The following is a 69,967-nucleotide window of genomic DNA, read 5'->3' on the forward strand; positions in this document are numbered from 1 at the left end:
ATATATTTTCTTGTTGTCATTTTGACTACTTGGGTTTCTTGTGTTCCTACATAAATATTTGGATTCCCCCCAGTGCTAGTGAATGAATGAACCTGTTCTGTCCCATATGGAAGCTGTATAAATGTGCATCTAACACTGTGAGTCAGTGAAGACTCCCGCATAACATTCTCATAATAAAACAGAATCACCAGAGTGTACTGACTGAAGGCTGGGCTTTCCTTCCCTAACCAGTGTCAAGAATAGGCCTAAAGAATTGCTCTCCACAAGGGTCTGTTCCTCCTTCAGTTCAGGAGGGAATAGCTCATTGTTGCACTGTGACCTGTCAGAGACCAAGGGCTAGATTTAAGACTCACCCATGGCTGTCTGCTGACAGCAAAGACAGCGAATGGTCACTGCATTACATAGCCAGGGCTGTTCCCACATGTGACCCGTAGATGATGTCCTTCAGGAGAGCAATCTGGAGCTGCCTGCACAGCCCAGGGCACCTCCAGGGACAGCGGAGCCTGGTGTGGGCAGTGACTGCTGCCCCTCTGAAAGTGAGAGATCTCCCACTGTGAGCTCAGCCACAGGGAAAGTACTAAAGCCAGGTATTCACAGGGAACCTGTGACTCTGCAGTCTCAGAGAAGGAAGTGGGCAATCAGCAGGCAGAGGGGAGGGAAACTTGGGAGTGATCCATTTCGCCCTTCGTGAAGTACCTCTGCCTGGTGCAACCCAGTGATCCGGACCTGGCTGAGTCTGTTTCCCACCCTGACCAGCACAGCAATGCATATTGACTCCACAGTACCGCAGCCCATTTGCTCTGCACAATTGTACCAACAGCTTGGGGATCACATGTGGGGAGCACAGGGACGGCCATTCCCCACTGCCCAAGGGGAGCTGATCTTTGAAATTTGACCAGCTCCATCCTTCTGCTGGCATCAGTGTCTATAGTGGGGGAACAGCCACCAAGACAACGGATCAGCACTGGGTCATGGACCCAGAGATTTTCAAAACCCAGCTGCAGAAAGCACTGACTAACCTGATCTACCTGTAGATGCTATCACTGCTCAGAGAAGAAGATGGTAGTGGACACCTCCAGAGGTCCCTTCTGACTCAGGGGACAAGGGGCTGGACTGTGGAATTAGTGTGCGTGACAATCCTGTGTTTTGAGGCCTTGCTGGTGTTCGTAATCCATGGTCCTCAAGGTTACCTGGTGAGTGGGGTAATTTCCAAAATGAATCTCTGCCCCATGGGAACCTGGAGTACAATGGGTGCAAGAACACTGCAGAAAAGTTCTCAGAAATATTGCAATACATTCCAGAATGACTTAATCACACATTTGTTCGAGAAAGAAAGTCCCAGAAGATCTCACAAGTCCAGCTTTCCTGAGCAGGCTGCTAAGGACCATTTCCAGATGGATTCTGAGTATCTCCATATATGGACAGGAATCAACCTCTCTGGGAAACCTTTTCTGATGTTTGACCTCCCTCATTGTGAAGAAATACTTTCCTGAGTTCAGATGAAATTTACAACATTTTGTTTGGTGCCCACTGCCTCTTGCCCTGTCTCTGGGCACCACTGTGAAGACCATGTCTATATTGTCCTCCTTCCCTCCCCTCACAACCTTAGACACATTGATAAGATCTCATCTGAGCCTTCCCTTCTCCAGGCTAAATACTTCCAGCAAACCAAACCTCTCCTCACATGAAAGATAGTTCAGTCACTTTATCATCTTCATGGCCCTTTGCTACATTTCTTCCTGCTAGTTATCTTTGTCCTTAATGGCGACCCCAGAACCAGACAGCACTCCAGGTGTGGTCTCACCAGTGCTGAACAGAGGGGAAGGACCACCTCCAGCAATGTGCCATCAATGCTTTTACTAGTGCAGCCCAGGATGCTGGTGGCCTTCTTTGCTGTGAGGGCACAGTACTGGATAATGTTTAGGTTGTTGTCCACCAGAAAACCCCGTCATTTATTGGTAAAGTTCACCTCCAGGCAGTTGACCCCAGCAGGTAGTGCTGCCTGGTGTTGTTCCTTCTTGTTCCTTTGCTGAATGTCCTGAGGCTCCTCTCTGCTCATTTCTCTAGCTTGATTACATCCTTCCAAATCTTGTGTTCCAGCTGCTCTCCTCAGTTTCATATCATCAGCAAACTTGCAGAGGGTACACTCTGCGCCATCACTCAGATCATTTATGGGCATTTCAGAGTTTATTGGTCCTAATATTGGGGGCCGGCTGGATTCTTTTCTACTGGTCACAACCCAGTGAACCCAGGCAGTCTGTGAGTTTTTAATCAACCTCGCTTTCCACCTATGTGGTCGCTACTTCATCATCTTGTTTATATGGGTGTTATGAGAGTGACAGAAACTTTCCTAAGGTTGGGACAGACAACATCCACTGCTCTCCCTTCATCTACAGCCTCCACCACCTGATGACAGTGGAAGGCTGCATTAAGTGCATTTTCCTCTTTGTAAGTTCCTGCTGACTGCTCCCAATCACATTCTTGTCCATCCCTTGTCAGGAAGTAGTTCCAAGACAAAGGACGCCATCACTTTCTCTGTGACATAGATTCTTTGTCTTGCCCTCCCTATAAGATCAGAATAAGATTTGCTTTCTTCTAGTCCTGAGGACCCTCATTCAAGGTGTATAATCTTTCAAAATCATAGAATCATGGAGTGCTTTGAGATGTATCGTAAAATTGTATTATTAATGTATAATAATAATAATTGTTATAATTATAATAATAATAATTGTATTATTCATGTATTATTCATACAATGTAAAATTGTATTATTCAATTGTATTATATAGTTGTATTGTAAAATTGTATTATTCATCCCATTTCCATTTCAGTATCTACTTGTTGAGCATAGCTCAAAGACTCTGCACACAATGAGCCAGGCTCTCTGTGAACATAAACAAAAGAAAGGAGCCTGCACTGCCTTTGTCTGACGTCCTTCCTCTGAGACCTGGTCTTGATCTGCAGGGGCAGTGCCCGTGTGCAGGGGTGCTGAGGAAAGAGTCCCATCCCAGCAGCACGGCCAGGGAGCACCAGCGCTTGGTGCATGCAGAGCTGCTCTCTTGCCACAGGAAGGCTGAGGCCTTCCTGCAAAGTTGCTGTCAAGAACAAGCCCAACGAAGAGACTCCAAAGAGGCTCTGTGCTTTGCTGCTTTCCAGATGGGCTCAGTGTGGTGAGAGCAGAGTCCCAGCATGGACTTTTAGGGATCTGGGGCTGGTTCACAAGTTCCCTGTTAGTTGCTAGTGGCCATGCAGCTGATGAATGTTTCTAATTCCTAGACACTCGGGGCTCCACAGAACATCCAGAGAACATGATGGTGCTGATGGCAGATGAGTTTTGTTTTGTTTTGTTTTTTTTTTTCATTTTTCCCCTGGAGGGAGCCAGGAGCTTCCAGGAGAGCCCAGGTGATCTGCAGGGGCAATATGAGCCTGGGAGACAACTGCAGAGCGTGAGCCTGTCCAAGGTGGACTGACCAGAGCTCAAGTGCTCAATCTGGTGTGAGCAGGCAGAGGAGAGCTCTGCAGCCCTAGGGCACTCAGCAGCCCCAGCAAAGGAGTCTGGCGAGTGATTTGTTGCAGCCCTGGGGCAATGGCAGTGACCCCATGAGCTGGGTCTGCCTCCCAGCCTGCCCAGCACGGCCCTGCAGATTGCCCCCATGCCCCGGGCACCACAGCCCCCTCCCTCCGCAGAGCAGCACCGCCAGCTGGGGCTGGGGCTGGGGCTGGGGCTGGGGCTGCGGGCTGGGAAGGTGCTTCCCCTGAGTGTCTTCTAGACCACCTTCAGGCACATGGCTTCTGGACTGTGAGCGTGATCTTCACTGTGCACAAGGAGCTGAGAGACCGCCAACAGGCACGGGGCTGGAACATTGCCTGCAAGGTCCCTCCTGCCCTCGCACCCCACAGGACTGGCACAGAACTAGCTGCTGTGCGTCAGAGAGGCTGGGAGTCCAGCAGCAGTGCCATGGGCTTGAAGGATCACAGCCAGCTCACTTCTACCTGGGCAGATTCTGGCCCAAGAAGGGGGTGTTTTGTAGGTATGGTATTAGGAGGGCAGTGGTGCCTCAGAAGCTCTAAGTCCAGTAGGAAGCGAATGGCTGTTAAACGGCCTGTGAGTTGACCTCTTTCTGAAGTAGCTGACAGGTCATCCCTTGACTCCTGGCTGGGATCTGTGCCTTTAGGCTCACATCTGCTGGTCTCCATGGTAGGCCAGCAGATGCACCTGGTTTGCACATAGTTTGTGAGATCCTCTCTTCCTAAGTACCTGGTAGGCCCCATAGAGGAAGAGGTCTTGAACGGGTGTTGTCATGTCAGAGGTTTCAGCTTTTGCCTCATTCATCCTTCAGGGCTGCTTTCAGTTTTTGACACAGAGGGGGCCACTGCCTCCCAGATGCCTGGGGGAACACAAAGCCTTCATGACGCCATGGAAAAACTTACCCTGAGTCCATAGGAGCCATTCTGGAACCAAAACATCTAGGCAGGAAGCGCACTTTTGTGGTGTTGCAGAGCTGCTGGGCACATTGTGCAGGGTGCTCCTACAGCCTTTGTGTCCTTCTCCATGCTGGCTTAGGAGCTGCTTCTTTCTCAGGAACAGAGGAGCCAACAGAGGTGAGACACATACTCTGAGTTCATGAAAGCCATCAGAAAGCTGCCCCTAAGAAGATGACTGAGATGGGGAAGGCAGGAGGAGCCTGGCCAGGAGAGATGTGAGATTTGGGGGAGGAAAGAGGAGCTTGGAGAGCAGAAGCTAATGATTTTGGAGAGGTAAGAATATTCAGGTAATGTTGATCGCACCATAAAGCTGATTTAAAGCAGTCATGTGAGGCCCTTACCCTGTTTTAACCTGTTACGTTAATACCTAAATCTCAGTGCCACTCTACGCCCTGACAGGAATCCACTGCTCTAACTTTTGACCACAATATCCCTTGAAGCCAAAACTAGTCCATAACCCCCTTCCGTTACCTTTACTCTCCTGCTCACCCTGATCTCTGCCGTTAACCCTAACATTAAAATGCTCTGTTTAACCCTAGTCTTCTTGCAGACCTAAACAAAACCCTCAGCCAAAGAGCTTGCCCGTACCCTAAACACAGACCTGAAACCCCAAGCAGAACACCAAACCCTCCCACTAAACATCTGCTTAATCTCTCACCCAGGAAGGTTTGCCGTAGTCCCTAACACCATACATGAACAACTATTATCCAAAGCCTGTCTTCCTGTGCATTAACCTTCCCACCTTTAACCCTTTTCCTAACCCTTAACTTTAGCTTCCTGTTCCCTTAGGGCAGGGCAGGAACTGTGAGATTGCTGTGCAGTCACATGGCATTCAAAGGTGAATGTGAAGGGCCATGGATCTGAGCAGCTTGTAGGTCACAAGGAGGAGATGGGTGGGAATGCTCTGATGAGCTCAGCTCTGCCCCAGGATCTCCTTCCCCAGCAGGAGGAATGTGACTGTGGACGGGACTGTGAGGTCACTTCTGTCTCTGCAGTTGATAGGGCAGCAGCAGGAACGTGTCACAGTTGATAGGGCAGCAGCAGCAACGTGTTACGGAAAGGGACTGTGAGGTCACTTCTGCCTTAACTAGCTGACAGGTCACACTTCTACCTAGGATCTGTACTTTTCAGCTGACATCTGCCAGTGGTCCTGCTAGGCCTGCAGAAGGCACCTGGTTTGGCATGCTGACTGTGGGATCCCCTCTGCCTACATGCCCAGGAGGACCCAGACAGAAAGAAGGCCTGAATATGGGTGGTCCTGTCCCTTCTGTTCAAGTACATGACTGGACAGCAGCTGGCGCAAGGCTTGGTTGTGTCTACACATGAAGCTGCAAGGTCAGCAGCAGGACCATGGTTTGGAAGATGCTGGTGAGGTGACTTCTGCCTAGTTGGCTGACAGGCCGCAAGAAGGCCAACGGGTTGGGATGCCTACTTCAGGAGTGGTTTCCACCCTGATGGAGCTTTCTTTGGTAGTAGGAAAGAGCAGGAGAGAAAAAAACTGCCACAAAGTGCACCTTGGAAGGTTGGCACTGGCCATGAAGAGGAAGAAATGTCCCTCAAAGGGTTCTGCTGTGGTGCTAGAGGTCACCCAAAGAGTGTCTGTGATCAGAACATGGCTCTGTGTTTCAAGGAACAGCTGGTGAGGGTTGACGAGACATTGGTGAAACCACAGGAAAAGCCGGGATGAGAGCAAGGTGGTGAACAGAGATGGGTGTCTGCAGCCTTCAAGGAAATAGGGCAAAGTGTGGGGCAGCATAGGGAAGTCTGGAGAGGACAAAGAGGTGGGTGCTGGCAAGAAGAGAAGGCCCCAACAGCCCTGACATTTTTTCCCCTTGGGTAGAGCTTCTGAGGAGATGAGATATAGTCATTGCAAGGGGGCCTCATTATTTTCTTGAGACCCTGTGCAGAGACAGGGAGGTGTCATACCATTGTTCTCGTGGCATCACACTGCCCACCAGATCCCACGGACCCCCAGGAAGAGCCCTGAGCCAGACATGGGGGTGCAGGATCTTCCCTCCCAGTGGCTGGGGTCAGGACCTGGCCCTTTTACTTCACCACAACAAACCCAGAGATTTCTCAGCACAGTGCTTTGCCTATCTGTAATCATGGCCTCCAATTATCTGCCCTAACAAGTCCCTGAGGAGAATCTCTTGGTAACAGCCCTCCGTGGGGCTCATTAATACTCCAAGTCACTTCAACTTTTCCTTCTGACTTTACTTTCTCAAACAATTGCATCATTCCCCCTCTCAGTACCTGAGGTTCACAGACTGAGCACCAAAATTCACCATGGAATTCATTAAAATGCAGAAACACCTAAGGAACCATATGTCTTCCATAGTTTTATTCAGGTCTTCAAGACTTGGACAGCTAATTGGAGAGCTTTCATGGTGTAGTTAAGGAGGAAGATTTCAAAAAGCAAATAATAAAAATCTTTTCTCATTTTAAAGTGTGGATTTTGTTGCATTTCAGTTTTGAGCATCTTTCTTCAATTGATATTAATCCAGGGCTTCTCCTATGGAGACGTCCATAGGGAGCAAAAGCAGACTCCTGAGGTCTGACAGTGCATGGACAACCTTGCTCCTCACCACCCCAACCCTGACATTTCTCTCATTGGCCCACCTGGCACTTGCATCACTTTTCCTTACACCAGACTTCTGCACTGAAGTCTGCAGCTGGATGTTACAGCTCCTTTGCACCAGCTCCCACCTGCTTTCCTTAGAGACCTGGCTGCACACAGCACAGAAGGGTTTTTCCTCATTTTTAAACAAACAACAAGAAAACATGCAGCAATTTTCCAAACAGCAAAGCAAGCTCCTCATCTTGTATGTCTCCAGGGAGGTTTACCTCACTGGTTTATCCTTACAAAAGGATGACTGTAAATTAAGTATTTTATACTGATTGATAGGAATATATAGGTATTAAGATTATTATTATTCCATATGATCTCAATTCAGTGATAAATGATGAGGAGCTAGCTACAGAAACAATTAGGCAGACTGCTAATAGATGGGCAAGCTTGAACTCAATGAAGCTCAAAGCAGCAACTGGGTCGGTGAGAGCGGTCTGAATGATCAAAGAGTAAGGGGAGGGCAAACCAGGAGAACCATGGGAAGTGCATAGGTCCAGACAGGCAGCTGGAAAGGGGACATTCAACAGGGATTGTTTATTCAAGATGGGTGGAAGTACCTGGAAGATGAGGGAGTACACCATGATGGACAAAGCGATGACAATGCAAGTACAGGTGAACATCAGTATTTCTTCTCCTGTGATGAATATAGATCCTGAAAATTCACCTGAAGAAGGATGTAGATCACTGGTGAAGGAACTGTCTTTTTGTGCCATCACCAATGCGGATTACAAAAACACTTCCACACATAACAGTAATACGTCCCACCCCATCTTTACCATCCTCATGGGCAGGGGAGATGGAGCCGACAGCCAAGGGACACATTCGGGTGTGGAAAGTGGGGCCCAGCAGAGACAAGGAGTCAAGACAGTGGGGTGGGGGAGGCCAGGAGAAGCAGCCCAAAGGGTGGTGCTGCTTGTGAGCACAAGTTTGTGCCAGCAGCCTGAGTGGGCAGCAGCTTTGTGGACATGAGGGGAGGCCAGGAAGCACATGGGAAGAGCCCTCCTGCCAGCAGAGACAGGGCCGGGGCCGAGGGCAAGGGGAGAGGCAGGCCCAGGGCAGGGGGCTGCAAGGGCCATGCTGAGCTCACTGCCCCTGCAGCAGCCGCACTGGCCCTCAGCAGATGTGCTGGCCAGCACGCACTGGGAGGTACTGGCATGCATTAAAAGAACATCAAGGAGGGCGCTGGAGAGGGCCAGGGCGACGTGGTTGGCAGAGCCCCATGCAGGGGCTGGCTGGGGGTCCCCTCTGCTGCAGCCACCGCACGGAACGTGGCAGGAGGAGGGCAGGCAGGGCTCGTGGCCATGGGGCAGAACCTGGCCCTGGACTCTCCATGACCACCTTGCAGGTTCTGGCAGGCTGCGGTGAGGGGACGAATGCCCTGGGGCCCCTTCCTGCTCTGCCCAGGCCAGCAAGGGCCCAGAGCGGCCTCCTCTCCCCTGCCCCTGCAGCTCTGGGCTCCCTTCCCCAGCCCTGGCTCTGCAGCACCAAGCCCTGCTGGGAGCCCTCCCCTGCATGCTCCCACCACTCCCTGACGCTGCTGTTGCCCTCTGCCAGGCACTGCCCAACCCAGCCCAGCCCCTGCCCACCTCTCCCCACTTCCCTGCCCTCTCTCCAACACAGCCCAGCCCAGCCCAGCCCAGCAGCTCAGACTGGGCTGGCCCCAGGGCAGTGCCCACCGCAGGCTGCTGCAGGGCTCTGGACACGGCCACCACAGCCCCAGCCCCTCGCAAGGCACCGCAGCTGCTGGGACAAAGGCAGCTCTGGGCCTCCCCAGCAGCCCCCAGGCTGGGGCCAGCTACAGCTCAGGAAATAGAGGTACGTGAGGCTGAATTCTGCCCCACCGAGTAGTGAGGGGCAGCCCCTGGGGTCTTGGCCCTTAGCCCCTCCTCCGTGCTGGAGTTGCTCCCCCTGCTGCAGAGGAGATGGGAAGAGACAGGCCCTGAGACCAGTGAATATCTCATGGCTTCTTTATTGACTTTCTCTGCACAGGAAGATTGGTTCTTAAAGTACCACAGATGACTGGGTCAAAATAAAAATCAACAGGTAGGAAGGATAAGAAGAAACTTCTTTAAATAAAAATAATACTATCACATACTTGGAAAAAATAATAATAAAGACTATTTCAAAATATTTTCCTAAAATTTTGTGAGAAACCCTGTTACTACTGTTAATATGATGGGCATATTACCAATGCTGAAGAAGCATGTATGCAAATAATTTCCTTACTGCGTTCTTCAGTTCCTGGTTCCTCATGCTGTAGATGAGGGGGTTCACTGCCGGAGGCACCACCGAGTACAGAACTGCCACCAGCAGGTCCATGGATGGGGAGGAGATAGAGGGTGGCTTCAGGTAGGCAAACAAGCCAGTGCTCACAAAGAGGGAGACCACGGCCAGGTGAGGGAGGCACATGGAAAAGGCTTTGTGCTGGCCCTGAGACAGAGGGCATCCTCATCACGGCCTTGAAGATTTGCACATAGGACACCACAATGAAAACAAAACAACCAAATGCTAAAGAAAGACTAAAGACGAGTAGCCCAACTTCCCTGAGGTAGGCATGTGAACAAGAGAGCTTGAGGATCTGGGGGATTTCACAGAAGAACTGGTCCAGGGCATTGTCTTGGCAGAGGGGGAGGGAAAATGTATTGGCCGTGTGCAGGACAGCATTGAGAAAGCCACTGCCCCAGGCAGCTGCTGCCATCTGGGCATAAACTCTGCTGGCCATTATTATCCCATAGTGCAGGGGCTTGCAGATGGCAACGTAGCGGTCATAGGCCATGACAGTGAGGAGGGAACATTCTGCTCCAAGCAAGAAGAATAAAAAGAAGACCTGGGCAGCACATCCTTGATAGGAGATGGCCCTGGTGTCCCAGAGGGAATTGGCCATGGCTTTGGGGACAGTGGTGGTAATAGTGCCCAGGTCGAGGAGGGCGAGGTTGAGGAGGAAGAAGTACATGGGGGTGTGGAGGCGGTGGTCGCAGGCTACGGCTGTGAGGATGAGGCCAGTTGTCCAGGAGGGCAGCCAGGTAGATGCCCAGATGCCAGTGCAGGAGCTGCAGCTCGCGTGTGTCTGCAAATGGCAGCAGGAGGAACTCGCTCACTGAGCTGATGTTGGGCATGGGGTCCTTCCCAAGGAGGAAAAAACATTAATAAAGCCAACATACCTGGAAAAAAAAAAAAAAAAAAGCTTTAATAAAGAAGAAGACATACCTGAGAAAAACTTGTTCCATTTCTCATATAACCCCCCTGAAAACAATTTTCCCCTTTCAGGCAGATATTTAGCAGGTAGCTTTCATGTGCTCTGCTTGATGCTGCCTGAGGGTGGCCCTGGGAGCAGAGACTCTGCTGTGGGCAATGTAGGAATCAGTCCTGCCCCACAGCCAGAGGTAAAGAGGAACATGGGGTAATCTCAGATTCAATCACCTGATAATAAAGAACTTTTCCATATTGTTACTCATAATTCACCCAACTGCAGAGCAGGGCTGCAGGGATTTATTTTTTTGTTTTCTGTCTAGCTGCTCACCCCAATCCTGAGGACTTTTTCTAAGGCATAAATCCTGGGCATTTCAAGTGAAACCTTGTGGATCCTCAGACACAAGGGGATGGAGTCTTCAGTGCAATGTCCTTCAGAGAGGACAGCCATGGCTGGTCTCATTTGACCTGTGCTGGCAACACTTTGTGGTGCAGGACAATTGCACTCAGAGGTTCATAGAGGCATAGAATCATAGAATATCCTGACATGGAAGGGACCCACAAGGATAACCAAATCCCACCCCTGAATTGGTACATGAACACCCCAAAACTGGTCCATATGCCTGAGGGGGTTGTCCAAATGTTTGTTGAATTCTGGCAGCCTCAGTGCTGTGACCACTTCCCTGTGGTGCCTGTTCCAGTGCCTACAAAACCATGACAATGCTGGGAGTAAAGGAATCCAGGTTCAAAGGGCACATCTCCAGACACCGCGCCCTGTCCCTGTACCCCCCTACCATCCAAGCGCACTGAGGGCTCACTCCTATGTGCATCTGAAAGCCCCATCCCCTGCCAGCCTGGAAACAAGAACAGCAGCAGCACGGCCAGGTGGAGAAGCCAGGAGGAATGGCAGCGTGCTGCTGCCACAGAAGGCAAGGCCAAGGTGGGACAGACACTCAGCAGACCCTCCTCTGCTGCAGCTCTGCCTGCAGAGGAGGCAGCTCCTGCTGGGGACACTGGAGGCTTGAGGGCAGAGGCTCTGCTGGTGGGAGAGGAGATCAAGGGGTGTCCCAGGGAAGGCGCCTGCCCTGCAGGGGATGGCAGGGAGGTGCCTGAGCCCTCCCTTGCACAGCATTTCTGGCAGCAGCTCCCTCTCACCACCTGCCCATGTCCCTGCTGCGTGCCCATGTCCCTGCTGGGAGCTGGTTCTGTGTCCCCATTTCTCCCCTCTGGCCATACTCACAGACCCCATCCCTGCCTCCCCTCCACTGCAGGAATCTGAGAGCTACAGAATGCAGCCATACCCTTCAAGTAGCCCCTGCCTTGGTGTTCCTTTTGAACAAATCAGATCATAAATTCCATTCTCTAAAGCATCTTGCACTCTGTGCTGGAGTAACAGAGAGAACTATCCAGAAGATGATATCAGGCATCAGATATGCCAGCTGTAGAAGACCTCGTTGGGAACTGCATGTGCATTGCCCTGCTGCCAGAGACTCATGGTGCCAAGAGCCTGCAGATCTGTCCTGCCTCACACTGCCCTCTGTTGTTGTGCTCCTCACTGCTCCAAGCCCTCTCTCGTTCTCTCCTCTCCCCGTGCCACCTGCAGTCAGAGCCCCCAGCCCTGCTGCGCTGTGCAGAGGAGCTGCTCGTGGGCAGAGCTGTCTCTCTGCAGCGCTGCCCGCTTGCCAGGAGCTCCCCTTGGGCCCAGGAGCCCGGCCCAGCTCAGCAGCACAGCACCCGACCATGGCATCGCTTGCTCTGTGCCATTGGGCTCCCTCGAGGTGTCCCCAAGGCCTCAGGGCTGACAGCTCCTGAAGGCAGCAGGGTCTCTCCTGGGGTGTGGTGTTTGAAGCAGACTGACATCATCACCGACTGCTCCTCGCTGACCATGGGAGAGACGCATTTTAGAAGTGTGATTTGTGCTGTTAGAGTGTGGTTGTCAAGCATGTTGTGCTTTAACCTGGCAGGCAGCCTCAGCACCACACAGCTCACCCTCACCCCCAAAACCTCACAGTGTTGAGATAAGGACAGTTTGATAGGACAGAAAAGGAAGAGAGAATAATGATGATGATGACAATAATAATAATATGTACAAGGCAAGGATGCGCAATGCAATTGCTCACCACCCGCTGAACGATGCCCAGCCCGTGCCTCTGCAGTGGCCCCCTTCACCATGGCCAGGCTGCATCAGGATCCAGTGTGCCGATCTCTTGACCTTATTTTTTTTAGAGCAAAGTCATATTTCAGAAGGATTTGGTACATGTTCTTCCCTTTCTCAAGAACAGCCTCTGCTTTCTAACCCCACATAATGATGCCATCAACGTACTGCTGGTATTCAGGAGTTTCTCCCAGTTCCAGGGCGGTCTGAATCAGTCCTTGGCAAATGGTAGGGCTGTGTTTCCACCCCTGAGGCAGTTGATTTCAGGTGGACTGGACTCCCCTCCAAACCCAAACAAACTGTGGCCTGCATGCTGCTGGCAAAGGAATGGAGAAAAATGCTTTAGGGATATCAATTGTGGCATAGCAGTAGGCTGCCTTTGACTCCAGTTTGGATCGATGGGGGAGGGGGAGATCATCAGGGATGCTGGGGATAAGGTACGGGATGACATGCCATCCCACTCACGCCAGCTGAACACCAGAGCCTGGCAAAGGATGCCCAGAGCCTAGAGAGGGAACAGAGCTTAACAGGACAGCTACCGTAGGCCCACAGTGGATGAGTTAAAGTTGCCCCATCCAGAAAGGCAGACGCATTGGGAGCCCAACTCAAATGCCTCTATGTAAATGCACGCAGCATGGAGAATAACCAAGGGGAACTGGAGGTGTGTGTGCGGTTGCAGGGTTATGATCTCGTTGCAATGCACTGAGACATGGCGGGACATCTCCCATGACCAGAATGTGGCCATGGACGGCTTTGTGATTTTAGTGAGGACAGGCCAGGAAGGCGAGGTGGTGGAGTTGCTCTTTATGTCAGTGAGCAACTGGAATCTATGCAGCTCTGCATAGGTGGGGACGAAGTGCGAGTTGAGAGCCTATGGGTGAGGATTAAAGGGCAGGCCAACAGGGGCGACATTGTGGTGGGTGTTTACTACAGGCCACCGGATCAGGAAGAGGAAGTGGATGAGGCCTTCTCCAGGCAGCTGCAAGTTGCCTCACGTTCTCAGGCCCTGCTTCTTATGGGGGACTTAAACCACCCAGATATTTGCTGGGGAGACAACACAGCTCAGAATAAATGGCCCAGGTGGTTGCTGCAGACCATTGTGAATAACTTCTTGATGCAGCAGGAAAGTAAGCCAACAAGGAGAAGGGCACTGCTGGACCTGGCACTAACAAAGAGATGGTCTAGCTTGGAAACGTGAATCACAGAATCGTCTAGGTTGGAAGAGACCTCCAAGATCACCCAGTCCAACCTCTTACCTAACACTAACAAGTCCTCCACTAAACCATATCACTAAGCTCAACATCTAAACGTCTTTTAAAGACCTCCAGGGATGGTGACTCAACCACTTCCCTGGGCAGCCTATTCCAATGCCTAATAACCCTTTCAGTAAAGAAGTTCTTCCTAATATCCAACCTAAACTTCCCCTGGCACAACTTTAGCCCATTCCCCCTTGTCCTGTCACCAGGCACGTGGGAGAATAGACCAACCCCCACCTCTCTACAGCCTCCTTTAAGGTAACTGTAGAGAAGCAATAAGGTCGCCCCTGAGCCTCCTCTTCTCCAGGCTGAACAACCCCAGCTCCCTCAGCCGCTCCTCGTAAGACTTGTACTCCAGAACCCTCACCAGCCTTGTCGCCATTCTCTGGACTCTCTCAAGCACCTCGACGTCCTTCTTGTAGCAAGGGGCCCAAAACTGAACACAGTACTTGAGCTGCGGCCTCACCAGAGCCAAGTAAAGGGGGCAATCACTTCCCTAGTCCTGCTGGCCACACTGTTTCTGATACAAGCCAGGATGCTGTTGGCCTTCTTGGCCACCTGAGCACACTGCTGGCTCATATTCAGCCGACTATCAACCAGTACTCCCAGGTCCTTCTCATGCCAGGCAGCTTTCCAACCACTCATCTAACAGCCTGTAGCACTGCTTAGGGTTGTTGTGCCTCAAGTGCAGGACCGGCTCTTGGCCTTGTTGAACTTCATACAGTTGGCCTCAGCCCATTGGTCCAGCCTATCCAGATCCTCCTGCAGAGCCTTCCTACCCTCGAGCAGATTGACACACGCACCTAACTTGGTGTCGTCTGCAAACTTCCTGAGGGTGCACTCAAGCCCCTCATCCAGATCATCGATAAAGATATTGAAGAGGACTGGCCCCAGTACTGAGCCCTGGGGACTCCACTAGTGACCGGCCTCCAACTGGATTTGACTCCATTCACCACAACTCTTTGGGCCCGGCTATCCAGCCAGTTTTTAACCCAACAAAGCGTACGCCAGTCCAAGCCCCGAGCAGCCAGTTTCTTGAGGAGAATGTTGTGGGAAACAGTGTCAAAAGCCTTACTGAAGTCAAGGTAGATCACATCCACAGCCTTTCCCTCATCCACTAAGCGCTGTCACTTTGTCATAGAAGGAGATCAGGTTCGTCAAGCAGGACCTGCCCTTCATAAACCCATGCTGACTGGGCCTGATCGCCTGGCTTGCCCTGTAAGTGCCGCGTGATGACACTCAAGATAATCTGCTCCATGAGCTTCCCTGGCACTGACGTCAAACTAACAGGCCTATAGTTCCCCGGGTCTACCCTCCAGCCCTTCTTGTAGATGGGCGTCACATTTGCTAGCCGCCAGTCAACTGGGACCTCCCCTGATAGCCAGGAATGATGATAAATGATGGAAAGCGGCTCGGCTAGCTCCTCCGCCAGTTCTCTCAGTACCCTCGGGTGGATCCCATCCGGCCCCATCGACTTGCGTACATCCAAGTGCTGTAGCAGGTCTCCAGCCATTTCCTCGTGGATAGTGAGGGCCACATCCTGCTCCTCATCCCCTTCCACCAGCTCAGGGTACTGGGTACCCAGAGAACAAGTGGTTTTGCCGCTAAAGACTGAGGCAAAGAAGGCATTAAGCACCTCAGCTTTTTCCTCATCCCTTGTAACTAAGTTTCCCCCTGCATCCAGTAAAGGATGGAGATTCTCCTTAGTCCTCCTTTTGGTGTTGATGTATTTGTAAAAACATTTTCTGTTATCTTTAACCGCAGTAGCCAGATTGAGCTCCAGATGAGCTTTGGCCCTTCTAATTTTGTCCCTGCACAGCCTCGCAACAGCCTTATAGTCCTTGTGAGTGGCCCACCCTCTTTTCCAAAGAGTATAAACCCTCTTATTTCTCCTAAGCTCAAGCCACAACTCTCTGTTCAGCCAGGCTGGTATTCTTCCGCGCCGGCTCGTCTTTGGGCACGTGGGTACAGACCACTCCTGAGCCATTAAGATTTCCTTCTTGAAGAGTGCCCAGCCTTCCTGGACTCCTCTGCCCTTCAGAACTGCCTCCCAAGGGACTCTGCCAACCAGTGTCCTGAACAGCTCAAAGTCAGCCCTCCAGAAGTCCAAGACAGCAGTTTTACTGGTCCCCTTCCTGGCTTCGCCAAGAATAGAGAACTCTACCATTTCGTGGTCACTCTGCCCAAGATAGCTCCCGACCACCACATCTACCACCAGTCCCTCTCTGTTTGTGAACAGCAGGTCTAGCTGGACATCTCCCCTGGTAGGCTCTCTAACCAGCTGTGTCAGGAAGCTATCTTCCATGCTCTCCAGAAACCTCCTAGACTGCTTTCTCTGGGCTGTGTTGTGCTTCCAGGATATGTCTGGGAAGATGAAGTCCCCCACGAGAACAAGCGCTGATGATTTTGCAACTTCTGCCAGCTGCCTGTAGAACTCCTCATCCATCTCCTCATCCTGGTTCGGCGGTCTATAACAGACCCCCACCAGGATGCTTGCCTTGTTGGCCTTCCCACTGATCCTAACCCACAGATACTAAACCTTATCAGTCCCAGCCCCAAGTTCCACAACATCAAAACACTCTGTAATATAGAGAGCCACACCACCACCCTTTCTGTGCTGCCTGTCCCTTCTGAAGAGCCTATAGCCAGACATTGCAGCACTGCAGTCATGAGAGTGGTCCCACCACGTTTCCATGATGGCAACCAAGTCATAGCCTGCCTGCTGCACGGTGGCTTCCAGTTCCTCCTGTTTGTTACCCATGCTGCGTGCATTAGTGTAGATGCACTTCAGTCGGGCCATTGCCCTCTCCACCGGCCTTGCCATTGTTCCCTCTGGCACAGCTCCAACAAACCTTATTTCATCCCCGTCCCCCTTCTTACCTAGTGTAAAGCCCTCTCAATGAGCCCTGCCAGCTCCTGGGCTAGGATCCGTTTTCCCCTTAGAGATAGGGACCTGTCTGCGGCCATCAGGCCGGGTGCCGAGTAAAGTGCCCCATGGTCAAAAAAGCCAAAATTTCTGTGTTGGCACCAGCCTCTGCGCCATGTGTTAATCAGGGTGGGCTTTTTCGTGTCCTCTCTGTACCCCTCCCTGCTATTGTAGGGATGGACGAAAACACCACCTGTACTCCCACTCCATCCACTAACCGTCCCAGTCCCCTAAAGTCCCGTTTGATAGCCTTCAGGCTTCTCTCTTCAATATTATCACTAACAGCCTGGACTATCAAAAGCAGATAGTAGTCAGAGGGGCGAACCAGGCTGGGAAGCTTTCTGGCAACATCCCTGACCCGGGCCCCAGGGAAGCAGCAGACTTCCCTATGGGTAGGGTCAGGCCGACAAATAGGGCCCTCTGTCCCCCGGAGAAGGGAGTCGCCTACAACAATTACACTTCTATCCTTCTTGGTGGAGGCAGTCTTGAGGCGTGGAGTCGACCTCCTCGCCCTAGGTATCCTCCTGGGTAGACTTTCTACCTCATCTTCACCCACCGGTCTCTCATGCTCTAGGGCCTCAAACCTGTTGTGTACTCGCACCTGGGAAGGTGTGGGTTGAGGGCAGTCTCGGCTGCAGTGATCATGAGATGTTGGAGTTCAGGATCCTGCGAGGAGGAATCAGGGCAAAAGGAGGACTGCAACCCTGGATTTCAGGAGAGTTAACTTTGACCTCTTCGGGGACCTAATTGGAAGAATCCCCTGGGCCAGGGCCCGAGAAGGAAAGGGTGTCCAGGAGAGCTGGCTGATATTCAAGCACCACTTCCTCCAAGCTCAGGGTTGGTGCATCCTTACAAGAAAGAAGTCAAGCAAGGGATCAGGAGAACTGCGTGGATGGGCAAGGAGCTCTTGGGAAAACTTAAACAGAAGAAGAAAACATACATGATGTGGAAGAAGGAACAGACCGACTTGGGTGGAATTTAGGAACATTGTCAGAGAATGCAGGGATGCAATGAGGAAGGCCAAGGTCCAGTGAGAATTACATTTAGCGAGAGACATCAAGGATAACAGGAAGGGCTTCTTCAAATACATCAGCAGCAAAAGGAAGACCTGAGGAAAATATGAGTGCTCAAGCTGAAGGAGGTGGGTACCGTGGTGATGGCAGATACAGAGAAGGTGGAGTTACTGAATGCCTTCGTTGCTTTGGTCTTCACTGCTAAGGCTAGAACCCAAGCACTACTGAGCCTGGAAACAAGAGGGAAAACCTGGAGGGAAGACTTTCCCCATGTTGAAGGGGATTGGCTTAGAGGTTATTTAGGCAAGGTAGACACCCACAAACCTGTGGGTCCCAATGGGATGCACCCGAGGGTGCTGAGGGAACTGGCAGGCGTTATTGCTAAGGCTCTCTCTATCATCTTCAAAATGTCTTGGAGAACAGGAGAGGTGCCTGAGAACTGCAAGAAAGCCAACATTACTCCAGTCTTCAAGGAGGGCAAGAAGGAAGACCCAGGCAACTACAGACTAGTGATCCTCACCTCCATCCCTGGAAAGATGATGGAGCACCTCATCCTTGAGGCCATCTCTAAGCACATGGAGGAAAAGAAGGTGATCAGAAGCAGTCACCATGGATTCATCAAGGGGAAGTTGTGTTTAACCCACCTGGTAGCCTTCTACAATGAGATGACTGGATGGGTGGATGGATGGATGAGGGGAGAGCAGTGGATGTTGTCTACCTTGACTTCAGCAAGGCTTTTGACACTATCTCCCATAACATCCTCCTGGGCAAGCTCCGGAACTGTGGGATCCATGAGTGCACTGTGGGGTGGATCAAGAACTGGCTGGATGGCAGAGCTCTGTGTTGTGCTCGATGGTGTTCGAGTCTAGCTGGAGGTCTGTGGCTCGTGGTGTCTCCCAGGGGTCAGTACTGGGTCCAGTGCCATCCAACTTATTCATCAATGATCTAGATGAAGGGACAGAGCGCACCCTAAGCAAGTTTGTGGACAATACAAAGCTTGTCAAGGTGGCTGACACATCAGAGGCCTGTGCGACCACTCAGAAGGACCTGGACAGGCTGGAGAGCTGGGCAGAGAGGAACCTCACGAGGTTCAACAAGGGCAAGTGCAGGGTCCTGCACCTGGGGAGGAACAACCCCGGGCACCAGTACAGGTTGGGGGCTGACCTGCTGGAGTGCAGCTCTGCAGAGGGGGACCTGGGAGTTGTGGTGGAGAAGTTAGACATGAGCCAGCAACGTGCCCTTGTGGCCAAGAAGGCCAATGGGATCCTAGCCTGCATCAGGGGGAGTGTGAACAGCAGTTCGAAAGAGGTGATCCTCCCCTTCTGCTCAGCCCTGGTGAGGCCACACGTGGAGTATTGTGTCCAGTTCTGGGCTCCCCAGTACAAGAGGGACATAGAACTTCTAGAGAGGGTCCAGCGTAGAGCCACAAAGATGATTAAAGTATTGGAGCAACTGTCCTGTGAGGAAAAACTAAGCAAGCTGGGTCTGTTTAGCCTAGAGAAGAGGAGATTGAGAGGGGATCTTATCAACCTTTATAAATACTTGAGGGGACAATGTGAAGTGGATGGGGCCAAACTCTTCTCAGTGGTGGTGAGTGATAGGACAAGGGGTAATGGGTATAAATTGAATGACAGGAGGTTTCATTGTCATATGAGGAAGAACTTCTTTACAGTTTGGGTGACAGAGCACTGGAACAGACTGCCCAGAGAGGCTATGGAGTTCTCCTTCTTTGGAGATATTCAAAATCCACCTGGATGTGATCCTGTGTAACATGCTCTAGGTGAGCCCGCATGAGTAGGGGGGTTGGACTAGATGATCTCTGGAGGGCCCTTCCAACCACAACCATTCTGTGATTCTGTGAAATAAATAAAAAGATGTTGTGTTGTTGTTCTTCTCGCTGTGTAAGAAGTCTTCATTTTCAGAATTTTGTAGCTTGTCTAGAACATTTATGATTTTTTTCATAGGTCTGGGACATGTCCCAGCAAGGTGAGGATGTTCCCTCTATGCAAATATAAATTTATAGAGATATTTCCAAAAATGCATGTCCTCCCAATAACATAAATGGAGGTATTATATCCCCCAAACATATTTATCTTGTCATATTTCACATCTACGTTTCATATTTAAATGGATTTGGGAGCAATAAAGCCTTTAGAGGTTGGATAGGTCCTGCCTTTACTTCTTTGCCATTGGGCTACCGCTGCTAGCAGTTTCCTCATATCACCTCTGTTTATGACCCAGAGAAATCTGACACCACAAATGTCACTCAAATGTCACTCTGGCACCTCCAATGTCACGATGGTGTCTGCATCTGAACATCTCCCTCCTGCCTTCCACCTCCATTAAATGTGCTGGGAGCTGAGACACACAGCAGACATGTAGATGTCTGGTTTGTGCCCGCCTGAACAAAGGCAAGAGGAATCCAGTTCCTGTGGGCCTGTGTGAGGCATGGGAGAGGCAGCTAAGACCCCTTCTAGCCTCTGGACTGCAAGCAAAGAAGGAGATGCCTTGGTTGACTCAGATGAAAAACTTCCCTCAGCAGGGGGAAGGCAGATCCCTCCCTGTCCTTGCCTGGGTGTTCTGCCTAAAACCAGGACATGGAAAGGTGATTCTTGGACCTCATACTTTTTCTGATATGAGGAACCACAGTGCTGGAAATGAGTTTCCTTCCCCAGTGGAGGGAAGGAACATCAGTGATTGCTTCAGTCTGTTTCAAAGTCAATTCCCCTGGAGGCCCAGGGACTTGTCAAGAGCTCCCTGTGCTGCTGAGCTGGGCCGGGCTCCTGGGCCCAAGGGGGCTCCTGGGCCCAAGGAGAGCTCCTGGCAAGCGGGCAGCACTGCAGAGAGACAGCTCTGCCCATGAGCAGCTCCTCTGCACAGCGCAGCAGGGCTGGGGGCACTGCCTGCAGGGGACAAGGGCGGCTGAGAGAAAGGGAGGGAGATGTTAAAGGCAGTGTGGAGGGGGGGATGCTGAGAGCTCAGTGTTGGAGAAATCTTCCAGCCCTGAACAGGGTAAGTCTCTGGCTGCAGGGCAACACAGCTGTTGTTCCTGGTGCCATCTCCAGATTTGCTGGCAAATTCTGCAGCCTATGGGGTATTTCAGGGGGACTCTCATAGTTTCTCTACTGCAGAAGAGTATGACAAGCTCTAGAACAGCGATTACCTGCCCAAACTGTCAGAGGGACAGGGCATGAGGGTTCCTTCTTACAGGGCTGGCTGCAGGTTGTGCAGCCGGGGTGCAGGCAGGGGTGGCCAGGGCTGTGGTGCAGAGCAGGGTCCCTGCTGTGCCCCAGGGGCCTTGTGCTGCGACAGAGCCTCTGCCGCCTGCCAGGCTCAGCACTCAGCCTGCCCGGGGAGCTGCCCAGGGTGCTGTGGGGAGAAGCTGTGGGTGGAAGGAACCCTCCTGGCAGGGCAGGGCAGGGAATGGCAGGTTCCTGCTGGTGCCCAGAGGCTGGTACCTGTTGCAGGCTGCTCACAGCTTCACAGCACCCCCGTGACATGTCAGAAGGGAATCTTCAAGAGGAAGGTCACAGAAAGGGATTCTTGAAGTGAATTGTTCTGTGCTTTGAGTTTTCTCATGCAAATGCTCCTGAAAAGTACCCTGGGACCAGAGGTGTCTTCAGGGCAGAGCTAAGCATATAATGTGTGGGACTGGATCTGTGAGCAATGGAGAGAGGAGATGCTCCCAGGCAGCAGAGACCTGGCAGGGATGGAAAGGGAACTGCTGCCCGAAACACCAAGGGAGGGGGGAATTAAGTCACTCCCTGCCCTGCCTGCAGTGCAGGCACCTTCTCTGCAGCAACCCCCTGCTCTTCTCTGCCACCCACAAAAGCTTCTGCCCTCAAGGCCAGGGGGTTTCAGAACTAGTGGCATCCCAACTGCAGGGAGGAGAAATGCACCAGTGCCATCTGTCTGTCCCTGTCCTGCCTCCCTTGGCTGGAGCACTGGGGCATTTCACCATATTTCCCCATCTGTCCTTGCTGTCTTTGTCCTCATTAAACCCTGTGGGGTCTGGGCCCTGCAGCGTGTGGGGCTGGCAATGAGCTGGCCCTCCCTGCAGGACACCCCATCTTTAGAATATCTCTCTCTTTCCCTGGGTCGTCCTACTGGACTGCAGGCTGCCGTCCACAAGGGCACAGCTCTCCCAAGGCAGCTTTGCTGTCTGGGAGCCCGATGCAGAAGACAGCTCACTGCTAAGGTGATGGAAATGCTGCTGGATGGTGTCTGTGGGCATCTGCAATGAGTCCTCTGTGTCCCTGGCTGGGAGGGGAGAGCTGAGGTCCTCCTCAGGTACACCGACATGGGGCGGGGAGTTGTTGATTCGCACTTTCAGACTGGATTCCTCTGCTCTCAGCAGTGTCCAGGTTCTTCTCAGGAGAACATCTGGGTGTAATCATCCTCCCATCCTCAAAGAGCTGCCAGCACAGGGCACCTGAGCCTGGGACCTGAGCCTGGCTGTCCACCCTCGGCACTAAGAGACAGTCCCTTTGCCTCTCAGGACCCACACGATTTCACTTTGATCACAGCAGATAGATTTATTTATTTATTTATTTATTTATTTATTTTTCCATAAAAGGACTCCTCATGTGTGGTGGGGGCCACTAGAATAAGTTCAACAAAACAAAATTCTCACAGCTCTGCTCTGCAGCCAGGTTAACCAGGAGCAACAATGTTGAAACAATCTTTATTATAACATGTGGATTAACTGAGGATCCCCCTGTGTTGCTATTTACTCTTGCTCTTCTGGAATCCAGAGCAGAGTCCTTGCTGTACTGTCAGTCTCAGCTTTATACAAACCAGAGCTCAAGGAAAAGGGAGCTGCACAAAGGTTTTCCTGAAAGGACACAGGTGTTGTGGTGGGTTTCTGTGAGAAATGGAGTAGGTTTGCTCAGAGAAATCTACCCTGTATTTCTCCACCTTGGACAGGCCTTTGTTCCCAGAAGAAGCAAATGTCCAACAGCACCTTCCCCAACGAGTTCCTCCTGCTGGCATTTGCAGACACGCGCAAGCTGCAGCTCCTGCACTTCGGGCTCTTCCTGGGCATCTACCTGGCTGCCCTCCTGGGCAACGGCCTCATCCTCACCGCTGTAGCCTGCGACCACCGCCTCCACACCCCCATGTACTTCTTCCTCCTCAACCTCGCCCTCCTCGACCTGGGCTCCATCTCTACCACTCTCCCTAAAGCCATGGCCATTGCTTTGTGGGACACAAGGACCATCTCCTACTCAGGATGTGCTGCCCAGGTCTTTTTTCTCTTCTTCTTGCTTGGAGCAGAATATTCCCTTCTCACTGTCATGGCTTATGACCGCTATGTTGCTGTCTGCAAGCCCCTGCACTACAGGACCTTTCTGAGCAGTAGAGCTTGTATGAAAATAGCAGCAGCTGCCTGGGGCGGTAGTTTTTTTCTATTCCATGCTGCACACTGCCAATACATTTTCCATACCACTGTGCCAAGGCAATGCCCTGGACCAGTTCTTCTGTGAAATCCCCCAGATTCTCAAGCTCTCCTGCTCAGATGCCTACCTCAGGGAACTTTGGGTAATTGCAGTTAGTCTTTGTTTAGCTTTTGGGTGTTTTGTTTTCATTGTACTGTCCTATGTGCAGACCTTTAGGGCTGTGCTGAAGATGACCTCTGAGCAGGGCCGGCACAAAGCCTTTTCCACGTGCCTCCCTCACCTGGCCGTGGTCTCCCTGTTCATCATCACTGGCACATTTGCCTACCTGAGGCCCCCCTCCATCTCCTCCTCATCCCTGGATCTGGTGGTAGCAGTTCTGTATTCAGTAGTGCCTCCAACACTGAACCCCCTCATCTACAGCATGAGGAACCAGGAGCTGAAGAATTCCCTGAAGAAACTGATTCTGTTGGCAGTACTTCAGCAGGACTAAGCCACCCATATTTATTCACTTTGTTGTTGTTGTTGTTGGTTGGTTGGTTGTTTTCTCAGGCAACTCTTGTGCTTTGGACATTTTTCTCTGACTACCCTGTTTGAACATGAATGTCTGGATTTGTCTCACTCCTCCAGAGGTACAAACCCAGTTCCTCTGTCCCAGAAGCCATCTTTAAATGTACTTATGTCAGAGCTGTACTCCTTTTTCACCTCTCTGTAATAAAAGGGGGTGTCTTCAGTGCTGTGTCTGAAGTTTGAGATCTTTTTCCTTCTTCTGGAGTCATGAATACCCTCAAGAAACTGCACCCTAAAAGGGCCTGCTGTTAAGCTTGTGTTCTCCATGTGCGGATGAGATCATCGGGTGATTTGCTAGGGAATGTGGGCTGGACTCAGCCCTCACTTGTGGGTGCCCAGAGCCACTGGAGACGGGAATGGTCAGGACATATCTGCTTGGGACTGTCCAGCATGTGACAGGGCTCATGTCAGATGCTGATGTCCCACTGCTGACATAACACTCTGTCCTGGTTTCGGTTGGGATAGAGTTAATTTTCCTCCTAGTAGCTGGTAGGGTGCTATGTTTCGGATTAGAATGAGAAGAGCGCTGATAACATGCTGATGTTTTAATTGTTGCAGAACAGTGCTTACACGAAGCCAAGGACTTTTCAGCTTCTCGCTCTGTCCTGCCAGCGGGCAGGCTAGGGATGCAGCAGGAGCTGGGAGGGGACGGACCCAGGACAGCTGACCCAAAGTGGCCAAAGGGGTATTCCATACCATCTGACGTCATGCTAAACAATATATAGGGGTGGCTAGCCAGGGTGGGGAGGGCAGCTGCTCGGGGATAGGCTGGGCATCGGTCAACGGGTGGTGAGCAATTGTATTGTGCATCACTTGTTTGTACACATTATTATTAGTAGTACTATTATTATTATTATTATTATTTTCCTTTCTTTCCTGTCCTAATAAACTGCCTTTATCTCAACCCACAGGTTTTCATTTCTTTCTAATTCTCTCTCCCCATCCCAGAGAGGGAGGGAGGGCTGTGAGTGAATGGCTGTGTGGTGCTCAGCTGCTGGCCGGGTTAAACCATAACAGCTACATAAAATATAGCGAGATGACACATCAACAGCATTCCAGGAAGTTTGGCCCTGCCTCACATCATGGACACCAAATCAGGGAATTTGGACTCAAAGGTCAATACGTAAGTTGCTACTCTACTTTTGCCCTCGTTACAAAACCTCTTAGGTAGCAACAGAAGAACAGTTTTGACCAGATAAGTAAGGAGAATCACAGAAGAACGATGGGATAACACCTGGATATCAACACCTGGAGAAGTTCGGCCTACTCCAGGAAAGTGTCACCCAAGAATTTGAATGGAAAAATCACAGAGAAAGAGACTCCAGACTCAGAAAACTAGATTGGTTAAAAGGGCCGGTATGGATTGGAACTCTGTCAGGGTGGAGTTATCATAAAAAATCATAAAAAAAGAAAAAGAATAAAAATAAAAATAAATCATAAAAATACAGAACCAAATGTAACGGGGGTACCTCCCGGGAGCTCACCTCGAGCTGTACATCGTATGAATTGCTAATAAATAAGAACGAAGGAGAGTCAATCTGATCTACTGAAAAGGCAATTCCAGGGTCGAACCAAAAAATATTGGAGGTGGCAGAAGCATAATTCCTTCAACACAAGGTGGCAGCAGCGTAATTCTTTCAACACAAGGTGGCAGCAATGTGGTTCCTTTAACACGAGGTGGCAGCAGCACAATTCCTTCAATACAAGTGGCAGCAGCGTGATTCCTTCAACCGCTGCCCTTGGCCCACTCCCAGAAGGACATCGAGGTGCTGGAACATGTCCAAAGAAAGGCAACGAAGCTGGTGAAGGGTCTGGAGATCAAGTCTGATGAGGAGGCTGAGAGAGCTGGGGTTGTTTAGCTTGGAGAAAAGAATCATAGAATCATAGAATCATAGAGTATCCCGAGTTGGAAGCGACCCATAAGGATCATCAAGTCCAACTCCTGGCACCGCACAGGTCTGCCCAAAAGTTTAGACCATGTGACTAAGTGCACAGTCCAATCGCTTCTTAAATTCAGACAGGCTTGGTGCAGTGACTACTTCCCTGGGGAGCCTGTTCCAGTGTACAACCACCCTCTCGGTGAAGAACCTCTTCCTGATGTCCAGCCTAAATTTCCCCTGCCTCAGCTTCACACCGTTCCCACGGGTCCTGTCACTGGTGATAACAGAGAATAGGCCACCTGCCTCTCCACTCCCCCTCGTGAGGAAGTTGTAGACTGAGATGAGGTCCCCCCTCAGCCTCCTCTTCTCCCGGCTGAACAGGCCCAGCGACCTCAGCCGCTCCTCATATGTCTTCCCCTCTAGGCCCTTCACCATCTTCATCACCCTCCTCTGGACACTCTCCAACAGTTTAATGTCCTTTTCGTACTGTGGTGCCCAGAACTGCACACAGTACTCGAGGTGAGGCCGCACCAGCACAGAGTAGAGCGGGACAATCACTTCCCTCGACCGACTAGCAATGCCGTGCTCGATGCACCCCAGGATACGGTTGGCCCTCCTGGCTGCCAGGGCACACTGCTGGCCCATATTCAACTTGCTGTCAACCACAACCCCCAGATCCCTCTCTGCAGGGCTGCTCTCCAGCGTCTCATCGCCCAGTCTGTACGTATAGCCAGGGTTGCCCTGTCCCAGGTGCAGGACCCGGCACTTGCTTTTGTTAAACTTCATGTGGTTGGTGATCGCCCAGCTCTCCAATCTGTCCAGATCTCTCTGCAAGGCCTTTCCACCCTCAACAGAGTCCACAACTCCTCCAAGTTTGGTGTCATCAGCAAATTTGCTCAGAACACCTTCTAGTCCTACATCCAAATCATTTATAAAAACATTGAAGAGGACTGGCCCTAAAATGGAGCCTTGAGGGACCCCACTAGTGACCATCCGCCAGCCAGACGTGGCCCCATTTACCACAACCCTTTGAACCCTGCCTGTCAGCCAATTGCTCACCCATCTTATGATGTTTTTGTTTAGCTGTATGCTGGATATTTTGTACAGTAGGATCCTAGAAAAGTTTTGAGTGTTTCTGCCTGGTTTCGAACCAGGGACCTTTTGCGTGTGAGGCAAATGTGATAACCACTACACTACAGAAACTATGCTGCCCAGTTGATTCTCCCTGTCTGCTCAAGACCTTCTTGTACTTTACAACTACCCTAAAGGAGGTTTCACTGAGGTGGGGATTGGGTTTTTCTCCCAAGCACCAAGTGATAAGACAAGAGGAAATGGCCTCAAGTTGCACCAGGGGAGGTTTAGATTGGTTATTAGGAGAAATTTCTTCACTGAAAGAGTGGTGCAGCATTGGAATGGGCTGCCCAGGGAATCAGTTGAGTCACCATCCCTGGAAGTCTTCAAGAAACGTGTAGATGTAGAGCTTAGTGACAAGGTTTAGTGCTAGGTTAAGGGTTGGACCAGATGATCTTAGAGGTCTCTTCCAACCTCAGTGATTCAATGATTCTGTGGTTCAGCTGCACAGAGTTGTGCTGGAGAGCTGATCATGATGCAATATGGTATGGAAAACCCCTTTGGACAGTTGGGGTCAGCTGTCCTGCTTCTGTCCCCAGATCCAAAGCACAGCACCACACCAGCTACTGGGAAGGAAAATAACTCTATCCCAGCCAAAACCAGGAAATTATCCACCCCTTATTCCATAACATCTATGTCACGCTCAGGTCTTACTCTTCCCAATACAGTTACTCATTCTCTTCCTCATAAGTTATTCATCCGTTGATATGCACACACAGATATCATCCCCTTAATCTATGGGTTGTCCCATGGATGATTCTGGACAGTAAATGTCCCATAGATGATTCTGGATCATTTCATGCTGAAACCAGCTCTGGTTCCATCACCGCTGCACATGTCCGATTCTGTCTAACATTATTTTCTAATTAACCTGGGTGACTCTTACCGTCATGCCACTGATGTGATATAGAGCAATCATAGTAGTGATGACATTCGGTATTATACAGTAATTAACATCAGCCCATTAACTCATGGGCTATCCCCGCCCAACATTAAATCCCCTTGAGGTACGCATCAGACCGCCCCATTCCTCTGCATCACCCACCAAGGGCACCCAAGTTCTTGAGCAAAAGCAGTCCCACAAATGGGTTTGCCTTTGCCTGAGGCAGCAACATCCCAGACTCTCTTCCCCAGCATGTTTTTTACGTGCACTACAGGAACTTTATCCCCTTCTACAGTACGTAATGGGTTTGATTGGGCAGGTCCAGCTCGGTTGGCAGATCCCCTAGTGTTGACAAACCAGGTGGCCTTTGCCAGATGTGCATCCCAATTTTTGAATGTCCCAGCACCTTCAATGTAGTCTTTAACAACCGAATGCATCCCTCGATTTTCCCTGGGGTTACGATATACCCACTCAATACCATGCTCTTTGACCCCAGTGTCTGTAAGGTTGTTTGGGAAATGAGCCCCATCATCTGACTCAATTCTTTCTGGGGTGCCATGGCACCTCAAGACTTGCTTTATGAGGCCCAGGATAGAATTCCCGGGGGTGAAATGGGGCACAGGACATGCTTCCAGCCACCTGGTGGTTGCTTCCACTGCTGTAGGCATGTGGTGGGTTTGTGGGAAGGGGATAAAACCAACCCTCCAGGCCTCCCCTGTTACTATTAATATCTCCCTGGGGATATTAGTGGGGTCCGAGTGGGGAAATTGGGGTTCTGAGTGGGAACTGGGGGCTCTGGGGATACTGGGGGGGGGAGATGGGGGTCCTGGAAAAGTAACAGGGAGCTTTGGGGTTCCCTGGGGATACTGGGGGGTTCTGGGATAATGGGAGGAAATTGGGGGATGGATCTTGGGGTGGTCCCAGGGGGTTCTGGGGATATTGGGAGGGGTCTGAGAGGGGAAATGGGCATTCTAGTTTGGAAAAGTGGGAGTTCTGGGGGGAAAATGGAGAGCTTGGAGGATAGTGGGGGTAGATTGGGGAGGAAATGGAGGGTCCCAGGGATACTGGGGTGGGAAATGAGGTCCTGATGAGGTCCAGGGAGATGCCTGGGGTGGGGGGAGGGGGTCTGTGGATTTGGGGGGGGAGGTCTGAGGAGGGCAAATGGGGGATCGGGGGAAATGGAAGGCTCTGGGGAGGCCCTGAGGGACTCCTGGGGGTGCTCTGGGGGATATTGAGGGAGTCTGAAGGGAATATGGGATCTGGGGGGGTAAATGAGGGTACTGAAGGGGATTATAGAAGATTCTTTGGGGGACTGAGGATAATGAGATGTTTCCAGAGGGTAAATGGGTCATTCTGAGGGGCCCTGGAAATATTAGGAGGGTCTGGAGGAGCCTGAGGTTTCCTGGGTGCTCCCTCTTCATCCCATCCTTTGCTCAAAATCTTTGATTTTCCCCCCATTTTGCAGCCAGGCTCTGCCATGGTGGCGAGGAGCCCTTGGGGACATTGGGGACCCCCCCACGTGCTTCCTGAATGTGCCTTACCCCCCCCAGATGTCCTCCCCAAAATTCACACACACACATGTGGCCATACCAAGGGACAAGCAGAACAGGGGGATCTTTGCTTTATTGCCCCCCCACCCCCTTACAATAGAGGCTTCAACACCCCAGGGCAGTGGCACCTTGGGGGAACTGCCCCCCAAGCCCTGCTTTAGGGGAGAAAAAAACCACTTTTTGGGTCCTTTGAGATGAGAACACATGCTTTGGGTTGAGAAAAGCCAGTTTGGGGTCTTTTCAGCAGGAAACCTGGCAGTTTGTGGTGAGAAAAGCTGGTTTGGGGTCATTCTGGAGGGGAACAGACAGTTTGGGGTGAGGAAAGCTGTTCTTGGGTCTGTTCGGAGAGGAACCTGTCAGTTTGTGGGGAGAAATGCCCTTTTGGGATCCTTTTGGAGGGGAAGAGTCAGTCTGGGGTGAGAAAAGCCTTTTTTGGGTCTGTTAGGTGGGAAAGCTGGTGGTCTGGGATGAGAAAAGCCCCTTTCAGAGCATTTTAGAGGGGCATGTGGCATTTTGGGTTGAGAAAAGTTGTCTCGGGGTCCATTTGGAAAGGAACCTGGCAGTTTAGGGTGAGAAGAACAATTGTTGGGTCTTTTAAGAGTGCAACCTGGCGGTTTGGGATGAGAAAAGCCATTTTTGGATCCTTCAGGAGGGGAACAGGCTTTTGGGGATGAGAAAAGCCAGTTTTCAGTTCTTTTTGAGGAGAATCTGGCCATCTGGGGTAATAAAAGCTTTTTTGGGGGGGGGGGGGGCGGGGAGGGAGGGTGTCCTGTACGGCAACAGGTGCTTTGGAGTGAGAAAAGCTGGTTTGGGATCATGTCAGAGGGGAATCTGGTATTTTGGGCTGAGAAAAGCCATGTTTGGGTCCTTTGGAAGGGGAGCACGGTGTTTTGGTGTGATAAAAATCTTTATGGGTCTGACTGGAGGGGAACCAGCAGGCTGGGATCAGCTAAACCATTTTGGGGTCTGTTTGGAGGGGAACAGTTGGATTGGGGTGAGAACAGCCCTACTGTGGGCCTTCCTACAGGCAGTTGTCCTCCACCCTGTAGCCAGTTCTCCTCCATCCTATGGCCAGGTGTTGTCCTCCACCCTATGGCTGGTTCTCCACCCTACGACCAGTTGGTCTCCACCACCCTATGGTTGGTTCTCTACCCTATGGCTGGTTCTCCACCCTATGGCCAGTTGTTGGCATCCACCCTATAGATGGTTCTTCTCCACCCTATGGCCAGTCGGTGTCCTCCACCCTATGGCTGGTTCTCCTCCACCCTATGTCCACTTGTCCCCCCCAACTACGCCTGCTCCTCTCCCTCCCCACACCTACCTGTCCCTGCCACCAAGCCTTTCTCCACCTCCTCCTCGCTCCCCTCCCCCCACCTCAACGCCTTCTTCAGCCGCGCCCAGAAGAGGGGCTGGGCGGGGGGCTCGGGGGGCCAGCGCAGGTAGGTGCGCCGCAGCAGCACCCGCCGCATGCGGTGGTAGGCGGACAGCTCGGCGTCGCCCACGTCCTCCAGCAGCACCAGCACCAGGACGTCGCGGCGCTCATCCAGCAGCCGGTAGCTGGCCAGCTGCACCTCCATGGAGCACCACTCGCTGCGCAAGTAGCTGCGGCTCACCACACACACCGTCTTCCGGCTGTTGTAGACGGCGTCCACGATGTTGTCAATGATGCTGCGGCCCGGCTGGAAGTCACGGTGGTGCAGGCAGAGCCGGAAGGAGTCGCGTTCCAGCTCGGGCACCAGCTCCTGGAGCACCCAGCTTTCGTCGGCCGAGTTGTAGGACACAAAGCTGTCGTAGACGTAGCGCTCTTCCTCCCGCCGCCACTGCTGGTTGACCCAGCACCGCAGCAGGTACCAGTGGTACTTCAGCCGCCAGTAGGCGCGGTGGTAGACCACGGGCACCACCAGCAGCAGCAGCACCACTGGCACCGTCCCGGTGAAGAGGTAGAAGCCCAGGTCCAGGAAGCAGACACGGGTGTCGAAGCTGTAGACGTAGGCATGGTGGTGCAAGCCGCAGGTGTAGTTGTAGGGGTAGACCACCTGCACGCGGCTGTTGTTCAGCCAGCTCTGCAGCCATGTGTTGTCACACGTGCAGCTCAGCGGGCACTTGCGCAGGTCCACGTAGCGCAGGGAGGGCAGCCGGCTGGCCACGCTGTAGTTGAAGGTCTTCAGCTCGTTCTTGGCCAACTTGAGCACCCGCAGCCGGCTGAGGTTGCCGAAGACCTCCAGGGTGAGCGAGTGCAGCCCCACGTTCTCCAGGTCCAGGGTGTGCAGGTTGCCCAGGTTCCTGAAGACACCGTCAGGCAGATCCTGCATCCCGTTGCTGCTGTCGGCCAGCGTCAGGAACTTCAGCTGGCCCAGGTCCTGGAAGACATCGGCAGGGATGGCCAACAGCTTGTTCTGCGACAGCGACAGCGACTGCAGCCCCACCAGCCCCTGGAAGAAGTGGTGGGGCAGCACCTTCAGCCCGTAGGGCTGCTGCGCCTGCATCTTCAGGTCGTAGAGGCGGCTGAGGTTGCGGAAGGGCGGCTGCTGCCGCTGCCGCTGCGTGATGTACTGCAGGTTGTTGGCCTGCAGGTCCAGCACACCCAAGGTGGCCTGCACCGGGGCGAAGACCTCGCTGCGCACCTCCAGCAGCCGGTTGCGGTCCAGGTACAGCTTCCTCAGGATGGGCACCCCCAGCAGCGACCGGGAGGCCAAGTGGCGCAGGTTGTTGCCCCCCAGGTCCAAGGTCTGGAGGCTGGCCAAGCCCCCGAAGACACCGGGGAAGAGGACGGAGACGCGGTTGTTGCGCAGGTTGAGGGTACGCAGGCTGCCGAGGTCAGCGAAGGAGCCGGGGTAGAGGTCGGTCAGGAGGTTGTTGTCCAGCCGCAGCTCCGTCAGGTTGCGAAGCCCCCGCAGAGCCTCCCGGTCCAGCCGGGCCAAGCTGTTGATGTTGAGCTTCAACACCCGCAGGGCCGGGGCGTAGGCGAAGGCTCTGGGCCCGATGGTCAGGATGCGGTTGTAGCGGAAGGAGACATTGTACAAGTGCGGCAGCTCCGTGGCCCCCCGGCAGGAAGGCAGCCGCTGCAGGAGGTTGTGCTCCACTGTCAACACCGCCAGCTCCCCCTGCTGCTCCCCCCGCAGCAAACCGCCCACGCAGCCCACCCACCGCAGCCGGTTGTAGGACAGGTCCAGCTCCTTCAGCACGGGGCAGGAGGCCAGCGTGCCATTCGGCAGCTTCTGCAACCTGTTGTGTTGCAGCTTCAGCCTCCACAAGGCCCGGGGGCCCAGCAGCCACCAGCACACCTTGTCCACCCCGCCTTCCCCCAGCACCAACCCGGAGAAATCCAGGCTGTGGGGACGGATGTCAGAGACCTCCAGGAGGCGGAAGACGTCCAAGGGGTTGCCGGAGAGGTGGAGGAGGCTGAGGTTATGCAGGCGGAGCGGGATGAAGGCCTCTGCCTGCGAGATGCCATTGTAGGACAGGTCGAGGGTCCGCACGTGCCGCAGGGTGGCCGGGCTGGCCCCCAGCAGCCCCCCCAGCGAGTTGTTGCACAGCTGCAGGTTGACCAATGAGGCCGGCAGCGGTGGGCCCGGCCCCAGCGCCGTCAAGTTGTTGCAGCACAGGTCCAAGGCCCGCAGCCTCCCCAGGCCCTTCACCGCCTCCGCCACTGCCCCCAGCCCTCCCAGCCTCCCTCCCCGCAGCGACAAGCACTGGAGGTTGACCAAGGGCGCCAAGGCCCCTGGGGACACCGAGCTCAGCGGGTTCCTCCGCAGCCACAGCGACGACAGGTTGCCCAAGCCGGCGAAGACGCCGTCAGCCAAGGTGGCCAAGCGGTTGTAGGACAGGTCAAGGGCCAAGAGCTCCCCGAGGCCATCGAAGGCGCCGGGGGCGAGGCTCTGCAGGCGGTTGTAGGCCAGGTCAAGGCTGCGGAGGTGAGGCAGGCGGGCGAAGGAGGCTGGTGGCAGGAGGCGCAGGGCATTGTGGGAGAGGTTGAGGGCGTAGGCCCGCGGTGGGAGGTCAGACACGGCCGGCCCCGGGGACTCCAGGTAGCGTTGGATGCAGCGGAAGACTCCCGGGGCCCAGGCGGCCTCGATGCAGTTGCGGAAGCCGTAGGGGAGTGCGGGCGGAGGCAGCATCACCATCACCGTCACTGCCACTAGCACGGCCAGGGGGTGGCGGGCTGGGAGGAGGAGGAGGGGGAGGAAGGGGGAGGACCGGGAGGGGCGGGGCCTGGGGGGAGATAAGAGGGTTGGGGGCGGGGCCAGTAGGACCCGGTGGTGCCCAGTATAAAACAGCGCTGCCCAGTATAACCCAGTGACCCCTCCCAGTAGGACCCAGTGTCACCCACTATAATCCAGTGACCCTTCCCAGTAGGACCCAGTGATCTGTCCCAGTAGGACCCAGTGCCACCCAGAAAAACCCAGTGCTGCCCACTATAATCCAGTGATCCCTCCCAGTAGCTGCCCAATATAACCCGTTGTCCCCTCCCAGTAGGACCCAGTGCCACCCAGGAGAACCCAGTGATCCATCCCAGTAAGACCCGGTGATGCCCAGTATAAAACAGTGCTGCCCAATATAACCCAGTGACCTGTCCCAGTAAGACCCAGTGCCACCCACTATAATCCAGTGACTCTTCCCAGGAGGACCCAGTGATCCCTCCCAGTAAGAACCAGTGCCACCCAGTATAAAACAGTGACACCCAGTATAACCTAGTGACCCCTCCCAGTAAGACCCACTGCTGCCCAGGAAAACCCAGTAACACCCATTATAATCCAGTGATCCCTCCCAGTAGGAACCAATGCCACCCAATATAACCCAGTGTCCCCTCCCAGCAGGACCCAGTGCCACCCAGAAGAACCCAGTGCCACCCCATATAACCCAGGGATCCCTCCCAGTAGGATTCAGTGATCCCACACAGTAGGACACAGTGCAGCCCAGTATAATCCAGTGATCCCTCCCAGTAGGACTCTGTGCCACCCAGGAGAACCCAGTGCAACCCAGTATAACCCAGTGCCCCCTCACTACCCTTCTCTCAGCATAACCCAGTACCCCCTCCCAGTATAACCCACTGCTTCCCAGTATATCCCAGTGCCCCACCCCCAAAATAACCCAGTGCTGTGCAGTATAACCCAGTGCCACCCCACTGCCCTCCTCCCACTTTAACCCAGTGCTGCCCAGTATAATCCAGTGCCACCCCACCCTTCTCCCAGTATTACCCAGTACCCCCTCCCAGTATAACCCACTGCTTCCCAGTATATCCCAGTGCCCCACTCCCAAATAACCCAGTGCTGTGCAGTATAACCCAGTGTTACCTCCCCTGCCCTCCTCCCACTCTAACCCAGTGCTGCCCTGTATAATCCAGTGCCACCCCACCCTTCTCCCAGTATTACCTAGTACCCCCTCCCAGTATAACCCACTGCTTCCCAGTATATCCCAGTGCCCCACCCCCAAAATAACCCAGTGCTGTGCAGTATAACCCAGTGCCACCCCACTGCCCTCCTCCCAGTATAACCCAGTGCCCCCCACTACCCTTCTCCCAGCATAACCCAGTACCCTTCCCGCAGAACACCCCACTGCCCCCCAGTATAACCCAGTGCCCTACCCCCAAAATAACCCAGTGCTGTGCAGTATAACCCAGTGCCACCCCACTGTCTTCCTCCCAGTATAACCCGGTACACCCCCACCTCCCAGTATAACCCAGTGTACAACTGGAAGGGGACAGGGAGGTGAGGATTTGGGGACAGGGACAGGACAGGACCGCGTGGGTCCCGTTACCCCCTCACCATGCCATCCCGTCTGCTGGTTCGGTCATCCTCGGCTGCTTTCTCCTTTTTGGGGTGGAAAAAGGAAGTTTTGGTATCGCTTCATGTCAATGCTGACGTGGGCGGTGGGGGGCTCCTGTCACACACCATTGGGGGGGGGGGGGGGGTTGGGGGTGGCGGTGGCACCTGTCCCCAGCATCTGCGTCAATGGCCTGATGCACCGGGTCCCCATGCCCCCAGTGTCCCCAAGTCCCCATATCCCGATCTACCCACGTCCCCCGATGTCCCCAATGTCCCCCTCATGTCCCCATATCCCTATGTCCCCCCACATGTCCCCCACATGTCCCCCAACTTCCCCTCCATGTCCCAAATATCTCCCATGTCCCCCATGTCCCCCCCATGTCCCCATCTCCCTGTCTACCCATGTCCCCCCATGTCCCCAGTGTCCCCCTCATGTTCCCATATCTCTGTGTCCTCCCACACATCCCCCATATCCCCATATCCTCCATGTCCCCATGTCCCCATGTCCCTCCATGTCCCTCCCATGTCCCCATATCCCTATATCCCCCCATGTCCCCCACGTCAGCCCACGCCCCCTCCATGTCCCAAATATCCCCCCATGTCCCCATATTCCTATCTACCCACATCCCCCCCATGTCCCCATATCCCTATGTCCCCAGTGTCCCCCTCATGTCCCCATATCTCTGTGTCCTCCCACACATCCCCCATATCCCCATATCCTCCATGTCCCCATGTCCCCATGTCCCTCCATGTCCCTCCATGTCCCTCCCATGTCCCCATATCCCTATGTCCCCCCACATGTCCCCCACATGTCCGCCCACTTCCCCTCCATGTCCCAAATATCCCCCCATGTCCCCATATCCCTATCTACCCACGTCCCCCCATGTCCCCAATGCCCCCCATGTCCCCAATGCCCCTGTGTCCCCCCACGTCCCCCACATGTCCACCCACTTCCCCTCCATGTCCCAAATATCCTCCCATGTCCCCCCTTATCCCTATCTACCCATATCCGCCCATGTCCCCAATGTCCCCCCATGTCCCCATAACCCTATGTCCCCCCACAAGTCCCCCACATGTCCACCCATGTCCCTTCCATGTCCCAAACATCCCCCCATGTCCCCATATCCCTATCTACCCATGTCTCCCCATGTCCCCAATGCCCCCCCATGTCCCCAATGTCCCTGTGTCCCCCCACATGTCCCCCCCTATGTCCGCCAACGTCCCCCTCCACGTCCCCATGCCCCCCACCGCTGTCGTGCCCTGTCCCACCAGGTGCTGCTCTCACTTCCCTTTCCCCCCACCCTGCACCGTGCAGCCCACTGGTTTTGGTTCCTCCTGGCGGGGGGAGGGCACTGGGTGATGGGGTGTGGGACTGGGTGCAACTGGGTTGTACTGGGAGGGGGGCAGCAGCTGAGGCTGGGTGGTAGAAGGGGAGCGGTTGGCGAGGACAAAGGGAAGGGAAGCCAGAATGGGGTGGGGTGGGCCCCGTGGGCCCCAGGAAACTCTCAAGGCCTCTAATGAGCCCCAGAGGCCTCTAATGAAAGCTAGAGGCCTCTAACAAACTCTAGATGCCTCTAACAAGCACCAGAGGCCTCTAATGAGTGCCAGAGGCCTCTAATGAGTGCTAGAGGTATCTAACAAGAACTAGAGACCTCTAATGAACTCCAGAGGCCTCTAACGAGCACCAGAGGCCTCTAACGAACTCTAGATACCTCTAAAAAGCACTGGAGGCCTCTAATACTCATTAGAGGCCTCTAATGAGCTCTAGAGGCCTCTAACAAGCACTAGATGCCTCTAACGAGCACCAGAGGCCTCTAAGGAACTCTAGATGCCTCCAACAAGCACCAGAGGCCTCTAATGAGTGCTAGAGGCCTCTAACAAACTCTCGATGCTTCTAATGAGTACCAGAGGCCTCTAACAAGCACTAGAGGCCTCTAACGAGCACCAGAGGCCTCTAATGACTGCTAGAGACCTCAGATGAATTCTAGGGGATTCTAATGAGCACAGTTGACTGACCTGGGCCCACAGAATGGTTTGGGTTGGAAGGGACATCAAAGCTCCACTCCATTCCAACCCCCCTGCCATGGACAAGGACATCTCCCACCAGACCAGGTTGCCCAGGGCCCAACCAACCTGGCCTTGAACACCTCCAGGGATAGGGCATCCACAGCTTCTCTTGTTAACCTGTTCCAGTGCCTCACCGCCCTCAGAGTGAAGAATTTCTTCCAAATATCCGATCTAAATCTCCCCTTTTTTAGTTTAAAACCCCTTTTCTTGTCGGCCTTTTTAGGTACTGGAAGGCCTCTACAAGGCCTCCTGGGAACCTTCCCTTCTCCAGGCTGAACAACCCCAAATTTCTCAGCTTTTCTTTGCAGAAAAAGAATTTTTGAGATGTCCTACCTCCCTCTGACATCAGGGAAGGCCAAGCTCCCCTTTAACTGGAGAGGCCGGGTCTGGAGCAGCTCGTGCAGAAGACGAGTTGTGGATTTCGAAGAAAATGGTTGATCTTTGGTCCTCGACGCGTTCCTAGTTACGACCAACACTGTAGACCAGTGGATTTTGGAGAAAATATTCCTGAGAGAGTGGAGGCCATGATGTAGATGGAGATTCAGATGGCAGAGGCTGTGGAGATGTGGTGGTTTCACCCTGATGGGCAGCTGAGGCCCACCACGCTGCTCGCTCAAAGGAAGAGGGGGGAGAAAATATGATGGGGAAAAAAGACTCACGTATTGAGATAAGGATAATGTAATTAAAGGTGAAAAAATGAAAAATAAAAAAAAAAAAGAGGTTATCATGCCACTTGCTCAAAGGAAGAGGGGGTGGGGGGAGAAAATATGATGGGGGGAAAATGGCTTGCGCATTGATATAAGGATTATTTAAATAAAGGGAAAAAATAAAAGACGTTAAAAAAAAAGTTAAAATAAAAGCAAAGGTCATGCAAAAGCGATGAGAGAGCAAACAATTTTTCTCTGCTTCCCATCAGCAAGTGCTCTTTGGCTGTGTTTTGGGAAGCAGGGCCTCTGCGCATCACGGGTGTTCAGGACACTTTCATAACAAGCCCCCATCCTCCTCCTTCCCCTTTCATGGTTTTTTTTTTTGCTGTGTGACATCTCCAGAGCTGTGCAGGAGGTGGCCATCTTAGAAGAGCTGTGCCACCAAGAGGAGGAGGATTTACGAGAGCATTTAAGGATGTGGCGCAGTGTCAAACGTAGAGCCCCCGACCGCTGTGAGAAGATGGCAGCATCCATCCCCACCACTGAGGTTGGCATGGCCTCTGGAGAAGGGGAAGGGGGAAAGTGGTGGGAGGAAGACTCCTGCCTCAACCCCTATGTGGTGCTCTCTCTATGTGAATGAACGGCTGGAGAGCACGGAGCTCTGCCTGGGGATGGATGGAGAAGAACCTCCAGAAGAACCTTGATAAAAACGTCATAGGAACCCCAAGGAGAACCCCAAGAAGGACCTCAAGAAGAACCCCAAGGAGAACCTCGAGAAGAACCCCAAGAAGAATCTCAATAAGAACCTCATGAAGAACCCCAAGAAGAATCTCAATAAGAACCTCATGAAGAACCCCAAGAAGAACCTCGATAAGAACCTCAACAAGAACCCCAAGAAGAATCTTATGAGGAACACCCCCACCTGGAGTACTGGGCCCAGTTCTGGGCCCCCCAGTCCAAGAGAGACCTGGACATACTGGAAAGAGTCCAACAGAGGGCCATCAAGACCAGATGGCCTCCAACCTCAACCATTCTGAGGTTCTCTGGGTGTAACTGGGTTATACTGGGAGGAGGGCAGTGGGTTGCACCGGTTTACACTGGGAGGCACTGGGTTAGATGAGGAGGAGGGCTCTTGGCTGCACTGGGTTATACTGGGAGGATGCACTGGGTTGCCTACTGCTATACTGGGAGAGCTATGTGGAACTGGTGCTGGGGGCGGGGCCTAAACTGGGGGGAGGGGGGGGGGAGATGGGGTGTGGACCCCAAATTAATTACCCAAATTGTCCCAGGAATTGCTAACAAGCTCCCTTCACCTAGGGGTCATTAATTACCCAAATTGGCCCAGGTATCACTAATGGTGGCCCAGGGGGTGTTGCAGGCACAGGGCTGGGGGCGGAGGCTGGGGGAAGGGGGTGGGGCTATGTGCACCAGGGGGCGGGACCAAGCATAGTTCTTGGAGGGGGTAAAAGGGACCCCAAATTGGCCCAAATAGCCCCAGAGACCCCAAATAAATGCCCCAGGGATGCCAAATAAGCCCAGGGACCCCCAAAATCCATCCAAATGCCCCCAGGGACCCCCCAGCTTCCCTCAGGGACCCCAAATGCCCCCAGGCCCCCCCCCCCCCCCAAAAATGCCCCAGGTACCCTAAATACTCCAGGGACCCCAATTACCCTCAGTGATCCTCCAGCATCCCCTAAATGCCACCAGGGACCCCAAATAAATACATCAGGAGCCCCCCAATACCCCCAGGGACCCCAAATAGATGCCTCAGGGAACCACAATAACCCCGGAGACCTCTAAAATCCTCCAAATGCCACCAGGGACTCCACATGTTCTCCCATATACCTTTAGGATCCTCCCACATACCCCAGGGACGCCCCCCAAAATCCTCCCAATAGGCCCGCACCCCCGAATAGGCCCCAAATATGCCCAGGTGCCCCCATATCTCCCCAGGAACCCTCAGATGCTCCCCATACAATCCCAAATGCCTCCAAACACTTCCATGGACCTCCCCCATCTGCCCCTTCAGCGCCCTGGGGTCCCCCCAAAATGTTCAGGGGCCTTCATATGCCTTCTGGGACCCCAGCAATAGCCCCAGGTTCCCCCAAATATACCCTCGACCCCCCAAAAAACCCCTCAGGGACCCCAATGTATGTCACCCTGACTCCCCCAATTCCTCCCTAAATACCTCGAGACCCCCCAAAATACCTTAAGAATGCCTTTAACACCCCAAAACGGCCCAACTTCCCCCCAGATATCCCCCAGGGACTCCCTAATACCCCCAGAGACCCCAAAGTACCCCTAGGGATACCCCAAATCCCTGAAGAGACCCCCAAATATGCCTAGAGACCACCAACTGCCCCTAGGGACCCCCAAAATACCCACAGAAACCCCCTAAATACTCTCAGAGATCCCAAACTACCCCTAGGGATCCCCGAAATACTCCCAGAAACACCCCAAATCCCACCAGGGACCCCCAGTTACCCCTAGAAACCCCCAATTATCCCCAGGGACCCCCCCAAAATCTCTCCAGGGATGCCCAGAGACCCCCCCCAAATCCTCCCAGGGACCCACAAATCTGTCCTGAGACCCCCAATTACCCACAGGCCCCCCCCCCCGATCCTCCCAGGGTCCCCCAAAATCCCACCAGAGACCCTCAATTACCCCCAGATACCGCCCCAAATTTCACTAGGGACCCCCGATGACCCCTAGGACCCCCAATTACCACCAGGGACCCTCCCAAATACCCCCAGGAACCCCCCACATCCCACCAGAGACCCCCAACGACCCCCAGGGACCCCCCCAAATCCCTCCTAGGACCCCCGACGGCCCCTAGGACCCCCAATTACCCCTGGGATCCCCCAAATCCCCCCAGGGACCCCCAAATCCCTCCAGAGACCCTCAATTACCCCCAGGGACCCCCAAATACCCCCAGAGACCCCCAATGACCCCAGGGACCCCCAGTGACCCCCAGGGCCCCCCCAAGCACCCGCAGGGACCCCCAAATCCCCCCAGGGACCCCCAATTCCCCCAGGGACCCCCCCCAAATCCCTCCTAGGACCCCCAACGACCCCTAGGACCCCCAATTACCCCCAGGGACCCCATTTTCCCCCAGGGACCCCCAATGACCCCTAGGACCCCCATTGCCCCCAGGGACCCCCACGAATCCCTCCAGGGACCCCCAACGACCCCTAGGACCCCCATTTACCCCCAGGGACCCTCAATTACCCCTGGGCCCCCCTCCAAATCCCAGCAGGGACCCCCAGGGACCCCCAGGAACCCCACCAAATTTCACTAGGGACCCTCGATGACTCCTAGGACCTCCAATTATCCCCAGGGATCCCCCAAATACCCCCAGCAACCCACCAAATCCCATCAGGGACCCCCAGTTACCCCCAGAGACCCCCAATGACCTTTAGGACCCCCAATTACCCCCAGGGAACTCCCCCCAAATCCCTCCAGGGACGCCCAGTTACCCCTAGGACCCCCAGTTACCCCCAGGGACCCCCCCCCAAATACCACCAGGAACCCCCCAAATCCCACCAGGGACCCCCAGTTACCCCCAGGGACCACCAATGTCCCTAAGGACCCCCAGTTACCCCCAGTAACACCCTCAAATCCCTCCAGTGACCCCCAATGACCCCTAGGACCCCCAGTTACCCCCAGGTACCCCCAAATACCCCCAGGGACCCCCAAATCCCACCAAGGACCACCAATGACCCCTAGGACCCCCAAATTACCCCAGGGACCCCCCAAATATCCCCAGATACCCCCAACAACACCTACGACATCCAATGATCCCCAGGAACCCCCCCAAACGCCCCCAGGAACCCCCCAAATCCCACCAGGGACCCCCCCAGGGAGTTCGTGGGCGGTGGGGGGCGGGGGGGCCGTGGAGGTCCCCGAGGTCGTTTGGGGGGGGGGGAAGCCCTTAAAGGACCGGCGCACCCCCCTAGGGAGGGATGGGGGTTTTGGGGTTGGAGGGGGGGGAGGGGGCACTTCTGCAAAAGGCTCCGCTGACGTCACGCGGGGGCGGCCCCCGCCCGTGACATAACCCCGGGGGAACCCCTCCCCCCCCCCCCCCCCCAGGTCCCACGGGGCCCCCCCACGCCCCGCCCCCCCCCGATGTCACCGTCACCGCGGCGACGCCGGCGGCGTTTCCCTCCGGGGCGGGGCCTCGCCCTCCCCCCTCTCCCCCTATAACGGTCCCCGGGCCCCGCCGGGCCCCATTTCCACCTCGGCCCGCCGGGATGCGCCCCCAGAGAGGTACGGGCCCTTTAAGACGGCGAGGGGGGCGCTGGCCCTTTAAGAGAGCAAGGAAGGGGACACTGGCCCTTTAAGAGAGGGGGGAGGGGGTCATTGGCCCTTTAGGAGAGTGGGAATGGGGACACTGGCCCTTCAAGTGGGAAGGGGGGCACTGGCCCTTTAAGGGAGTGGGGAGGGGGGCGCTGGCCCTTTAAGAGGGAGAGGAGAGGGACACTGGCCCTTTAAGAGAGAAGGGAAGGGGACACTGGGCCTTTAAGAAAGCAGGAAGAGGGACACTGGCCCTTTAAGAGAGAGCGGAGGGGGGGCTGGCCCTTTAAGAGAGCGGGGAACGGGACACTGGCCCTTTAAGGGACTGAGTAGGGGGAAATTGGCCCTTTAAGAGAGAGGGGAGGGGGTCATTGGCCCTTTAAGAGAGCAGGGAAGGGGACACTGGGCCTTTAAGAGAGAGGGGAGGGGGGCGCTGGCCCTTTAAGAGAGTGGGAAGGGGGTCACTGGCCCTTTAAGAAAGAGGGGAAGGGGGACGCTGGCCCTTTAAGAGAGAGGGGGACACTGGCCCTTTAAGAGTGGGAATTGGGACGCTGGCCCTTTAAGAGACTGGGTAGGGGGACACTGGCCCTTTAAGAGAGAGGGGAGAGGGACGCTGGCCCTTTAAGAGAGTGGTTCTTGGGACACTGGCCCTTTAAGGGAGCAGGGAAGGGGACACTGGCCCTTTAAGATGGCGAGGGGGACGCTGGCCCTTTAAGAGAGTTGGTAAGGGGATACTGGCCCTTTAAGAGAATGGAGAAGGGGACACTGGCCCTTTAAGAGAGTAGGAATGGGGATACTGGCCCTTTAAGAAAGGGGGAGAGGGACACTGGCCCTTTAAGAGTGGGAATTGGGACGCTGGCCCTTTAAGAGACTGGGTAGGGGGACACTGGCCCTTTAAGAGCGCCTTAAGGGGTGCGCTGTCCCTTTAAGGGGGGGGACTCCCCTTTAAGGGGGGGGGGTCTCCTTTAAGGGGGGGGAACCCCTTTAATGCGCTCTGGCCCTTTAAGACGAGGGGACCCCCCCCCCCATTTAAAAATAGGGCGCGGTCCCTTTAAGGGGGGGGGCGCGGGTTTCCCCACGCGGGGGCGGGCGGTGACGGGGGGGGGGGGGAATCCCCGTGACATCACGGGGAGAGCCTGGGGGGGGCGGGGGGGGATATTCCGCGCCGCCCACGCGTGTCCCCCGGGGGGGGGGGGGGGGGGGGGGGGGGGCAAAAGAGGAGGGCAAAAGGGGGGAGGGGAAAAGGGGGGGGGCAAAAAGGGGGAGGGGAAAAAAGGGGGGGGCAAAAGGGGGGCAAAAGGGGGGCAAAAAGGGGGGAAAAAAGGGAGGGGGGTCAAGGGGGGGTAAAAGGGGGGGGTTAAAGGGAAGGGGATTTAAAAAGGGGGGGGGGACGGGACACCCACGCGAGACCCCCCCGCCCCCCCCCCCCGCAGGGCGGGCGCCCCCCCGCGTCCCCCCCCCAGACGGTGAAGCAGCTGCTGAAGGTGCTGAGGCAGCAGCAGCGCAGCGGGGGGAGACCCCCGGTGAGTGACCCCCCCCACACACACACACCATGACACCCCCCCGTGACCCTCCCCCCCCTTTCGTGGGACACCCACGGACACGCGGGGGGGTGGGGGGGGGGGGGGGTCCTGTCCTGTGTACCCCCCCAACCCCAATGCTGACCTCGCTGTTCCCTTCCCCTCCCCCCCCCCCCCCCCCCCCAGCATGCACAGGGCACGGCGGGGCCCCCCCCGGGTGGTGAGTGAGCAGCGTGGCCCCCCTCCCATGTCCACCCCCTTGTCCCCCATATCCCCCCCCCCTTGTCCCCATAACCCCCCCATGTTCCCATATCCCCCCCCATGTCCCCCAATGCCCCCATATCCCCCCATGTCCCCCCATATTCCCCCCATGTCCCCCCCATGTCCCCCCATATTCCCCCCATGTCCCCCCCATGTCCCCCCATATTCCCCCATATCCCCCCCATGTCCCCATATCCCCCCATATCCCCTTCATGTCCCCTTTTGTCCCCATATTCTCCCATTTCCCCCCATATCCCCCCCATGTACCCCATATCCCCCATATCCCCTTCGTGTCCCCCCCATACCCCCCACATCCCCTCATGTCTCCCCCATGACCCCCCATGACCCCATTTTTCCCCCATATCCCCACATCCCCCCATGACCCCATATCCCCCCATACCCTTCCCATGACCCCATATCCCCCCATACCCCTCCCATATCCCCCATATCCCCCCCCATGTCTCCCTAATATCCCCCCATGACCCCATATCCCCCCCCCTCCCCCCCATGTCCCGATATCCCTCCCATGTCCCCATATCTCCCCACATAACCCCATATCCCCCCCATACTTCCCCCATGACCCCATATCCCCCCCCAAATCCCCCCTATATCCCTCCCATGACCCCATATTCCCCCATACTCCCCCATGTCCCCCCCACATCCCCTATATCCTCCCATAACCCCCCATGTACCCCATAGCCCCCCCCCATATCCACTCATATCCCCCCATGTCTCCCACATATCTCCCCCATGACCCCATATAAACCCCATACCCCTCCCATGGCCCCATATTTCCCCCCATATCCCCCCAGGTCCCTATATCCCCCTATATCCCCCTATATCCCCCCATGACCCCATATCTCCCCCACAACACCCTATGTACCCCATATTCCCTTCATGTCCCCCCATACCCCCCCATGGCCCCCCATATCCCCCCATGGCCCCATATCCCCCCCATGACCCCATATCCCCCTCCACATCCCCCCCATGTCCCCCATATCCCCTCCATATTCCCCCTTGACCCCATATCCCCCCCATACCCCCCCATGACCCCATTTCCTTCCCATATCCCCCCATAACTCCCCATATTCCCCCAGTGACCCCATATCCCCCTCATATCCTCCATATCCCATATATCCCCCCCATACCCCCCCATACCTCCCTCATATCCCCTCCCATGACCCCACATCCCCCCATACCCCTCCCATGAACCCATATCCCCCCATACTTCTCCCATGACCCCATATCTTCCCCCATATCCCCCCATGTCCCCATATCCCTCCCATATCCCATCATATCCCCCTCATACCCCCCCCATACCCCCCATGTCTCCTCGATATCCCCCCCATTGGTCCCATATCCCCCCATACCCCCCCATGACCCCATATCCCCCATATCCCCCCCATCTCCCATATCTCCTCCCCATCCTCCCCCCATGACTCCTTATCGTCCCCATTCCCCCCTATATCCCACTCATATGCCCCCATATCCACCCCATATCCCTCCGTCTCCCCCATATCCCCCCATGACCCCATATCCCCCTCATACGCCCCTCATATCCCCCCATATCCTCCCCATACCCCCCCCAGTGCCCCATATCCCCCATACCCTTCCCATGACCCCATATCCCCCCCAGTCTCCCCCATACCCCCCCATGACCCCATATCCCCCCACATCCACCCCATATCCCCCCATGACCCCATATCCCCCCCATGTCCCCATATCCCCCCTACATGACCCCATATTCCCCCCATACTCCCTCCATATCCCCCCATATCCCCCATATCCCCCCCATGTCCCCATATCCCCCCTACATGACCCCATATTCCCCCCATACTCCCTCCATATCCCCCCATATCCCCCATATCCCCCCATGACCCTATATCCCCCCCATACCCCCCCATGTCTCCATATCCCCCCCATGACCCCATACCCCCCCATATCCCCCCCATATCCCCCCATGACCCCATATCCCCCCCATGTCCCCATATCCCCCCTACATGACCCCATATCCCCCCCATACCCCTCCATGACCCTATATCCCTCCCATACCCCCCCATGTCCCCATATCCCCCCCATGACCCCATACTCCCCCATATCCCCCCCATATCCTCCATGACCCCATAACCCCCCATTCCCATCCCCACCCCCCCCTCACCCCATTTCCCCCCCCCAGGTGCCCCCGGGCCATCCCCCCCCCCGGCTGCCCCCTGGCTCGCCCCCCCCCCAGTGACCCCCCCTCCGGGGGCCTGTGGGGTCCCCCCCGCGCCTCACGGCGGCCCCGGTGGGGCTTATGGGGTCGAGCCCCCCACCCTGGGGGGCTGCGAGGTGAGCGGGGACCCTCGGGGGGCACGGGGGGGTCTGGGGGGGGCAATAGGGGTGAGGGGGGGCAATAGGGCAGGATATAGGGGCAGGGGGCAATTGGGGGGGCAATGGGGGCAAGGGGGGGCAATAGGGGCAACAGGAGGCAATGGGGCAGGATATAGGGGCAATAGGGCAAGGTGGGGGGCAATAGGGGCAAGGGGGGGCAATGGGGCAGGATATAGGGGCAGTGGGGCAAGGGGGGGCAATAGAGGCAAGATGCGGGGTAATAGGGTCAAGGGGGGGCAATAGGGTGGACTATAGGGTCAATAGGACAAGGTGGGGGGCAATAGGGGCAAGGGGGGCAATGGGGCAAGATATGGGGGCAATGGGGCAAGGGGGGCAATGGGGTGGGATAGAGGGGCAGTGGGGCAAGGTGGGGGGCAATAGGGGCAAGGGGGGGCAATAGGGCAGGATATGGGGGCAGTGCGGGAGGATGGGGGGCAATAGGGACAAGGGGGCCAAGAAGAGCTATGGGGGTGTCAGTGGGGAAATGGTGGGGCATTAGGGTCAATGGAGGGGTAATAGGGTCAATGGGGGCATATGGGGGCAATAGGGGGGCAGTAGGGTCAATGGGGGCATAATAGGGTCAATGGGAGGGTAATAGGGTCAATGGAGGGGTACGGGAGCAATAGGGGGGCAATAGGGTCAATGGGGGCGTAATAGGGTCAACGGGGGGGTAATATGGTCAGTGGGGGTGTATGGGGGCAATAGGGGCAAGACGAAGGGCAATAGGGCGAATAAACCTACCCTCTCCCAGGCTGCTGCCCCCTTCGCTCCCCCTGGCCCCCCCTGGGCCCTGCCACCGCCGCCGGGGGGTGACATTGGGGGTGTCCCGGGGGGGTCGATCCCGATCCCCGACCCCGATCCCGAACCGGACCCCGGGGAGCTGGCGGCCGCCCGGGCGGCGCTGCGGGCCCTGGACCCCCGGGAGCTGCTGCGGCAGGACGAGGAGGGCGACACGTGAGGAGGGGGCACGGGGGGGGCAGGAGGGGTGGGGGGGTAATGGGGTCATTGGGGTGGGGGGGTAATGGGGTCAGTGGGTTGATGGGGGTGATGGGGGCAATGGGGTCATTGGGGTGATGGGGGCGATGGGGTAACTGGGGGGGGCAATGGGGTAACTGGGGGGGCCATGGGGGGGCTGGGGTGGTAATGGGGTCATTGGGGTGATGGGGGAGATGGGGGAACTGGGAGGGGCAATGGGGTAACTGGGGGCGCAGGGGGCAATAGGGGCAATGGGGGTAATGGGGGCGATGGGGTGACGGGGGGCAATGGGGGAACTGGGGGAGCAGGGGGCAATAGGGGCAATGGGGGTGATGGGGGCAATGGGGTGACGGGGGGGCAGTGGGGGAACTGGGGGAGCAGGGGGGAAATGGGGTGGGGGCAATGGGGCCAATGGGGGGCCACTGGTGGCAAGGGAGGGCCAATGGGGTTGATGGGGGGGTCAATGGGGGCAAATGGGAGAGCAGGGGGGCAATAGGGTCAGTGAGGGGGGCAATGGGAGCAATGAGGGGGCAATAGGGTCAATGAAGGGCCAATGGGGTCAATGGGGTCAATGAAGGGCCAATGGGGTCAATGGGGTCAATGAAGGGCCAATGGGGTCAATGAGGGGGGGCGGTGGGGTCAATGGGGACAATGCGGGGGCAATAGGGTCAATGAAGGGCCAAGGGGGGCAATGAGGGGGTAATAGGGTCAATGGGAGCAATGAGGGGGCAATAGGGTCAATGAAGGGCCAATGGGGTCAATAGGGTCAATGAAGGGCCAATGGGGTCAATGGGGTCAATGAAGGGCCAATGGGGTCAATGAGGGGGGGCGGTGGGGTCAATGGGGACAATGCGGGGGCAATAGGGTCAATGAAGGGCCAAGGGGGGCAATGAGGGGGTAATAGGGTCAATGGGAGCAATGAGGGGGCAATAGGGTCAATGAAGGGCCAATGGGGGTAAGGGGGGGGGGGCAATAGGGTCAATGACGGACCAATGGGGGGACAGTAGGGGCAATGAGGGGGTCAATGAAAGGCCAATGGGGGCAATGGGGGACAATAGGGGCAAGGGGGGGGGGCAATGAAGGGTCAATGGGGACAATGGGGGGGCAATAGGGTCAATGATGGACCTATGGGGGCGGGGGGGGCAATGGGGTCAATGGGGGCAATGAGGGGGCAATGGGGTCAATGAAGGGCCAAGGGGGGCAATCAGGGGGCAATAGGGTCAATGGGGGGGCAATAGGGTCAATGAAGAGCCAAGGGGAGCAATGGGGGGCAATAGGGGCAATGGGGGCAAGGAGGGGGACAATAGGGTCAATGAAGGACCAATGGGGTCAATTGGGGGGGGGGGCAATGGGGTCAATGGGAGCAACGAGGGGGGCAACAGGGTCAATGATGGACCGGGGGGGGGGAATGGGGGGGTCAATGGGGGCAATGAGGGGGGCAATAGGGTCAACGGGGGCAATAGGGTCAACAGGGGCCATGGGGGTCAATGGGGTGACCCCGGGGGGCGACACGGTCCCAGGCAGGTCAACGGGGCCAACAAGGGGGGGTCTTGCCCCCCACCCCAACGCCCCCCCCCCCCCCCCCCAGGCTGCTGCACGTGCTGTGCGCCAGGGGGCTGCGCGCCCCGGCCCGGGCGGCCGCCGAGGTCTTCAAGGCGCTGGGGCAGCTGGAGCTGCGCGAGCACCGCGGGAAGGTACGGGGGAATTACGGGGTCGGGGGCGGGATAGCGAGGTTAGGGGGTCATGGGGACAGGATAAATAGGTTATGGGGGGAACGAGGCAATAATGGGGTCGTGGCTGCGGGATAATGAGGTTATGGGGTAAATGGGGCAGTAACGGGGTCATGGGGGCGAGATAATGAGGTTACGGGGTAAATGGGGCAATAACAGGGTCGGGGGGGTGAGACAATGAGGTTGGGGGGGGAACAGGGCAATAACGGGGTCATGGGGGTGAGACAATGAGGTTGGGGGGGGAACAGGGCAATAACGGGGTCGTGGGGGTGAGATAATGAGTTTATGGGGGGAACGGGGCAATAATGGGGTCGGGGGGGCGGGATAATGAAGTTAGGGGGGGTAATGGGGCAATAATGGGGTTGTGGGGGTGGGATAACGAGGTTAGGGGGGGAATGGGGCAGTAACGGGGTCGTGGGGGCATGATAATGAGGTTATGGAGGGAACAGGGCAATAATGGGTTCGTGGGAGTGGTACAATGAGGTTATGGGGTAAATGGGGCAGTAACGGGGTTGTGGGGGTGGGATAATGAGGTTAGGGGGGAAATGGGGTAATAACGGGGTCGTGGGGGTGAGACAATGAGGTTGGGTGGGGAACAGGGCAATAACGGGGTCGTGGGGGTGAGACAATGAGGTTGGGTGGGGAACAGGGCAATAACGGGGTCGTGGGGGTGAGACAATGAGGTTGGGTGGGGAACAGGGCAATAACGGGGTCGTGGGGGTGGGATAATGAGTTTATGGGGGGAACAGGGCAATAATGGGGTCGGGGGGGGCGGGATAATGAAGTTAGGGGGGGTAATGGGGCAATAGTGGGGTTGTGGTGGTGGGATAATGAGTTTATGGGGTAAATGGGGCAATAATGGGGTTGTGGGGGTGGGATAACGAGGTTAGGGGGGGAATGGGGCAGTAACGGGGTCGTGGGGGTATGATAATGAGGTTATGGAGGGAACAGGGCAATAATGGGTTCGTGGGAGTGGTACAATGAGGTTATGGGGTAAATGGGGCAGTAACGGGGTCATGGGAGTGGTACAATGAGGTTATGGGGTAAATGGGGCAGTAACGGGGTCGTGGGAGTGGTATAATGAAGTTATGGAGTAAATGGGGCAGTAACGGGGTTGTGGGGGTGGGATAATGAGGTTAGGGGGGAAATGGGGTAATAACGGGGTCGTGGGGGTGAGATAATGAGGTTGGGGGGGGAACAGGGCAATAACGGGGTCGTGGAAGCGGGATAATGAGGTTATGGGGTAAATGGGGTAATAATGGGGTCAGGGGGAATACTGAGGTTAAGGGGGGTAACGGGACAGTAATGGGGTCGTGGGGGTGGGATAACGAGGTTATGGGGTAAATGGGGCAGCAATGGGGAGTAATGGGGAATAATGGGGTGTAATAGGGAATAACGGGATGTAATGGGGAATAATGGGGAATAATGGGGTATAATGGGGTGTAATGGGGAGTAACGGGGAATAATGGGGAGTAATGGGGAGTAACGGGGATTAATGGGGCACAACGGGGAGCACCCCAGTAATGGGTGCACCCTGCTGCCCCCCAGACCCCCCTGCTGGTGGCAGCAGCAGCGGCAGCCCCGGGGGTCCTCGGGGACCTCCTGGCCCTGGGCGCCGACCCCGATGCCGCCGACCACCGTGGACGCACGGTGCTGCACCTCGCCGCCACCTATGGGCTACCCCGCGTGCTCCAGGTAGGGCGAGGAGACCCCAAAACCGACCCCAAACCAATCCCGTGGGCACCCCAAAACTACCCTATGGGGACCCCAGAACCACAAAACCACCCCAAAACCATCCCACAGGGACCCCGGAAACCCAAAACCACCCCATGGGGACTCCAGGACCCCAAAACCATCCCAAAACCACCCCATGGGCACCCCAAAACCACACCATGGGGACCCAGAAACCCAAAAACCACCCCATGGGAACCCCAGGACCCCAAAACCATCCCATGGGGACCCAGGCACCATCCCCAAACCACCCCATAGGGACCCCAGGACCCCAAAACCATCCCAAAACTACCCCATGGGGACCATAAAACCCCAAAACATCCCATGGGGATCCAAGCAGGCACCCCAAATCAACCCAAAGGGCACCCCAAAACTACCACATGGGGACCTTGGAACCCCAAAACCATCCCATGGGGACCCAGGACCTCAAAACTATCCCAAAACCACCCATGGGCCCACCAAAACCGCAGAAACCTCCCATGGAGACCCGAGCAGGCACCCCAAAACCATCCCATGGGGACCCAGGAACCCCAAAACCACCCCTGTGGGAACCCCAGGACCCCAAAACCATCCCATGGGGACCCAGACACCACGAAACCACCCCAAACCACCCTATGGGGACCCCGGAACCCCAAAACTACCCCAAAACCAGCCTCATAGGCACCCTAGAACCCCAAATCCACCCCATGGGGACCTAGGTGTTAGGAGACACCCCAAAACCATCCCATGGGAATCCAGGCAACCCAAAAGTGCCCCATAGGGACCTGGGTGTTTGAGGACACCCCAAAACCACCCCATGGACACCCCAGGACCCCAAAACCTTCCCATGGACACCCCAGCACCCCAAAACCACCCCATGTGGACCAGGGCATCCCACCCCACCCTATGGGGACCCTGGCACCCCAAAATCCCTATGGAGACCTTAACACCCCGAAACACCCCACGGGGACCCCCTGGCACCCCAAACCCCACTCTGGGGGCACCCTAAAACACCCCCCCGGGGGTCCAGACCCCACAAAATTGCCCAGGGGGACCCAGGAACCCGCTGGGCACCCCAAAAACCACCCACCCTGCCCCCCCCCCCCCAGGCTGTGATGGCATCGGGGGTCCCGGTCAATGTGGAGGCCAGGAACTTTGAAGGTGAGGAAATTTGGGGGGGTCCCCCGGGGGGGCAACCCCAATCCTAGAGGGGGGGCATCTTGGGGGTCCCCCGATTTATGGGGTCTCAAGAAGAGGGGTCTGGTTTGGGGCATCCTTGGGGGGGGGGGGGGTCCCTTGGTTGTCCCCAGTTTTGAGGAGGTCTTTGGGGGGGGACTCAGGTTTAGGGTTTGGGGGGGGGGGGATGAATTTGTGGGGCTTTTTTGGGGGGGGTCCTTATTTGGGGGGAAGCAGGGCACGATTTGGGGGGGCCTTGATTTGGGGGAGCCTTGTTTTAGGGGGGGAGAATTGGAGATGAGGGGTCTCCATTTGCGGGGGGGGGGTCCCATGGGCTTTTTGACTGGGGGGGGGCAACCCCATTTTTGGGGGGGCTCATATTAGGAGACTTTGGGGCTGTCAATGGGGTCGCCCCCATTTTGGGGGGAATCCCCTGATTTTTTTGGGGGGGGGGGAGGTGACTGGGGGGACGTGTTTTGGGGGGGTCTTTGGGTGGGGGGCAAACGTGGGGGTGGGGGTTTTCATTTTGGGGGGCTCTTTGATTTGGGGGGGGCCACAACCAGAATTTGGGGCTGTCAATGGGGTCACCCCCAGTTTTGGGGGGAATCCCCTTATTTTGGGGGGACAGAGTGACCACCCCTCTCCTCCCCCCCCCCATTTAACCCCCCCCCCAGGCCAGACCCCGCTGCACTGCGCCGTGCTGTCCCATAACGCCTCCCTGCGCGCCGGGGGGGGTGCCGGGGGGGGGCCCCCCACCCCGACCCCCCAGGAGCGGCTCCTCTGCGTTGAGCTCCTGCTGCGGATGGGGGCTGACTGCGGCAGCCAGGTATGGGGTTTTTTTTTTGGGGGGGGGGGGGGAACACCCCATGGATCCCCATTTTGGGGTGCTGGGGGGCACCCGTGGGTGACACCCCCACCCCCACCCCATAGGACATGAAGAGCAGCCAGACCGTGCTGCACTTGGCCGTCAGGGGGGGCAACCTGGCCCTGACCCACCTCCTGCTGCGCCAGCCCGGGGTGGCCCCCCGCCTCGTCAACATGAAGGTAACGAGCCATAGGGCTGGGGGCACCTATGGGGCACCTATAGGGCACCTATGGGGCACCAGTGGACCTGTAGGACATCTATGGGATGTCTATGAGGCACCTATAGGGCACCTGTGGACCTATAGGGCACCTATGGGGTGTCTATGGGGTGTCTATGGGGCACCTATAGGGCATCTATGGACCTATAGGGCATCTTTGGGCAACTATGGGGCACCTATAGGGCATCTATGGGGCACCTATGGACCTATAGGGCATCTATGGGCACCTATGGGGCTTCAGATGGCATTCTGGGGGATCTAGGAGGGATTTGGGGTGCCCATGGTGCTCCTATGGGGCAGCTGGAAGTGGTTATCGGGCACCTATGGGGCTAGGAGGAGGCTCTATAGGGCCCTATGGGGGAATTATGGAGAGTGGGGCTCTCTGTGGGGTCAGAGCTGTCTATGGGGTCTCCAGGAGACTTATGGGGCCTGTGGGGTGTCTGTGGGTGCCTCTGGGTGCTGGGACCTCCATGGGGGCCTCTGGGGTTCCCTATGGGTCCTATAGGTCTCTCTGGGTCCCTATGGGTATCTGATTTTGCCTATGGGGTCGCTGTAGGTCCCTTGGGATGCCCATGGCTCTTGCTGGGTCCCTATGAGTATCTATAGGTCCCTACAGATGCCCTTGTTGCTGCCTATAGGTCCCTATGGATCCCTATAGATGTCTATTGGTACTTCTGGGTCCCTGCTGACACCTATGGGTCCTATAGGCCCCTCTGGGACCCCTGTAGTTGTCGATGGGTCCCTATAGGTGCCCATGGACCCTTCTGGGACCTGTTGGTACCTACGGGTCCTACAGGTCCCCACAGGTCCCTATAGGTTGCTACGGGTCCTGTAGGTCCCTGTGGGTCCTAGGAGTGCCATGGGGGACTTGGAGGTCCCTATCGGTCCCTATAGGTGTCCCATGGGGGGCTGGAGGTCTCTATGGGTCCCTATAGACCATAGGAGCACCGTGGGGGAGTCTGGAGATCCCCATGGGTCCCTATAGACCACAGGAGCACTGTAGGGGATTCTAGAGGACCCTATAGGTCCCAGGAGCACTATAGGGGGGGGTTGGAGGACCCTATGGGTCCCTATAGACCATAGAAGCCCTGGAGGGGTCAGGAGGTCCCTAGGGGTCCCAGGAGCACCCTGGGGGGTTCTGGAAGTCCCTAGGGGTCCCTATAGACCATAGAAGCACTGTAGGGGTTCTGGAGGTCCCCATGGGTCCCTATAGACCATAGAAGCCCTGGAGGGGTTCAGGAGGTCCCTAGGGGTCCCAGGAGCACTATAGGGGTTCTGGAGGTCCCTATGGCTCCCTATAGACCATAGAAGCCCTGGAGGGGTTCTGGAGGTCCCTATGGGTCCCTATGGGTTCCAGGAGCACCATGGGGGGGCTCTGGAGGTCCCTGTGGGTCCATATAGACCATAGAAGCACTGTAGGGTGTCTGGAGGTCCCTGTGGGCCATAAGAGCACCCTGGGGAGGTCTGGAGGTCCCTATGGGTCCCTATGGGCCCCAGGAGCACCATGGGGGGTTCTGGAGGTCCCTACGGGTCCCTATGGGCCTTAAGAGCACCCTGGGGGGGTTGGAGGTCCCTATGGGTACCCAGGAGCACTATAGAGGTTCTGGAGGTCCCTAGGGGTCCCTAGGGGTTCCAGGAGCACCATGGGGGGGTTCTGGAGGTCCCTAGGGGTCCCTACGGACCCCCGTGGTCACCCCCAGTCTGACGCCCCCCGCCACCCCCCCAGGCCCACGGGAACACCCCCCTGCACATGGCGGCGGCGCTGCCGGGGGGGCCCAGCCAGGAGCCCCTGGTGCGGCTGCTGCTGGCCTGGGGGGCCGACCCCGGCGCCCGCAACCTGGAGCACGACCTGCCCCACGGGCTGCTGCCCCCCGGGCCCCCCGGGGACCAGGTGAGAACCCCCCCCCCCCCCCCAAGACCCAAATCCGGCTGCTTTGCACCCAAACGGCACCGCTGAAACCCCGCAAATGAGCCCAGAATCGCTAAATCCTGCTGCTGTGCCCCAAATCCTATAAATGGCCCCAGAAGCCCAAGTCCTGCTGCTTTGCACCCAAATCCCATAAACGACCCCGGAATTGCTGAATCTGGCTGTTGTGCCCCAAATCTGGCTGCTTTGTCCCCAAACCGCACCACTGTACCTCATAATTGACCCCAGAATCCCCAAATCCATTTGCTTTGCCCCAAATCCTGCTGATTTTCCCCCAAATAGCACCACTAGACCCCCATAAATGACCCCAGAACCCCCAAATCCATTTGGTTTGCCCCAAATCTGGCTGCTTTGCCCCAAAATTGAGCTGCTGAACCCGTAAATGACCCCAGAATTGCTAAATCCTGTTGCTGCGCCCCAAATCTTGCTGCTTTGCCCCAAAATTGCATCACTGAACCCCATAACTGACCCCCGAATCCCTAAATCCTAGTGCTGTGCCCCAAATCTATCTGATTTGCCCCAAAATTGAGCTGCTGAACCCCATAATTAACCCCAGAATCCCCAAATCCAACTGTTGTGCCCCAAAATTGCACTGCTGAACCCCCCTGAATGACCCCACAATCACCAAATCTGGCTGCTTTGCACCCAAATCCCATAAATGACCCCAGAATTGCTAAATCCAGCTGCTTTGCCCCAAATCCTATAAATGACCCCTGATTCCCCAAATCCAGCTGCTTTGCCCCAAAATTGAGCTGCTGAATCCCATAATTCACTCCAGAGTCGCCAAGTCCTGCTGCTTTGCCCCAAATCCTATAAATGACCCCAGAATCCCCAAATCCAACTGCTTTGCCCCAAATCCGACTGCTTTACACCCAAACCGCACTGCCTGAGACCCATAAATGACCCCAGAGTCCCCAAATCCAGCTGCTGTGCCCCAAATCCTATAAATGACCCCAGAATCCCCAAATCCGGCTGCTTTGCCCCAAAATTGCACTGCTGAACCCCCCCTGAATGACCCCAGAAGCCCCAAATCCTGCTGCTTTACCCCCAAATCCAGCTGCTTTGCCCCAAAATTGCACCACCACCACCCCCAAGTGACCCCAAAATCCCCAATTCCTGTAGCTTTGTCCCCAAATCCCGCCACCGCCCCCCAAACCCCGCTGCTGTGCCCCCACCCCCCCCAAACCACCCCCGTACCCCCAGTCCTGCCTTTTCACCCCAAAACCCCCCTGCAGTGCTCCGAAGCTGGGCCTGACCCCAAATTCCTGCTTTCTCACCCCAAATTGTGGGGCCCCTCCCCCCAAAGCAACACGCCCCCCCCCCCCCCCCCCGCAATTTCGGGGCTCCCCCAGAGGATTTTGGGGCCAAACCCCAAGGTCCTTGGGCAGCCCCAAACTTTGGGGCCTCCCCTACCCCCCTCCAAGATTTTGGGGTCAATCCCCAAGATTTTGGGGTTGTGACCCCCCCCCTTTTCTCCCCCTCCCCCCCCCAGCTTCGCCTCCTCCTGAAGAGCCGCCGGGGGGCACGCCGCCCCTCCCCCACCTCCTAGATGACATCATCAGAGGGCGGGGCAGCTCGGATGTGACATCATGGGGGGGGCACCCCAAAACACCCCCTCCCCCCGCCACCCACCTTCGTTTTTCTTGATTTCTGTGAAATCGCCCATTTTTGGGGGGTGGGGCAAAGGGGGAGGAGCCTATCAGAGAAGGCTCCGCCCTCTCGCCCCCCACCCCTCCCCATTTCCATGAAATGAATTCCCCGAACCACATTGGTTCATTCTGGGGGGGGGGGGGACCCAAAAAATGGGGGCACCCCCCCTTTTAACCCCCCCCCCAAATTAGGGGCACTGCCCCTTTAAGAAAGCCCCGGGGGGGTGGGGCTGCCGTGTAGCCCCACCCCCTCACAAGCTCCTCCCCCCTCCCTGCCTCATTAAGGAATTAATTAGGGGGAGGGGGGGGATTTTTAGGGCCCCCCCCCCAAATTGGGGGAGGGAGCCACCAAGGGGACCCCAAATTGGGGGAGGGTGAGGGCGGCCGCGCCCGAAATCGGTGGATTTTGCCCCAAACTGGGGTGGGAGATCCCAAACTGGGGGGAACTGGTTTGGACTGGGAGGGAACTGGGAAGGCGGGGGGGGGGGTTGACCCCTCCCCCCCAAAACAAATAAAGACTTCTGATTGGCTGGAGCGAGGAGTATGATTTTAGGGGGGACGACCCCAAAAAGAATCCGGGACACCCCCCTAATTTATGAGACACCCCCCCAATTAATGAGACACCCCCCCCCCAATTAACCCAGCCCTCCCCAATTAACAGCCTCCCCCTCATTAAGAAAAGGACCAATCAACACACCAGCTGCAGGCTCCTCCCCCCCGAGGGGGCGGGGTTTATTTGGGGGGGGGGGGGTCTCACACCAGCTCCCCCTGAGGGGTGAATTGTGGGGGGCGGGGGGGAGCCCCCCCAAAGGGTGGGGGGGCGGCGTAGAGCGATGGGGGGGCCACCTGCGGGGACAAGGGGGGGTCAGGGGGGGCCAGAGGGGACCTGGAACCCCCCCTAAAAAATTTAATTAAAAAAGGGGGGGGGGGGGGAGGGTCTCACCTCGTCGTAGCCCCCCCAGTCGGGTACATCCTCGTAGGGGTGGTCGGCTGGGGGGGGCAAATTGGGGGGGTAAATTGGGGGGTAAATTGGGGGGGAGAGCTGGGGGGGGGTAAATGGGTAAATTGGGGGCTAAATGGGTAAAGCAGGGTGGTAAATTGGGGGGTAAATTGGGAGGGGGGTAAATGGGAGGGCAAATTGAGGGGGTTAGTGGGGGGGTAAAATGGAGGGGGGACGTTGGGGGGATAAAATGGCAGGGGGTAAATTGGGGGGGGTAAGTTGGGGGTGGTAAATTGGGGGGGTAAATTGGGAGGGGGTAAATTGAGGGAATAAATTGGGGGGGTAAGTGGGGGGGGATAAATTGGGAGGGGTAAATGGGGGGGTAAATTGGGGGGGTTAATTGGGGAGGTAAATGGGGGGGTAAATGGGGAGGGGGGGTAAATTGGGGGGGGTCAATTGGGATGGAGGGTAAATGGGGGAGTAAATTGGGCCGAGTGGTAAACTGGGGGGGGGGAATTATGGGGGTAAATAGGGAGGGGGGTAAATGGGGGCATTAATTGGGGGGGTAAATTGGGGGTAAATGCGGAGGGTAAATTGGGGGGGTAAACTGGGGGGGAGGGTAAACGGGGGGGATAAATTGGGGGGAGGGGGGTTGGGGGGGGGGTTCGGGGGGGAGCCACCCCCATACTCACCCATGGGGGGGTCCCAGGCAGGGGCGTCGCTGGGGGGCACCCAGGACCCAACGGAGCTCATCTTGGGGGGGGGGGGGGGGGGGCAGGTGACATCCCCAAGGGTCCCCAGGTGTCCCCGTGTCCCCCCCCTGCCCCCAAGGCCCCCCAGTGTCCCTGTGTCCCCCCCCTCACCCCAAGGGTCCCCACTGAGCACCCAAGGGACCCCATTGACCCGGTGACGTCCCCAAGGGTCCCAAATGGCCGGGTGAGGTCCCCAAGGCCCCCAGGTGTCCCCGTGTCCCCCCCCTCACCCCAAGAGGACCCCATTGACCCGTTGACGTCCCTACTGCCACCCAAGGGACCCCATTGACCCGCTGATGTCCCCAAGGGTCCCAAACGTCCGGGAAATGTCCCCAAGACCCCCGGGTGTCCCCCCATCACCCCAAGGGTCCCCACTGACCACACCCCCACCGCCAACCACAGGTCCCCACCGCCCCTTTGACGTCCCCGCGCCCCCCGCTGCCCCCGCGCCCCCCCCCCCCCCCCCCCCCTCACCTCGGTGCTCTCCGTCCCCGGCCCCTCCGTGCTCCTCGCGCCCCCCCCGGGGCCGCCCGCGCCCCCCCGGTGCCGTCGCCGCCGCCGCAGGCCCATAGCGGCCATGCCGAGCAGCAGCCCCACCCCCAGCGCCCCCAGCGCCCCCGCCAGGCCGGGCACCGCTGCAAGGCCTGATGGGATCGAGGGGAGGGGGAGGGAAAGGGGGCGGGGTCAGGGGAGGGGGCGGGGACTCTGCTACGCCCCCTCCCCCACACCCCCCGTCCTTGTCACCTGAGGGGGGCGGGGCCGGGATCGGCCCCGGAGGTGGCGGCGAATCAGCAGGCAGCTCTGGGAGGGGGGGAGGAACATGGAAACGTCACTTCCGGTTGATAATTCCTGCTTCCTTACCGCCCACACTACTTCCTGTCCCGATATCAGGCTACTTCCGGTTCTAGGCGCTGTACTTCCGGTTCTACTCCATGTCCCCAGCACCACTTCCGATCCCCCGGCCCTGTTTCCGGTTGTGCTACCGCCAACTTCCGGTTGCAGCCAAGCAACTTCCACCCCTGTGTCACTTCTCCCATTGCCCCATACCGAACAACTTCCGGGGTTTCACTTTCGTTTTCCTTTTCACTCCCCATTTCCGGTTTCACTTTCGTTTTCGACCAGCTTTCGGTCGCACTTCCGGGTTCCGCGGGCCTTTCCACTTCCTCTCTCTGCCCACCTCCCGCTTCCGCTTTGACCCCGCTTCCGGCCCCGCCCCCCCTTACCGGAAGTGGTGGCGGTTACTCTGACGGGGGCGCTGCTGCCGCGGGCGTTGCGCGCCGTCACGGTGACGTCATAGGGCGTGGCCGGAAGTAGCCCCCGTAGCGTGAGGGCGGGGCGGGGCGCCAGGATGGAGGCCGGGGGGGGAGGGGCGCCGGGGCCCACGGCGCTGTGGGGGCAGGGCCGGAAGTGAGGGGTTAAAACCGGAAGTCACATCATATGGAAAACTGAAATCGCGTCATACCCCGAGGGTAAACGGAAGTGATGTCATATCAGACAGGAAGTGGTGTGAAAACTCAACTGGGGGACAGGAAGTGGGGTTCGTGGGGACCGGAAGTGGGTCCAAAGGCTCGGGGGCGGGGCCGGAAGCAGGGAGGGGGTGGCCATCTTGAGCGGTTGGGGCCTCACAGGGGTGTTGGGGGCCCCAGAGACGGGTTTTGGGGTCCCCACGGGGTTTTGGGGTCCTCATGGAGCTTTTGGGGGCCCCACGAGGGGCATTTGGGGTCCCTGTTGGCCTTGGACTCTCCGTTGGGCATTCCCAAGAAATTTTGGGTCCCAAAGTTGGGTTTTTTTTGCATCCCCGTGAGTTTTTGGGGGTTTCTCATGGGTTTTGGGGGGATCCCCTGGGCTTTGGGGGGCTCCAACTTGTTTTTTTTTGGTGCCTCCATAATTTTGGGGTGGGGTCACGTGTTTTTGGGGGGGTTCCCTGGAGTTCAAGTGGTCCAATGTTTTTTAGGGGGTCTCTAATGGTTTTTTGGGGAGTCTCAATGAGGTTTTGGTGCATTTTCCTGCTTTTTGGGGTTTACCCTTGGGTTTTGGGGGTGTCCTTGTCTTTTTTAGGTCCCACTGGGGGATCCCGGGAGGGATTCTGGGTCCTAGCTCGGTTTTGGGGGGGAGGGGGTCCCAAAGGACTCTCAGGGGCTCCCCATGGATTTTTGGGGTGGTGCCCATGGATTTTGGGGTATACCCATGGATCCCGGGGGTGCTCATAGGTTTTGGGGTGCCCGTGGGTTTCGGGGTGCTGGTGGGGCAGGGTCCCACCTGACCAGGAAGCTCTGGGGCAGCCCCCCGCTGAAGCCGGGTGTCCAGGCGAGGCTGAGGGAGGTCGGAGTGGCCTCCAGAACCCGCAGGTCCTGGGGGGGGTCTGGGCGGTCTGAAAGGGGCGGGGGGGCCGAGGGTCAGGGGACTCCCCAGATGTCACCCCCATGTCCCCCCAGTGCCCCCTGTATGTCCCACAGTGCCACCAGTATTGTCCCAGTACTCCCAGTATGCTTCCCAGTGCCTCCAAAATCCTCCCAGTGCCCCCCAGTATCCCTCCGATGCTCCTCAGTGTCTTCCCAGCGCCTCCCAGTACCCTCCCACTGTCCCCTGATATCCTCCCATTTCTCCCAGTATCCTCCCAGTGACCCCCTATATTGTCCCAGTGCTCCCAGTGTCTTTCGAGTGCCTCCAAAATCTTCCCAGTGGCCCCTAGTATCCCCCCAGTGGCCGCTTGTATTGCCCCAGTGCTCCCAGTATCACTCCCAGTGCCCCTAAAATCTTCCCAGTGCCCTCCAATAACACCCCACTGTCCCCCTGTATTGTTCCAGTCCCCCCAGAATGCCCCCAGTGTTCCCAGTAACACTCCCAGTGCTTCCAAAATCTTCCCAGTGCCCCTCAGTATCCTCCCAGTGCCCTTCAGAATCCCCCCAGTGCTCCCAGTAACCCTCCCAGTGCTTCCAAAATCTTCCCAGTGCCCCCCAGTATCTCCCCAGTGCTCTCTGTAGCCCTCCCAGTGCCCTCAGGGTGCTCCCAGTGCTGTCCAATCTCACCCCAGTTCCTCCCAGCACCACACTCCCCCCAACAACAATCCCACCAGTCCTCACTCCCCAGCACCAGTACAGCCCAGTACCAGCCAGTTGGAGCTTCAGGTGGCGCCGCACGGTGCCCAGGGGATTCTGGGCCACACAGACAAAGGTGTCGAGGGTCCAGTTGCGGGGCTGGTTCTGGTACTGGTCCCAGTTGTGGGACTGGTCCCAACGGCGGTGCTGGGCTCGCTCCAGGCTGACGTTGGTCACGGTGAGGATGCTACTGGTCCAGAGCCCCTCGCGCCACTGGTGCCACTGGTACCTGCGGCACAACTGGGAACCATCAGGGCTGAACTGGGACCGGTTGGGGCTGAACTGGGACCAGTTGGGGCAGTGCTGGGACCAGTTGAGGCTGAATTGGGACCAGTTGGGGCTGAACTGGGACCAGTTGGGGTAGAACTGGGACCAGTTGTGGCAAAACTGGGACCAGTTGGGGCTAAACTGGGACCAGTTGGGGCTAAACTGGGACCAGTTAGAGCTGAACTGGGACCATTTTGGGCAACGTTGGGACCAGTTGGGGCTGAACTGGGACCGGTTGAGGCAATGCTGGGACCAATTGGGGCTGAACTGGGACCAGTTGGAGCTGAACTGGGACCATTTTGGGCAACGTTGGGACCAGTTGGGGCTGAACTGGGACCGGTTGAGGCAGTGCTGGGACCAATTGGGGCTGAACTGGGACCAGCTGGGGTAGCGCTGGGACCAGTTGTGGAAAGACCTGGGACCAGTCAGGGGTAGAAATGGGACTGGTTGGGGACAGAACTGGAACCAGCCGGGGGCCGAACTGGGACCAGTTGAGGATAAAACTGGGACCAGTTGAGGGCAGAACTGGGACCCACTGGGGACAGAACTGAGACCAGTCAGGAACAGAACCGGGTTCCCAGTTGGCCCCAGTTGGCCCCGGTTGGGTTCACTTGGAACTGGTTGAATCTGATTGGCCCTGGTTGGGCATGGTTGGCCCCTATTGGCCCTGATTGGGTCCTGTTATCCCTGGTTGGCCCCTATTGGCCCTGGCTGGCCCTGGTTGGCCCTGATTGGGTCCTGTTGGCCCTGGTTGGCCCCTATTGGCCCTGGTTGGGTCCTATTGGGTCTGGTTGGCCCTTGTTGGATCTGATTGGCCCTGGTTGGCCGCGACTGGGCACTGTTGGATCTGATTGGCCCTGATTGGGTCCTGTTGGCCCTGGTTGGCCCCTATTGGCCCTGGTTGGGTCCTATTGGGTCTGGTTGGCCCTTGTTGGATCTGATTGGCCCTGGTTGGCCGCGACTGGGCACTGTTGGATCTGATTGGCCCTGGTTGGCCCTGGTTAGGCCCTACGGGGTCTCATTGGCCATGACCAGCCCCATTGGCCCCTGGTTGACCCCACTTGGCCCCATTTGCCCACAGCCGGGCCCGATTGGCTGCAGCTGCCCCCGGTTGGCTCCGATTGGCCCCTGGAGGCCCCGATTAGCCCCGGTAGCCCCTGATTGGTCCCTGGCCTGTCCCACGTGACCAGCGGTTACCTGTCCTCATTGGGCGGCAGGGCTCGGCCCCGGTGCTCCCAGTGCAGCTGCACCCCGGGGACCCCCCGGGCGCGGCACCGCAGCTGCGCCGTGTCCGCCCCGTCCGGCACCAGCACCGCCCCCGGCTCCGCCCCCGGCTCCGCCCCCGGCTCCGCCTCCAGCTCGGGGCCATCTTGGGGGGGGGAGGGGTCAGGGATTGGGGGGGGGCGGCCACCAATTGGGTGCTTCCCCATTGGGTGCACCCCATTGGGCGTCCTCCCACTGGGTGTCCTCCATTGGGTGCCCCCCCCATTGGATGCCCCCCTCACTGGGTGTCACCCCATTGGGTGTCACCCCATTGGGTGTTGCCCCATTGGGTGCCCCCCCCATTGGGTGCCCCCTCATTGGGTGTCCCCTCATTGGATGTCCCCTCATTGGGTGCCCCCCCCATTGGGTGCCCCCTCATTGGGTGTCCCCTCATTGGATGTCCCCTCATTGGGTGCCCCCCTCATTGGGTGTCCCCTCATTGGATGTTCCCTCATTGGGTGCCCCCCCATTAGGTGTCCTCCCATTGGGTGCCCCCTCATTGGGTGTCCCCTCATTGGATGTCCCCTCATTGGGTGCCCCCCCATTGGGTGCCCCCCATTGGTTCCCCCACCCATTGGGTGCCCCCCCATTGGGTGCCCCCCATTGGCTCCCCCACCCATTGGGAGCCCCCCTATTGGGTGCCCCCCCCCAATGCATACCCTCCCATTGGGTGCCCCCCCTTGGATCTACCCCCTTTGGGTGCCTCCCCCTTGGATGTCCCCCACACTGCCCCCCCCATGGGGTGCCCCCCCCAATCTCCCCCACATTCCCCCCCCCAAGATCTCCCCCACATTGTCCCCCCCCCATATTTCCCCCCCCGCCCAGATCTCCCCCGTGTCACCCCCCCCCCCCCGTTGTCCCCTTCCCCCCATTGTCCCCCCCCCGCCCCGTTACCCCTCCCCCCCTGGGACGCACAGCGCACGATGAGGCGGACGATGGCTCGGGCCGGGGGGGCCACGCCGGTGTCGACGCGGCACTCGTAGGCCCCCCCCAGGTCCCGGCGCGCCCCCCGCACCTGCAGGCGCCCTAGGGGGGCCCCCCCCTGCGGCTGCAGCTCGGCCGGGAGCTCCCCGGACACCGCCCCCTCCTCAGCCTCCGCCTGCGGGGACGGGGACTTGGGGACCCCTACGTGGCCCCCCCATGGCCCCACAGCCCCCCCAGGTCACCCTCATGGCCCCATGGCCCCCCCACGGCCCCCCCATGGCCCCACGTTCCCAATAGCTCCCCCCTGTCCCCCCCAATTTCCCCCCACGTCCCCCCATCCCCACGTTCCCCCAATGTCCCCACACCCCCATGTCCCCCCCACACCCCCCATGGCCCCCCCATATCATGTCCCCTCCGCACCCCAATTTTCCCCCCACATCCCCCATATCCCCAATGGCCCCCCCATGTCCCCACCCCAGGTCCCCGTGTCCCCAATGTCCCCCCCACCCCAGGGTCCCCCCCATGCCCCCCACCCCCATGTTCCTTCCAACGTCCTCCACCCCAATGTCCCCCCCACCCCAATGTCCCCCCCACCCCAATGTGTCCCCCCAATGTCCCACCCCAATGTCCCCACACCCCAATTATCCCCCCCAATGTCCCCCCCAGCCCAATGTCCCTCCCATGTCCCCCCCACCCCTATGTCCCCACCAATGTCCCCCACCCTAATGTTCCCCCCACCCCCATGTCCCCGTATCCCCACACCCCTACACCCCCATGTCCCCCCCATGTCCCCCCAACCCCAATGTCCCCCTCCCCCATGTCCCCCCCATGTCTCCCCACCCCAATGCCCCCCCAATGCTTCCCCCCAACCCCAATGTCCCCCCCCATGTCCCCCCCATGTCCCCCCACCCCAATGCCCCCCCAATGCTCCCCCCCAACCCCAATGTCCCCCCCATGTCCCCCTCATGTCCCCCCCATGTCCCCCCACCCCAATGCCCCCCCAATGTCCCCCCCGTGTCCCCCCACCCCAACGCCCCCCCAATGTCCCCCCCAACCCCAATGTCCCCCTCCCCCATGTCCCCCCCACGTCCCCATATCCCCACACCCCTACACCCCAATGCCCCCCCACGTCCCCGTATCCCCACACCCCTACGCCCCCATGTCCCCCCCCATGCCCCCCCCCCCCCCCAAAGCCCCCCCCACCCCCCCCACCCCGTTACCAGGCGCCCCCATTGCAGGCAGCCGGGCGGGAGGGGGCTGCCCCGGGCCTCGCACAGCAGCTCGGCCGCGCCCCCCTCGTCCACCAGCACCGGGTCGGGGGCGCGCACGATCACCGGGGGGTCTGCGGGGGCAGGGGGTCAAAGGTCAGGGGTCAGGGGGTCAGGGGGTCATGGGGTCAGGGGTCACGGGGCTGGGGGTCATGGGGGGTTGGGGGGTGTCATAAAGGGCTATGGGGTGCCATAAAGAGTTGTGGGGTTGCCATAAGGGGTTATAGGGTGCCATAAAGGGGTTATAGGGTGCGATAATGGGGCTATAGGGTGCCATAATGGGGCTATAGGGTGCCATAAGGGGTTATAGGGTGCCATAAAGGGGTTATAGGGTGCGATAATGGGGTTATAGGGTGCCATAATGGGGCTATAGGGTGCCATAAGGGGTTATAGGGTGCCATAAAGGGGTTATAGGGTGCCATAATGGGGCTATAGGGTGCCATAATAGGGTTATAGGGTGCCATAATGGGGTTATAGGGTGCCATAAGGGGTTATAGGGTGCCATAATGGGGCTATAGGGTGCCATAAAGGGGTTATAGGGTGCCATAAGGGGTTATAGGGTGCCATAAAGGGGTTATAGGGTGCCATAATGGGGCTATAGGGTGCCATAAAGGGGTTATAGGGTGCCATAATAGGGTTATAGGGTGCCATAAGGGGTTATAGGGTGCCATAAAGGGGTTATAGGGTGCCATAATGGGGCTATAGGGTGCCATAAAGGGGTTATAGGGTGCCATAATGGGGCTATAGGGTGCCATAATGGGGTTATAGGGTGCCATAATAGGGTTATAGGGTGCCATAATGGGGCTATAGGGTGCCATAAGGGGTTATAGGGTGCCATAATGGGGTTATAGGGTGCCATAAAGGGGTTATAGGGTGCCATAATAGGGTTATAGGGTGCCATAAGGGGTTATAGGGTGCCATAAAGGGGTTATAGGGTGCCATAATGGGGTTATAGGGTGCCATAAAGGGGTTATAGGGTGCCATAATGGGGCTATAGGGTGCCATGAAGGGGTTATAGGGTGCCATAAAGGGCTATGGGGTGACATAAAGAGTTGTGGGGTTGCCATAAGGGGCTATAGGGTGCCATAATGGGGCTATAGGGTGCCATAAAGGGGTTATAGGGTGCCATAAAGGGCTATGGGGTGACATAAAGAGTTGTGGGGTTGCCATAAGGGGCTATAGGGTGCCATAATGGGGCTATAGGGTGCCATAAGGGGTTATAGGGTGCCATAAAGGGGTTATAGGGTGCGATAATGGGGTTATAGGGTGCCATAATGGGGCTATAGGGTGCCATAAGGGGTTATAGGGTGCCATAATGGGGCTATGGGGTGCCATAATGGGGTTATGGGGGTGCCATAATGGGGTTATAGGGTGCCATAATAGGGTTATAGGGTGCCATAATGGGGATATAGGGTGCCATAAAGGGGTTATAGGGTGCCATAATAGGGTTATAGGGTGCCATAATGGGGTTATAGGGTGCCATAAAGGGGTTATAGGGTGCCATAATAGGGTTATAGGGTGCCATAATAGGGTTATAGGGTGCCATAAAGGGGTTATAGGGTGCCATAATAGGGTTATAGGGTGCCATAATGGGGTTATAGGGTGCCATAAAGGGGTTATAGGGTGCCATAATAGGGTTATAGGGTGCCATAATGGGGTTATAGGGTGCCATAATAGGGTTATAGGGTGCCATAATGGGGCTATAGGGTGCCATAATGGGGCTATAGGGTGCCATAAGGGGCTATGGGGGTGCCATAAAGGGTTATGGGGGTTGCCATAAGGGGTTATAGGGTGCCATAAAGGGGTTATAGGGTGCCATAATGGGGCTATAGAGTGCCATAAAGGGCTATGGGGGTGCCATAAAGGGTTATGGGGGTTGCCATAAGGGGTTATAGGGTGCCATAAAGGGGTTATAGAGTGCCATAAAGGGCTATGGGGTGCCATAAGGGGTTATAGGGTGCCGTAATAGGGCTATGGGGTGCCACAATGGGGTTATAGGGTGCCGTAAAGGGCTATGGGGTGCCGTAAAGGGGTTATAGGGTGCCATAAAGGGCTATGGGGTTGCCGTAAAGGGCTATAGGGTGCCATAAAGGGCTATAGGGTGCCATAAAGTGATACAGGGTTTCATAAGGTGCTATGGGGTGTCATAAAGGGCTATGGGGTTGACTTAAGGGGGCTATGGGGTTGATATATGGGGCTATGGGGTGCTATAAAGGGCTATGGGGTGCCATAAAGGGTTATGGGGTGACTTAGGGGGGGGTATGGAGTGCCATAATGGGGCTATGGGGTGGATATATGGGGCTATGGGGTGCCATAAGGGGACAATGGGGTTGCTATAAGGGGCTATGGGATTGTTATAAGGGGCTATGGGGTACCATAAAGGGCTGTGGGGTGCCATAAAGGGCTATGGGGTTGACTTAAGGGGGCTATGGGGTTGACCTCAGGGAGCTATGGGGTTCCTATATGGGGCTATGGGGTGCCATAAAGGGATACAGGGTGTCATAAGGGGCTACGGGGTTGCTATAAGGGGCTGTGGGGTGCCATAAGGGGCTATGGGGTGCCATAAAGGGCGATAGGCGACAGGCCCTATAGGGTGCTGTGGGGCCCTATAGGGTAGGATGGGGCCCTATAGGGTATGATGGGGGCCCTATTGGGTGCTGTGGGGCCCTATAGTGTACGGTGGGCGCCCTGTAGGATACAATGGGGGCCCACAGGGTACTGTAGGGCACTATAGGGTAGGATGGGAGCCCTATAGGACAAGATGGGGGCCCTATAGGGTACAATGAGGCCCCATAGGGTGCTGTGGGACCCATAGGGTACAGTGGGGCCCTATTAGGTGCATTGGGGCCCTATAGGGTATGATGTGGGCCCTATAGGGTACAAAGGGGCCCTATAGGATGCTATGGGGCCCTATAGGGTACAAAGGGGCCCTGTAGAGTACAAAGGGGCCCTATAGGGTACAATGGGGGCCTATAGGGTACGATGAGGGCCCTATAGTGTACAATGGGAGCCTGTAGAGTACGGTGGGGGACCATAGGGTGTTGTAGGGCCCTATCGGGTAGGATGGGGCCCTATAGGGTACAGTGGGGCCCCACAGGGCAAAATAGGGTCCTATAATGTACAATGGGGGCCCTATAGGGTACAAAGGGGCCCTATAGGATACTATGGGGCCCTATAGGGTACAAAGGAGCCCTATAGGGTACAAAGGGGCCCTATGGGATACTATGGGGCCCTATAGGGTACAAAGGGGCCCTATAGGGTACAAAGGGGCCCTATGGGATACTATGGGGCCCTATAGGGTACAAAGGAGCCCTATAGGGTACAAAGGGGCCCTATAGGATACTATGGGGCCCTATAGGGTACAAAGGAGCCCTATAGGGTACAAAGGGGCCCTATGGGATACTATGGGACCCTATAGGGTACAAAGGGGCCCTATAGGATACTATGGGGCCCTATAGGGTACAAAGGAGCCCTATAGGGTACAAAGGGGCCCTATAGGATACTATGGGGCCCTATAGGGTACAAAGGGGCCCTATAGGGTACAAAGGGGCCCTATGGGATACTATGGGGCCCTATAGGGTACAAAGGAGCCCTATAGGGTACAAAGGGGCCCTATGGGATACTATGGGGCCCTATAGGGTACAAAGGGGCCCTATAGGGTACAAAGGGGCCCTATGGGATACTATGGGGCCCTATAGGGTACAAAGGGGCCCTATAGGATACTATGGGGCCCTATAGGGTACAAAGGAGCCCTATAGGGTACAAAGGGGCCCTATAGGGTACAAAGGAGCCCTATAGGGTACAAAGGGGCCCTATAGGACACTATGGGGCCCTATAGGGTACAAAGGGGCCCTATAGGGTTGGATGGGGGGGGGAGGGTGCTCACAGTGCACCAGCAGGCGCAGGCTGGCGCTGGCCGAGCCCTCGGCGTTGTGGCACCGCACCCCGTAGGTGCCCGCGTCCCCCCGCGACACGTTGGCGATCTCCAGGGCCCCCCCCTCCAGCAGCTGGTGCCGGGGGGACCCCTCTGGGGGCGGGGCCAAGGGAGGGGGCGGGGCCAAGGGAGGGGGCGGGGCCAAGGGAGGGGGTGGGGTCAGGGAGGGGGGTGGGGTCAGGGGAGGGGGCGGGGCCTGCTGCCCCTCCTCCTCCCGGTGACCCCAAATCTGCCGGCAGCCCCCCCGGTGGCCACACGGCCCCTTCCCAGTGCTCCCAGTAACCACACGGCCGCTTCCCAGTGCTCCCAGTAACCCCACATTCCCCTCCCAGTACCTCCCAGTAACCCCGTATACCCCTTCCAGTGCACCCCAGTGCTCCCAGTAACCCCACATCCTCTCCCAATGTCTCCCAGCTCCTCCCATCCCACCCCCATCCCCTTCCAGTGCCTCCCAGTAACCGCACAGCCCCCTCCCAGTGCCCCCCAGTGCTCCCAGCAGCCCCACATTCCCCTCCCAGTGCCTCCCAGTGCCCCCCAATAACCCCATATCCCCCTCCCAGTGCCTCCCAGTACCCCAGTACCCCCTCCCATTCCCTCCCAGTGCTTCCAGTAACCCTGTACCCCCCTCCCAGTGCCCCCCCAGTGCTCCCATTACCCCCACATCCCCCCACCCAGTGCCTCCCAGCGCCCCCCAGTAACCCTATACCCCCTCCCAGTGCCTCCCAGTGCCCCTGTACTCCCTTCCCAGTACTCCCAGTGTCCCCATATCCCCCTCCCAGTACCTCCCAGTGCCTCCCAGTGCCCCCGTACTCCCCTCCCAGTGCCTCCCAGTGCCCCCCAGTAACCCCATATCCCTCTCCCAGTGCCTCCCAGTTCCCCCCAGTACCCCCCTCCCAGTGCCTCCCAGTGCTCCCAGTAGCCCCACATCCCCCTCCCAGTGCCCCCCAGTGCTCCCAGTGCCGCTCACCAGGCTGCAGGGGCCGCCCGTCCAGGCTCCAGGCGCAGGCGTCCACGGGGGGGTGGGCGAGGACGGCGAGGGGCAGCCGGGCCCCCCCGTGCTCCAGTGCCACCACCTCCACCCCCGCCCCCTCCGTGAACTGGGGTGCGTCTGGGGGGGGGGGCAGTGCTCCCAGTAAGTACCGGGCCCCCCCCAGTAACCTTCAGGGCCCTCCCAGTAAGCCGCAGGACTCTTCCAGTGCCCTCCCAGTAACCCCCAGTGCCTCCCAGTAACACTCAGTGCCCTCCCAGTAACCCCTAGGGCTCTTGCAGTGCCTCCCAGTAACCCTCAG

General features: G+C 56.9%; 2 protein-coding genes and 1 non-coding gene across 3 annotated transcripts; 1 reads left to right on the forward strand and 2 right to left on the reverse strand.

Moving 5' to 3' along the window:
* Nucleotides 1-26,626: 26,626 nt before the first annotated feature.
* Nucleotides 26,627-26,699, reverse strand: TRNAV-CAC (transfer RNA valine (anticodon CAC)). The gene has a single exon. It is a non-coding gene; the product is annotated as a tRNA-Val (tRNA).
* Nucleotides 26,700-29,116: 2,417 nt separating this feature from the next.
* On the reverse strand, nucleotides 29,117-37,802 carry LOC118261206 (toll-like receptor 13). The gene is made up of 4 exons (XM_035571925.1): nucleotides 37,226-37,802; nucleotides 34,826-34,870; nucleotides 30,279-33,272; nucleotides 29,117-30,232 (listed from the first exon to the last, which is right to left on the reverse strand). The coding sequence occupies exons 1-3, from the start codon at nucleotides 37,618-37,620 to the stop codon at nucleotides 30,350-30,352; spliced, it is 3,363 nt and encodes a 1,120-aa protein (XP_035427818.1). The 5' UTR covers nucleotides 37,621-37,802; the 3' UTR covers nucleotides 29,117-30,232; nucleotides 30,279-30,349.
* A 212-nt stretch (nucleotides 37,803-38,014) lies between these two features.
* NFKBID (NFKB inhibitor delta) lies at nucleotides 38,015-56,132 on the forward strand. Its single transcript, XM_050716760.1, has 10 exons — nucleotides 38,015-38,124; nucleotides 38,258-38,466; nucleotides 46,667-46,937; nucleotides 48,547-48,652; nucleotides 50,237-50,383; nucleotides 51,508-51,559; nucleotides 52,249-52,400; nucleotides 52,505-52,618; nucleotides 54,383-54,547; nucleotides 56,076-56,132. Exons 1-10 carry the CDS (start codon nucleotides 38,015-38,017, stop codon nucleotides 56,130-56,132), a joined length of 1,383 nt encoding a protein of 460 aa, XP_050572717.1.
* Nucleotides 56,133-69,967: the final 13,835 nt, after the last annotated feature.

Source organism: Cygnus atratus, unplaced genomic scaffold (genome assembly GCF_013377495.2).
Source record: "Cygnus atratus isolate AKBS03 ecotype Queensland, Australia unplaced genomic scaffold, CAtr_DNAZoo_HiC_assembly HiC_scaffold_34, whole genome shotgun sequence".
In the NCBI taxonomy this organism is placed as follows: Eukaryota; Metazoa; Chordata; class Aves; order Anseriformes; family Anatidae; genus Cygnus; species Cygnus atratus.

Excerpts from the sequence above, each read along its gene's own strand:
- LOC118261206 (XM_035571925.1), bottom strand. The coding sequence starts at position 37,620 with ATGATAACCTCTTTTTTTTTTTTATTTTTCATTTTTTCACCTTTAATT. Across the intron at positions 34,871-37,225 it reads TTCCCTGATGTCAGAGGGAG|GAGAAAGCAGCCGAGGATGA; the intron begins GTAGGACATCTC and ends CACCCCAAAAAG. Across the intron at positions 33,273-34,825 it reads CCAGCAGACGGGATGGCATG|GCCCCGCCCCTCCCGGTCCT; the intron begins GTGAGGGGGTAA and ends ATCTCCCCCCAG.
- NFKBID (XM_050716760.1), top strand. The coding sequence starts at position 38,015 with ATGTGGCGCAGTGTCAAACGTAGAGCCCCCGACCGCTGTGAGAAGATG. Across the intron at positions 46,938-48,546 it reads CAGGACGAGGAGGGCGACAC|GCTGCTGCACGTGCTGTGCG; the intron begins GTGAGGAGGGGG and ends CCCCCCCCCCAG. Across the intron at positions 54,548-56,075 it reads CCGGGCCCCCCGGGGACCAG|CTTCGCCTCCTCCTGAAGAG; the intron begins GTGAGAACCCCC and ends TCCCCCCCCCAG.